The 71,925-nt window shown below is 48.9% G+C and overlaps 1 protein-coding gene across 1 annotated transcript; it reads right to left on the bottom strand.

Annotated features, from left to right (window-relative positions):
* Positions 1 to 23,298: 23,298 nt before the first annotated feature.
* Positions 23,299 to 53,417, bottom strand: LOC129394105 (rho GTPase-activating protein 23-like). Its single transcript, XM_055099310.1, is given in 17 exon segments — positions 23,299 to 23,318; positions 23,740 to 23,882; positions 24,424 to 24,467; positions 30,726 to 30,851; positions 31,704 to 31,793; positions 32,074 to 32,147; positions 36,120 to 36,189; positions 39,574 to 39,729; positions 40,109 to 40,230; positions 42,383 to 42,461; positions 42,463 to 42,514; positions 42,779 to 42,840; positions 44,381 to 44,698; positions 50,387 to 50,530; positions 52,479 to 52,536; positions 52,748 to 52,859; positions 53,084 to 53,417. Coding segments are annotated over 17 exon segments (2,004 nt in total).
* Between the last annotated feature and the right edge of the window lie 18,508 nt (positions 53,418 to 71,925).

Raw genomic sequence — 71,925 nt, 5'->3', positions numbered from 1 at the left:
GGGAGAGGGTGATGAAATCTGTATTCCAAACCTCAGCATCACCCAATAATCCCATGTAACAAATCCACACATGAACCCTCTGTTTCTAAATTATAAAGTTGAAATAAAAAAAAAAAATCCTTATGTGAGAACTAACTGGAAGCACTGAAGAGGACACTTTGTGGGGAGATGGACCTGTTCCTCACCCTCACTTAGCTGCTGTAGACAAGTATGTGCACATTTGCCTGAAACCCTCTAACTGTACCTGGAAAATCTGTGCATTTTGTATATGCTAATTTTATCTCACAAAAATGGAAAATAGACAATTGTAGAAAAATATTTTATATTAAAATTAAAATCTTAAAATAAATATGAAAATTCAAATACAAAATGAGAATGTGATTGTTACAATAATTATTAATGTGCATTCAGCTATATCTACTAGAATAAAATCACAGAAATAAGAAAGATAAATGTAAAATCTGAAAATAAAAAAATTAATGAACACACTGAAGACACCTGGGACCCACAGGTGGGGTGACTTGACCTTCAGTCATCCTCTTGGTGATTTGAGGGTTTTCCCAGGAAACGATGAGACATAGTTTTTCAATGGGGTTCTGGTGACCCTGGTGAGATGTCTGAAGGTCCCCGAGGCCTGACCATCCAGCCAGCGCCCCTGGCCTGTGGACGCCCTGCCTGCCCTGCAGAGGCGGTTGGCAGTGCCACCTGGCTTTTGGCCGGGTCCTGGGGAGGCAGAGAGAGGCCAATTTTGGTTCTCACTCCTGGCCCCCCAGAGGGCACAATGAGGAGCCAGTAGGGAGAGGATAGGAGAAGAGGAGGAGGAGGAGCGGTGTCCCCGGCAGCAGGATTCCCACTTGGAGCACAAAGTGAAGCAAGCACAGGGGAGGGGGACTAGAATCAGTCCCCCACAGCAAGCACAGAAAGGAGGAGCTGCGCAGAAGGCAGAGCCCCCCAGCCCCTGGGGCCTGGCTGGGGAAGGTCCGCACTTGGGGAGAGCTGGAAGCTGTTGAAGGTTTGGGGGGAGGGGAAACGGGTTGTGTTTCTTCATTTCTTTTTTTGTTTTTGACTTTGTTGGTTCATCCTTATTTTCTAGCTTTGGATCATTTTTGTACCAAGGCGAGCAAGCCTTTTTGAAAAATAACAAAAGAGGAAAAAAAATCCCTCCTGGAAAAAAAAAAAAAAACCTGGAAAATAGAAAAAAAAAAAGGACCTCATAAATGATGCAATTACTTTTAATTGCAGGCAACTCTTTACATTTAAGTGAAGTGTCTTAACATTTTATACGGTTTTAAAAATATATTTACATATTAGATATATAATATACGTAATATAAATATATATAAATATTTAAAAAAGAAAAAAGAAAACCACGGCACTCTTCCTGGCCACTGTTTTGGCGGGGGAGGGGGGCTGGGGGGGCGGGCACGTCGGCCTGGCTTCTGTGGTCCCAGTGAAATGGTCTGGTTTGATTTGGCCGTACAGAGATCCCCTGACTTGGGAGGGGAGGGGGGAGTGGTGCCCCCTCCTCCCTCCACTCCATTACTCTCTACTTGCTACTTCACTTGCCCCCAGCTCCCACCCTCAGCCCTGTGACTGGAATGTGTGCCCCACCGTCATTGTCCTGAGTTGAATGTCCCTTTGTGGGCGAGGTAGGGGGGCAGTGTCCATCCACGAAGGGGCAGAAGGAGGGAGCCACGGGCCCTGCCCCACCGGCTCGGGGGAAGCCCAGTGGGATTTGCATCTTTCTTTCCCTTTGGTTCCCGCACATTTATGAGCTGGGAGGCATCCGTGTGGAATTGCGTGCAGCCTGTGTGTGTGCTGGCACAAGCCCATGCACTGTGTGTGCAGACGCATGGCGCCTGCACCCACAGGCATGGCTGAGCACGTGTGGGGGAAGGCGTGGGCACATAGGTGCATGTAGCCTGTTTGCGCATTGGCACGTGCCTACCTGCATGTTAGCGTGAGAGGAGCTTTGTGTGTGAGAACATGTGTAATGTGTGTGCAGACATGCCAAGCGCCAGAGACTTGTGTGTGGGCCACGTACATGTGGACAGAGACACATACATGGAGGTGCATGTAATCTGTGTCTCCGAGTGTGTGTGTGCACGTATGTGTGCTGGTGCAGACCCAGGTGTGTGGGTGTGCCTCTGTGTGCGTGTGTTCCATCATCCCTGCACCACTGGCTCCAGATCCCTTCCTGAGCCCCCGTCCCCACTGGCCCTCTCACAGCCTGCAACACATCAGTGCCCCCAGCTGCATGCGCCTCGCTGCTCTGTCCATCAGTGTGTGCTTGACCAAGAGAAAACTAAGACGTCTCGGGGGACCCCTGTACCTGGTCCTCTCAGCCCCCGCCCACTGTGCTGTGTTACTCGCATGGGGGATTTCCTGCCCCTTCCACAATATCCTGTTTCCCCCAGGAGCCTCAGGCTTGGAGTGGGGTCCCCAGGGGGCCCCCTGGGGTGAGCCCCAGCTCCACACCCTGCCCCATCCACCCTGTAGGGCCCATGTTGGTGTAGCGGTGATGGCTTCTGTGGATATTCTGTGACCTCTGTCGGTGTAACTTGACAATTTCTAAATGGAAAAGGGTTGCTGTGTTTTCTCTGTCTCTTTTTTTTAATGTCCTTTTTTCTTCTCCCCACCTCCCTGCTCTCTTTCCTTTTCAGTTTTTCTAGCCAAGTGTTTGGGGCTTTAATAAAACTTGTTTCTTTTTCCTCTCCTGGATCTCCTTCCTATAGGCTGATGTCTCATTATTTCTCTGCTTCACTCTGGAGGATCTGGAAGGTGCTGGGATGGGTGGGGTGGCAGGTGGGGAATCCCTGGCAGCCACTGGCCTTCAGCTGGCAGAGCATGAAGGGGAGGACAGAACAGGGCCCCTGGGATTAGCCAGGTGGGCTGGTGTAACACCAGTAATCCCAGCTACTCAGGTGGCTGAGGCATGAGAATCGCTTGAACCCAGGAGGTGGAGGTTGCAGTGAGCCGAGATTGCACCACTGAGCTCCAGCCTGGGTGACAGAGCGAGGCCCTGTCTCAAAAAACAAAAACAAAACAAAACAAAAAAACAGTTCTCGGCTTGGCATTCCAGGAGGTGTCCTGCCTAACCCTCACAACCATCGGTGAGGTAGCTACCGGCACTACCTACTCAGGCAAGTGACAAAGCTCAGAGATGTTGGGCATCTTACCCAGAGTCATACAATTGGTAGGTTGTACACAAACCAGTAAGTTTGAATCCAGCTCTGCCTGACACCAAAGCCCATGGTTACCCTAAAACCAAGCAGGGCTGATGACCTCCAGCAGTCCCCTGAATTGGGTCTCAGCCTCCTGCCCTTTGAGTGAGATGACCCTTGGTGGGGGTCCACCAATCTTTTCTTTCTTTTCTTTTTTTTCTTTTTTTTAGACGGGGTCTCCCTCTGTCACCCAGGCTGGAGTGCATGATTACAGCTCACTATAGCCTCAACTTCCCTGGGCTCAGGTAATCGTCCCATCTCAGCCTCCCAAGTAGCTGGGACTACAGGTGCCTGCCACCACACCTGGCTACATTTTTTGTATTTTTTGTAGAGACGAGGTTTCGCCATGTTGCCCAGGCTGGTCTCGAACTCCTGAGCTCAAGTGATCTGCCCACCTCGGCCTTCCAAAGTGCTGGGATTACAGGCGTGAACCACCGAGCCTGGCCACACCCATCTTTTCTAGATGCAGCAGCTTTCAAACCCGTAAAGTGGTAACAATACAAAATGCATTTGACACCTCTGTGCTTTAGGTATGTACAGACATGTGCACAAACAGCCACAGCAAAGCAGCACCTGCTACACAGAGCACCATGGTGTATGCCACGGGTCCTGATTGGGTTTTACAGGCTTTCCCGGAATTCTGAAGGCTGTGCCACTGTTCCAGCATATTCTAAGAGTCCCCGAGGCTGCCTTCCAGCTGTTCTGCATGACTGAGGGCTGGCATGTTACCGAATCTCTTCTCCCCCCTCAGCATCACTTCACTTCCATCCCTGAAGGTAGTGACCGTGTCCTGGAGCCACAATCTTCCAGTCATCACAGGGGCCCCAGTTGCAGTTTCTTCTCCTAAAGACCTCTTTGGAGACAGAGGGCAGCAACCTGCCTACTGTCTGCAGGGAATGCCCCTCCATGAGTCACCCACCCACCAAAGCCCAGCAACCCTTGAGACTCACAGAAAGCCAGTCCCTAGCCTGCCCGTAGCCCATCCCTATGTCCTTTTTAGAATGTCAGCAGATCTTGCCTTCTCTCTGCCATCCTATTCCCCAAAAACTGGGAGAGGAGCCAAAAAAAACCCTCTCCCAGAATCACTGCACTCATGACAGTTCAAGATCAAGTAACAAACGGAACCATCCGCTGCACACCTGGAAGGAGGCCGGCACTCATTCAGCCACCAGATGCCTATCCAGGATGCACTCCCTGTGAGGCACTGCTCATCCACTCCTTGGGGCTGGGGCTCTGTCTGGCAGGGGAGCTGCCAGGACAGCCAGCAGACAGAACACAGACACCCGAGCTCAACCAAGGCAGGTGCTGGGAGCACACAGGAAAGAGGCCAGTGACAGGTGTGGCGGGGAGTAGCAGGGTTGGTCACATTTGAGAGGAGACCTTGTGGGTGGGTGAGGAGTGGGCTTTGGGGGTGCTGGTGGCTGAGGGTCCCAGGCACAAGGCCCTGGGTGGGACGTAACCAGTGGGTTCTGGAAAATGAAGGAAATCCAAGAAGAGTGAGGAGGGGAAAGTGCAGTGTGGTGGGCAGAAGACACCTCATGTGAGGCCTTATGGGCTGTGGTAAGGAAGGTGCCATGGAAAACAATAGGAGGTTTTAAAGTAAGAAAGTGTCATGAACTGACATGTTGTTTCAGAAGTTGTCTCAGAGTGGGCTGGGCGTGGTGGCTCATGCCTGTAATCCCAGCACTTAGGGAGGCCGAGGTGGGCAGATCACAAGGTCAGGAGTTCGAGACCAGCCTGGCCAACATGGTGAAACCCGGTCTCTACTAAAAATACAAAAATTAGCTGGGCGTGGTGGCAGGCACCTGTAATCCCAGCTACTAGGGAGGCTGAGGCAGGAGAATCACTTGAACCTGGGAGACAGAGGTTGCAGTGAGCCAAGACCATGGCATTTCACTCCAGCCTGGGTGACAAGAATGAGACTCCGTCTCCAAAAAAAAAAAAAAAAAAGTTAATCAGAGTGGCATGCACCTGCAGTTCCAGCTACTGGGGAGGCTGAGGTGGGAGGATTGCTTGAGGCCAGGAGTTCGAAGCTTCAGTGAGCTATGATGGCATCACTGCACTCCAGTGTGGGTGACCGAGGGACACCCTGTCTCAAATACAATACTGCCTACTGTCTGCAGGGAAGGCCCCTCCATGAGTCACCCACCCACCAAAGCCTAGCAACCCTTGAGACTTACAGAAAGCCAGTCCCCAGCCCTGTCTCAAAAATGAAAAATAGGCCTGGCGTGGTGGCTCACACCTGTAATCCCAGCACTTTGGGAGGCAGAGGCGGGCGGATCATGAGGTCAGGAGATCGAGACCATCCTGGCTAACACAGTGAAACCCTGTCTCTACTGAAAATACAAAAAAAATTATCTGGGCATGGTGGCGGGCGCCTGTAGTCCCAGCTACTCAGGAGGCTGAGGCAGGAGAATGGCGTGAACCCGGGAGGCGGAGCTTGCAGTGAGCCGAGATCGCGCCACTGCACTCCAGCCTGGGTGACAGAGTGAGACTCCGTCTCAAAAAAAAAAAAAAAGAAAAAAAGAAAAACCGGAACTTATCCCTCCCAATAGCCATGCTTTATTAATGTTTTATAATACTAATTGCTACAATTTATGAAGAGTCCGTTAATCTTCTAACAACCCAGACAATAGATATTATTACCTCTGTGCTATCAGTGGGGAAGGCTGACTCTGGCCAAGATTTGAGCGCGATCTGACTGCCTTCAGAGCTCAGGTTCCTGATGGAGAGGAGGCAGGCGCTACTTGACGTGTAGTGGTCGGGGAAGCCCTCAGCTTCTCTCCTTCACTGTCTGCACATCCTCTCTGGGCCCCCCTGGGCATTTTCTGACTGTTTGATCATTGAGTGGCTTAAGTGGTCCCTGAGCTCAGAGTGACAGAGCACCATCCACAGGATGGGGGCCTGGGGCTAGTGGCATCTGTGCCCCTTAACTGAGAACAGGCTTCCTCGAAGCTCACTGGTGCTGACTGGCTGATACCACTCATAATGGCACACCTGGCAGGGGGATCCCTCCATCCCCTCCCCTTTGTCATTGCTCCAGAAATCTTCACTCAAAATCTCAGCCTGTGCTTTAGTTCAGGGTGACAATCATGCTGCCTCTCCATGTCCATACTAGAAGGGCAGGAAAAAATCTCTGTTCCTTTCACCTAAGCCCTCATAGATTTGGAGTTTTCCCAAAGAAATGTTTCCTGCCGGGCGCGGTGGCTCACGCCTGTAATCCCAGCACTTTGGGAGGCCGAGGCAGGTGGATCACGAGGTCAGGGGTTCGAGACCAGCCTGACCAACATGGTGAAACCCCGTCTCTACTAATAATACAAAAATTAGCCGGGCGTGGTGGCAGTTGTCTGTAATCCCAGCTACTCAGGAGGCTGAGGCAGGAGAATTGCTTGAACCCGGGAGGCGGTGGTTGCAGTGAGCCAAGATTGCACCACTGCACTCCAGCCTGGGTGACAGAGCAAGACTCTGTCTAAAAAAAAGAAATGTTTCCTATGAAATATATCAAACCCCACTGGAGGCCGGGCGCAGTGCCTCATGCCTGTAATCCCAGCACTTTGGGAGGCCAAGGCGGGTGGATCACGAGGTCAAGAGATCGAGACTATCCTGGCCGACATGGTGAAACCCTGTCTCTACTACAAACACAAAAAATTAGCTGGGTGTGGTGGCAAATGCCTGTAGTACCAGCTACTCGGGAGGCTGAGGCAGGAGAATCGCTTGAAACTGGAAGGCGGAGGTTGCAGTGAGCTGAGATCGCGCAACTGCACTCCAATCTGGGCAACAAAAGTGAAACTCCATCTCAAAAAAAAAAAAAACCCACTGGATAGGCAGAGCAAGTTTTACTGTATTTTATTTACCCTATTTTATTTGTTTGAGACAAGGTCTTGCTTTGTCACCCACACTGGAGTGCAGTGGCGCCATCATAACTCACTGCAACCTCAAACTCCTGGGCACAAGCGATCCTCTGGCCTCAGCCTTTTGAGTAGCTGGGACTACAGGTGCAAGTCACAACCCCTGGCTAATTTTTCAATTTTTGCAGAGACAGAGTTACCAAGGCTTATTTTGAACTCCTAGACTCAAGTGATCCTCCTGCCTTGGTCTCCCAGAGTGTTGGGATTACAGGCGTGAGCCAGCAAGCCTGGCCTAGAGCAAGTTTTAGAGTACAGTTTGTTATTGTTTGTATGGCTGCTTTTTTTTTCTTTCTTTCTTTTTTTTTTTTTTTTTACAGAGTCTCACTCTGTTGCCCAGGCTGGAGTGCAGTGGCACAATCTCAGCTCACTGCAACCTCCGCCTCCTGGATTCAAGCAATTTTCCCACCTTAGCCTCCTGAGTAGCTGGCACTAGAGGCACGTACCACCATGCCCAGCTAATTTTTGTATTTTTAGTAGAGACGAGGTTTCACCATGTCGGCCAGGCTGGTCTTGAACTCCTGACCTCAAGTGATCTGCCCACCTCAGCCTCCCAAAGTGCTGGGATTACAGGCATGAGCTACCACGACTGACCTGTTATGGCTTTTTAAAATTATTTATTTATTTATTTATTTATTTATTTATTTATTTTATTTTTTCAAGACAGGGTCTTGTTCTGTCACCAAGGTTAGAATGCAGTGGTACTATCTCGGCTCACTGCAGCCTCGACCTCCTGGATTCAAGCAGACCTCCCACTTCAGCCTCCAGAGTAGCTAGGACTACAGGTATGTGCAACCATGCCTGGTCAATTTCAGTTTTTTGTACAGCCAAGGTCTCAGTATATTGCCCAGGCTGGTCTCAAACTACTGGGCTCAAGTGATCCTTCCACTTCCACCTTCCAAAGTGCTGGGATTACAGACGTGAGTCACCATGCTTGGCCTGTTACGGCTTTATTGAGATTTATTTCACATACCACAAAATGCACCCTTTTAAAGGCTACAGTTCAGTGATTTTTAGCATATTCACAGATATGTGTGACCATCACCACAATCTAACTTTAGATTATTTCAACTCCCTGAACCCTGACCACTTGACAGTCATTCCCCATTCCTGCACCCTCCTCCCTGCCACCTACCTCCTCACCCCGACCCACCGCCCTATGGAATTAGTAATTTACTTTCTATCTGTATGGATTTCCCATTGCAGACACTTCCCACAAATGGAATTATACAACATGTCATCTTTTGTGATAATCTTCTTTCTACATGTTTCCAAAATTCATCTATGTTGTAGCATGTATCAGTACTGATGCAGGGCAGGCAAGCCCCCAAATTGGGGTTTAACAGAGGAGGATTCTTGGTTTTGTCTGGGAAATAATTCAAGGGTGAGCCGGTGGTGTTAGACAGCAGCTTTTATTGAAGCGACAGTGCACAGCAGCAGAGGTGCTGTTCCTTGTGGAGCGGGGCTACCCCGCAGGCCGTGTGCTCAGAGTAGCAGCTCAGAGGTGGGTCTGCACTCATAGTTATACCCACTTTTAATTGTATGCAAATTAAGGGGTAGATTATGCAGAAATTTGTAGGAAAATTTTGGTAACTTTTGGGTCATTGGGTCGTTGCCATGGAAAGGGGTGGTAATTTCTGGCTATTGCCGTGGCAATGGTAAACTGAAATGCTGCACTGGTAGGCATGTCTTATGGAGAACTGCTTCCACTCCATCTTTGTTTTAGCTAGTTCTCAATTTGGTCCAGTGTCCAAGAGCTGACTCTGGAGTCAAGTCCCACCTCCTACCTCAGTATTTCATTCTTTTTTTTTTTTCCTTATTTCTTTCTTTCTTTATTTTTTTGAGACAAGAGTCTCTCTCTGTTGCCTAGGCTGGAGTGCAATGGCGTGATCTCGGCTCACTGCAACCTCTGCCTCCCAGGCTCAAGCGAGTCTCCTATCTCACCCTCCCGAGTAGCTGGGACTACAAGTGTGTGCCAGCATGCCCGGCTAAGTTTTGTATTTTTAGTGGAGAAGGGGTTTCACCATGTTGGTCAGGCTGGTCTTGAACTTTTGACCTCAAGTGATCCACCCACTTTGGCCTTCCAAAGTGCTGGGATTACAGGCATGAGTCACTGCGCCCAGACTGAATAATTTTTTCTTGTATGGATATATCATATTTTACTTATCCATTCATCGGTTGATGGATATTTAGGTTGTCAGTACATGAACATTTGTGTACAAGTTTTTTTGTGTGTTGACATATGTTTCAGCTCTCTTGAGTATATCCTAAGGAATAGAATTGCTGGGTTTTACAATAACTCTAGGTTTAACATTTTGAGGAACTGCCAAACTGTTTTCCAAAGTGGCTGCCCCACCAGCCACGTAATAAGCATTCTAATTTCTCCACATTCTTGTCAACACTTGTTATTGTCTGTCTTTTTACTGCAGCCACCCTAATATGTATGAAGACGTAGCTCATGGTTTTGATTTGTATTCCCCTGATGACTACTGATGTTGAAAATCTTGGCCAGGAGCAGTGGCTTATGTCTGTAATCCTAGCACTTTGGGAGGCTGAGGTGGGCGGATCATGAGGTCAGGAGATCGAGACCATCCTGGCTAATGGTGAAACCCCATCTCTACCAAAAATACAAAAAAATTAGCCGGGCATGTTGGCGGGCACCTGTAGTCCCAGCTACTCGGGAGGCTGAGGCAGGAGAATGGCATGAACCCGGGAGGCAGAGCTTGCAGTGAACCGAGATCGCACCACTGCACTCCAGCCTGGGTGACAGAGCGAGACTCCATCTCAAAAAAAAAAAAAAAAAAAGAAAATATTTTCATGTATATAATAGCTATTGGCGTATCTTCTTTGGATAAATGTCTTCAGATCCTTTGCTTATTTTTATTTAAATTGGGTTGTCTTTTTATTGTTGAAGTTTTATTGTTCTTTATATATTCTAGATATGAGTCCCTTGTCAAATATATGATTTGAAAATGTTTTCTCCCACCAGGTGTGGTGGTGCATGCCTATAATCCCAGCTCAGGAGGATCACTTGAACCCAGGAGGTCGAGGTTACAGTGAGCTATGATCATATCACTGCATTCCAACTGGAGCCACAGAGTGAGTCCCTGTCTCAGGAAAAAAAAAAAAAACCACACACACACACACACTTTTTTTCTTCCATCCAATGATTGGTTGTCTTTTCACTTTCCTAATAGTATCCTTTGACACACACAGTTTTTAATTTTTATGAAGTCCAATCTTTTATAGCTTGTGCTTTTGGTGTCGCAGCTAGAAGATCCTCACACCTCAGCCTCCCAAGTAGCTGGGACTACGGGCATACACCACCATACCTCACTAATTAAAAATTTTTTTTTGCCTGCGCATGGTGGCTCATGCCTATAATCCTAGCACTTTGGGAGGCTGAGGTGGGCAGACCACTTGAGGTCAGGAGTTTGAGACCAGCCTGGCCAACATGGTGAAACCTCGTCTCTATTAAAAATACAAAAATTAGCAAGGCGTGGTGGTGGGAGCCTGTAATCCCAGCTACTCGGGAGGCTGGGGCAGGAGAATCACTCTAGCCCAAGAGGTGAAGGTTGCAAGGAACTGAGATCGTGCCACTGCACTCCAGCCTAGGCAACAGGGTGAGACTCCATCTCAAAAAATAAAAAAAAAGAGAGAAAATAATTTTTTTGGTAGAGAGGGGGTCCTGCTATATTGCCCAGGGTGGTCTTGAACTCGGTGTCCAAAAGTGCTGGGATTACAGGACCTGCCACCACACCCGGCTAATTTTTGTATTTTTAGTAGAGATGGGGTTTCACCACGTTGGCCAGGCTGGTCTCGAACCCCCCGGGCTCAAGGGATCCGCCTAACTCAGCCTCCCAAAGTGCTGGGATTACAGGCGTGAGCCATCGGCCTGGCCTCTTCTCACATTCTTGATGATGTCTTGTGACGTACAGAAGTTTTAAATTTTTCTGTTTTTTCTTCCATTGTTCAAGCTTTTGGTGCCAAATCTAAGAATCCATTGTCATATTCAAGGCCATGAAGATTTACCTTATGTTTTTTTTCTAAGAGTTTTAGATTTTATTTTAGAGTCTATGATCTATTTTGAGTTAATTTTTGTAGACAGAGTGAGATAGTGGTCCAATTTCATTCCTCTGCATGTGGTTATCCAGTTGTCCCAGCACCATTTTTTTTTTTTTGAGATGGAGTCTTGCTCTATCGCCCAGGCTGGAGTGCAGTGGTGCAATCTCGGCTCACTAACCTCCGTCTCCTGGGTTCACACCATTCTCCTGCCTCAGCCTCCCAAGTATCTGGGACTACAGGCACCCGCCACCACGCCCGGCTAAGTTTTTATATTTTTAGTAGAGACGGGGTTTCACCATGTTAGCCAGGATGGTCTCGATCTCCTGACCTTGTGATCCGCCCACCTCGGCCTACCAGCGTGTTGGGATTACAGGCGTGAGCCACTGCACCCGGCCTCCAGCACCATTTTTTTAGAAAAGATTATCATTTGCCCCATCGAATGGTCTTGGTAACATTGTCAAATATCAAATTGACATCCAGTGTGTATCATGGATGTAAAAAATATATGTATCAGTTGACCATAAATGTTTGGGTTTATTTCTGGATCCCTAATTCTTTTCCATAGGTCTATTTATCTAGCCTTATGCCAGTACCACACTGTTTAGATTACTGCAGCTTTGTAGTAAGTTTTGATATTGGGAAATGTAAGTATTGCTACTTTGTTTTAAATTTTGTTTTCACTATTTGAGGCCCCTTGGAGTTTCCTATTTAGTGGATTCCTTAGAATTTTCTACATACAATCTCATGTCATCTGCAAATAGAGACAGTTTTACATCTCTATTTGTGGATGGCTTTTATTTCTTTTTCTTGCCTAATTGCCTGGGCTAAAACTCCCAGTAGAATGTTGACTAGAAGTGGTAAGAGTGGACATCTTTTCTGTTTCCTGATCTTAGAGGGAAAGCTCTCAGTCTATTAATTTAATAGCATGAAATACTATATTAGCTGTAGTTTTTTTTTTTTTTTAAGACAGTGTCTCCCTCTGTCACCCTGGCTGGAGTGCAGTAGCTCAATCATGGCTCACTGCAGCCTCGATCTCCTGTGCTCAAGCAATCCTCCTACTTCAGCCTCCCAAGTAGCTGGGACTACAGGGGTGAACCACAATGCCTGGCTAGTTTTTGTATTTTTTGTAGAGACGGGCTTTCACCATGTTGCCCAGGCTGGTCTTAAACTCCTGGGCTCAAGCAAGCCACCCACTTCAACCTCCCAAAGTGCCAGGATTATAGGCATGAGCCACCCTGCCTGGCCTAGCTACAGATTTTTCATAGGTATGTTTATCAGGTTGAGGAAGTTTCCTTCTATTCCTAGTTTATTGAATTTTATAATCATAAAAGAGTGTTGAATTTTGTCTTGCTTTTTCAGCATCTATGGAGATGATCATGTAATTTTTATTCTTTATTCTCTCAATTTTGTGTGTTTCATTGATTGATTTTCAAATATTAAACCAACCTTGTATTCCTGGGATAAATCCCACTTGGTCATAGTGTATAATCCTTTGTATACGTTTCTTGATTTGTTTTGCTGGTGTCTTTTTGTTGTTGTTGTTTTGAGACAGAGTCTCGCTCTCTCTTCCATGCTGGAGTGCAGTGGCGTGATCTCAGCTCACTGCAACCTCCGCCTCCTGGGTTCAGGCAATTCTTGTGCCTTAGCCACCAGAGTAGCTGGGATTACAGGTGTGTGCCACCACACCCAGCTAATTTTTGTATTTTTATTAATAGTAGAGATAGGGTTTTGCTATGTTGGCCAGGCTGGTCTCCAACTCCTGGCCACAAGTGATCCGCCTGCCTCAGCCTCCCAAAGTGCTGGGATTACAGGTGTGAGTCATCACACCCAACCGGTTTGCTTGTAGCTTGTGGAGGACTTTTGTTTCTATAGTCACAAGGGATATTAGTCTGAAGTTTTCTTGTGATATCTTTTTCTAGCTTTGGTATCAGGGTAATACTGGCCTCACGGTTCCTTCCTCTTCTTTTTTTGAAAGAGTTTGTGAGGGATTTGTACTAATTTTTCTTTAAATATTCGATAGAAATCACTAGTGAAGCCATCTGGGTCTGGAATTTTCTTTGTTGAAAGTTTTTAAATGACTAATTAAATCTTTTTCCATGTTGTAAGTCTGTCCAGATTATTTATGGGTTCTCCTTCTTATGTCAGTTTTGGTAATTTATGTCTTTCTAGGAATTTTTTCATTTCTTCTATTTATCTAACTTGCTGGCATGCAGTTGTTCACAGTGTTCCCTTATTATCCCTTTACTTGTGTGTGTGTGTGTGTGTGTGTGTGTGTGTGTGTGTGGAGATGGACTCTTGTTCTGTCTTCTAGGCGGAGTGCAGTTACACGATCCCAGCTCACTGCAACCTCTGCCTCCCAAGTTCAAGTGATTCTCCTGCCTCAGCCTACTGAGTAGGTGGGATTACAGGCACCCGCCACCACGCCTGGCTAATTTTTGTATTTTTAGTAGAGACAGGGTTCCACATGTTGGCCAGGCTGGTCTTGAACTCTTGACCTCAAATGATCCACCCGCCTCGGCCTCCCACAGTGCTGGAATTACAGGTGAGAACCACTGCACCCAGTCCCCCTTTACTTTTTATAAGTATTGATAGCTCCCTTTTCATGCCTGAGGTATTAATCTGAATCTTCTCTGTTTTTTGTTTTTTTTTTTTTTCTTGGTCAGTCTAGCTAAACAGTTGTCATTTTGTTGCTATTTTCCAAGAAAAAACTTTTGGTTTTACTGACTTTCTCTATTTTTTCTATTTTCTATTTCATTTATTTTTACTCCTACATTTATTATTTCCTTCCTTTGGCTTTCTTTTGGTTGAGTTTGCTCTTCTTTTTCTAGTTTCTTAAGGCAGAAGTTTAGGTTATTAATTAGAAATTTTTCTTCTTTTCTAATATTGACATAGTTACAAATGTCTCTCTAAGCACTGCTTTAGCTGCATCCAGTAAGTTATGTTATGTTGTGTGTTAGTTTCCATTCATCTCAAGATATTTTCTAATTTCCCTGTGATTTCATCTTTCACTCATTGATTATTTAGGAGTGTTTTTAAATTTCTACATATTTCTAGCTGGGCATGGTGCCTCACGCCTGTAATCCCAGCACTTTAGGAGGCCAAGGCAGGCAGATCACTGGAGGTCAGGAGTTCGAGACCAGCCTGGCCAACAAGGTGAAACCCCGTCTCTATTAAAAATACAAAAATTAGCCGGGTGTGGTGATACACTCCTGTGGTCCCAACTACTTGAGAGGCTGAGGCAGGAGAATCACTTGAACCCAGGAGGCAGAGGCTGCAGTGAGCTGAGATAGCACCACTGCACTCCAGCCTGGAGGACAGAGCAAGACCCGCCTCGAAAAAAAAAAAATTCTACATATTTGTTAATTTCCTCGGTTGTCATTTTCTAATTTAATTCCATTGCAGCTGGGGAACAGACTTTATATAATTTCAATCCTTTTCCATTTATTGAGGCTTGTTTTAAGGCCTAGTATAAGTCTATCCTGAAGAGTGCGTCATGCGTAGCTGAGAACAATGTGTGTTCTGCTGCTGTGTGGAGTGTTTCGATGTCTTTCAGGTCTTGGCTTACAGTGTTGTTCAAGGCTTCTACTTCCTTGTTGATCTTCTGCCTCGTTGTTTTATCCGTTATTGAAAGTGGGGGCTGGGAGCAGTGGCTCACGCTTGTAATCCCAGCAGTTTGGGAGGACGAGGTGGGTGGATCACGAGGTCAGGAGATCGAGACCATCCTGGCTAACACGGTGAAACCTCGTCTCTACTAAAAATACAAAAAATTAACCGGGCATGGTGGCGGGCACCTGTAGTCCCAGCTACTCGGGAGGCTGAGGCAGCAGAATGGTGTGAACCCGGGAGGCGGAGCTTGCAGTGAGCAGAGATCGTGCCACTGCACTCCAGACTGGGCAACAGAGTGAGACTCCGTCTCAAAAAAAAAAAAAAAAGGAAAAGAAAGTGGGGTATTGAAGTCTCCAACTACTATATTGAATGATCTAATTCAGTTCAGTTCCCTTCAGTTTTATTAGTTTTTGCTTCATGTATTTTGGGCTCTGTTGTTAGGAGTATATATGTTTACAATCATTTTATCTTCCTCATAAACTGCCTCTTTTATCATTATAAAAGATATTGTATCTTTAGTAACAATTTTTTTTTTTTTTTTGGAGACAGAGTCTTGTTCTGTCGCCTAGGCTGGAGTGCAGTGGTGCTATCTCGGCTCACTGCAACCTCCGCCTCCCAGGTTCAAGGAATTAGGAGCTCCTGTCTCAGCCTCCCGAGTAGCTGGGACTATAGTGCATGCCACCACGCCCAGCTAATTTTTGTAGTTTTAGTAGAGATGGGGTTTCACCATGTTGGTCAGGCTAGTCTTGAACTCCTGACGTCAGGTGATCCACACATCTTAGCCTCCCAAAGTGCTGGGATTACAGGCGTGAGCCACCTCACCCAGGCTTCAGTAAGAATTTTTGTCTTAAAGTCTAATTTGTCTCACGCTTGTGTAGCCACCCTAGCTCTCTTTTAATAACTCCTCACATGGTTTCTTTTTGCATCTTTCTACTTTCAACTCTTGTGTCTTTGACTCTAAAGTAAATCTCTCACAGATCATTTTATTTTATTTTATCCATTCTGGGCTGGGCCCGGTGGCTCACACCTGTAATCCCAGCCCTTTGGGAGGCCCAGGTGGGAGCATCACTTGAGCCCAGGAGGTTGAGATCAACCTGGTTAAGATAGCATGACCTCCTCTCTACAAAAATTTTGTTTTTAAAATTAGCCAAGCGTGGTGGCGTGGCCCCGTAGTCCCAGCTATTTGGGAGGCTGAGGTGGGAGGATTGTTTGAGCCAAGGATGTCAAGGCTGCAGTGATCTAGGATCACACCACTGCATTCCAGCCTGGGCAATTGAGCAAGACCCAGTCTTATAAAAAGAAAAAAATAATAATCCATTCTGCCAATTTCTGCCTTTTGATTGGGGTGTTAAATTCATTTACATTCAATGTATCACTAATAAGCTAGGATTTATGTCTGCCATTTTGCTAATTGTTTTCATATGTCTTGCCTTTTTTGTTCCTCTATTCCTTGATTCTGCCTTCTTTCTTTCCTTCCTTCTTCCTTCCTTCCTTCCTTCCTTCCTTCCTCCCTCCCTCCCTCCCTCCCTCCTTCCCTCCCTCTCTCCCTCTCTCTCTCTCTCTCTCTTTCTTTCTTTTTTTTTGGAGACACAGTTTCACTCTGTTGCCCAGGCTGGAGTGCAGTGGTGCCATCTTGGCTCACTGCAACCTCCGCCTCCCCAGTTCAAGCAATTCTCCTGCCTCAGCCACCCGAGTAGCTGGGATTACAGGCATGCACCACCACCCCCAGCTAATTTTGTATATTTAGTAGAGACGGGGTTTCACCATATTGGCCAGGCTGGTCTCAAATTCCTGGCCTCAAGTGTTCTCCCCACCCTGGCCTCCCAAAGTGCTGGGATTACAGGCATGAGCCACCATGCTTAGCCTCCTCTGATTCTTGAAGGGGCCTGAAGTAGATAGGGAATCCCTGCATTCCAATATCTGTTGTCAATGCAAAAATTTTCACGGCCAGTTCTCTGTCAGGGTCAGGGTCATGGGGAGGTTTCTTATGGGGCAAGGGTTGGGGTCAAGGAATTTGAGGAACTTGAATAGGGCAGGGAAATCAGAGCCTGGTCAGGAGCTAGACTTCTCCCTGTACCAGTGGGGGTGCTCGGGGATTATTGCAGGCCGTAAAGAAAGCTAAGCATTAGGCGAGGGACCACCAGAGAAGACAAAAGTGGTCCCCTTCCTCAAGAACTTAGAATTAAGATGATAAGGAGAGTGGGGTGCCATGGCTCATGCCTGTAATCTCAGCACTTTGGGAGGCTGAGGCAGCAGGATCCATTGAAGCCAGGAATTCAAGAACATCCTGCACAAAGAAGCAAGACCCCATTTCTACAAAAAAATACAAAAACATTAGGCAGGAGTGGTGGTGTGTGCCTGTAGTCCAGCTAACTCAGGAGGCTGAAGCAGGAGGATCACTTGAGCACAGCAGTTAGAGGCTGCAGTGAGCTGTGTTCAGGCCACTGCACTCCAGCATGGGTGACAGAGCGAGACCTGTCTCAAAAAAAAAAAAAGATGATAAGGGAGCCTTCTGAGTAAAGAACAGCTCCACTCCACCTGCCGTGGAGCTGAGAGACCGCCATGTGTGCCTGCCCACACTCCTACCCGGGACAGCCTAAACCATCCACACAGGGAGGCGGGATCAGAATGTGGCTGTAACCTGGGGCACCGACGCCTGGGTGTCCTGGACACAGCCTGGAGAAAGTCTACAGACAGGGCTGTCACATCTAGAACAATGGTTTCTGATGAGCTTGGGAGCACCCTGTCCAAATTGAATCCTCCCTAGAAACCCAGCAATGTGAGACAGAAACAAGAGTGGCTCAGATGGAGGCCGTGGGAGCTTGGATGCCTGCACGCTTGGTCCTCTCATATACCTGTTGGTGGTCACTACCCCATGGTGGCTCCAGGGAACACAGTTTGGCCATCACGGACCTGGGTTTTAGAGTCAGGCAAGAGAGACAGAGGCTGGCAGTCGTGAGTGTCCGGCACTTGCAGGATTTGTGCCCACCCTCAGGGCTCACAGCCTGGTGGGAGGCCAGGCCCTGGTGCCCAAGGCAGCCCCTTCCCTACAGCCGGGACAGGAGGCCACAGGCTCTCAGACACCTGGTGCCTCCTGCTTCCCTGACTCTGATTCCTGGTCTCCCCAGTAGATGAGACTGAGACCACTGCGGCAAACACAACTCAACGTCCCTGTCCCTGCAACAGTTATTCCTATCGCTGTACTTAATAGACTGGCAGCCTCATCCATGCCTCCGTTTCTTAGAGGCTTGGCCAGCTGGTTTCAGCTCAGGCTCAGGACAGAGCCAGTCCGTGTGCCAGAAAATCAAGAAACACTCAGAGCCTGAGAACAGAGGATCAGAACTCAGATACCAGAGCACCACCAAGGAAGGAGGCCACCTAACCAGCTCCCCTGCTTGAGGCCCAAGAATATGCCCAATCTTCTAGTTACTTAAGTTCTCTGAGCCTTGGTTCCCCCATCTGTAAAATGGGGATGGTACAAAATTCAAGGTCTTCCGTAAAAATGAAATGAAACCGATGTTTGTGAAAAGTTATCTGCATACTGGCTGGCACCTAGTAGGTGCTCAGTAAATGTGCATTCCCTCCTCTTTCATCTCATGCTAGTGATTGTGATGAACTCACTGGGTCACAGTGAAGTCTCTGAGTCAGTTTACAGTAAAGACGTACTCTCTGAAAAGCACGTTCTATTGTTCAAGGCCCTATAATTGAGAAGGCCTCCTGCAGGAGTCAGGCAGGCCCAGACTGGGAAGCGGTAACTGCTAGGGTCTCAGGAGGAAGGAATTTCAAGCCAGGAGGCTTCAGGGAGGCAGTGGCCTGTGAGCTCTGGGGAGGTCAGTGTTGAGTCCACTGGAGACACGGTGGGGTCCCAGGAAGCAAATGAGGACATCTTCTGGCCAGAAGGGACTCAGAAGGGGCTCTCCGGGGAGTGTGGAGAAGCCAGGCCCAAAGGGGCAGGGCATGGCTGCTGGGCAAGGTGCTGGCTCTCGAGAAGGGGCCGCAGCCTTCAGAGGCCTCAGCCTTCCCATGATGCTCCTCGGCCCCTTCAGGAAATCTGCCTTGCTTTATGGGACCCATTTCAGACTTCCTTCACTCTGCTCAGACTTTCCCTGCCACCTTCATGCCCAGCAGAGGTCCTCACCTTTCACTTCGCTGAGGAAAGAGCCATCAGCTGGGAGCAACCCCAATGACCTGCTGCCAACACTGCCTGCTAGTGTGCCCCTGCCACCTCCCTCTCTTCCTACTACACCTGGGGATGCATCTGCTAGGAGCACAGGCTACTGCTGCTTCATGGGCTCTGGGCCCAGCTCTTCCTCTCTCTCTGTCTCTCACCTGGATCATTGCCCTTAGCAAGTAAATATGTGCTTTCATCTTTTTTTGTTTGTTTGTTTGTTTTTGAGATAGGGTCTTGCTCTGGGTCTTGCCCAGGCTGGACTGCAGTGGCATGATCATGGCTCATCACTGCAGCCTCAACCTCCCAGGCTCAAATGATCTTCCTGCCTCAGCCTCCCAAGTAGCTGGGACTACAGGCATGCCCCACCATGCCTGGTTATTTTTGCATTTTTTGTAGAGTTGAGGTCTCACTATGTTGTCCAGGCTGGTCTCGGACTCCTTGGCTCAAGGGATCCTCCTGCCTCGGCCTCCAAATGTGTTGGGATTACAGGCATGAGCCACCATGCCTGGTTGCTTTCATCTTTTAATGAAAGTTTCCCTCAAGCCACATATTTTCCCATTTTTGTTCTGTAAATATCTCTTCACAATCGGACTTCTCACAAGAGTGGTCTATGTATGCGCTCTTCCCTCCCTCACTTTATTAGCTCATTCCATCTGGTTTCTGCCTCCACTGTGCCTCCAAACCTGCCAGACAGATAGTCTATTTCTTCATTAGCTTAGTGTCTGTCTCTCAGTAGAAGATAAGCTTTGTGAGGGCAGGAACCTATCTGTTTGGCTCATTATTTATATTTTCAGTACCCAGCACAGTACTGATATAAAGTAGACATTCAACAAGTATTTGTGGTATTATCATATGAATTAGCCCTATCTTTTTCAAAAGCATTGTTAGGTTTTGGTATCAGGGTAATGCTGGCCTCATAAATGAGTTGGAAAGTGTTTCTTCCTCTTCTATTTTCCTTTCTTTTTTTTTGAGACGGAGTCTCGCTCTGTTGCCCAGGCTGGAGTGCAGTGGCACGACCTCGGCTCACTGCAACCTCCTCTTCCCAGGTTCAAGCAATTATCCTGCCTCAGCCTCCTGAGTAGCTGGGATTACAGGTGCATGCCACCACACCCAGCTAATTTTTTTGTATTTTTAGTAGAGATGGGGTTTCACCACGTTGGCCAGGCTGGTCTTTAACTCCTGATCTCAAGATCCGACCTCAGCCTCCCAAAGTGCTAGGATTACAGGTGTGAGCCATGGTGCCCAGCCATCCTCTTTTATCTTCCAAAAGAGATAGTGGAGAATTGGTATTATTTCTTAAATAACTATTTAAATAACATTTAAATAATTCAAATATTTAAATAACTATTTAAATATATCAATATTTAAAATTATACTATTTTCTATTTAGAATATTTTAAAATTATTAAAGTAAATTGTTTAAAAATTTTAAAAATTCCTTAAATATTTGGTAGAATTTAACAGTGAAACCATCTGGTCCTGAAGTTTTCATTGTTGGGGGGTTTTAAATTACATATTCAATTTCTTTAGGAGGTATAGGACTATTCAGGTTATCTATTTTTTCTTAAGTGAGTTTTGGCAGTCTGAATCTTTCAAAGAATTGGTCTATTTCATCTAAGTTATTGAATTTATGGGCAACTTTATGCCCATAAATTCAATAACTTAGGGGTCTATAGCCAGGCGTGGTGACTCACGCCTGTAATCCCAGCACTTTGGGAGGCCAAGGGGGGCGGATCACGAGGTCAGGAGATCAAGACCATCCTGGCTAACCTGGTGAAACCCCATCTCCACTAAAAATACAAAAAATTAGCTGGACGTGATGGTGGGCACCTGCAGTCCTAGCTACTCAGGAGGCTGAGGCAGGAGAATGGTATGAACCCAGGAGGTGGAGCTTGCAGTGAGCCAAGATGGTGCCACTGCACTCCAGCCTGGGTGACAGAGCAAGACTCCATCTCAAAAATAAATAAATAAATAAATAAAAAATAAAAAATAACTTAGGGGTCTGTAGTGATGTCCCTCTTTCACCCCTGATACTGATAATCTGTGCCATCTTTCTTTTTATTCTGTTAGTCTGGCTAGAGGTTTATCAATTTCATTGATTTTTTTTTCAAAGAACCAGCTTTTGGTTTCATTGCTTTTCTTCAACTGTTTTCAATTTCATGGATTTCTGCTCCTCTCTTTGTTTCCTTCTGGTTGCTTTAGGCTCTCCAAAGACCTTAAAGGATATCTGTTTTATTTATTATAGCACCCCACAGATTTACTGATATTCCCATTTTATAGATGAGGAAGCTAAGGATCAGAAAGTGGTTAAGTAACTTGCCCAATGTCCCAAACTACTAAATGGTGGAGCCAGAACTCAAACCCAGGACTGTCTGACTCCAGAGTCTGTGCTTCTAACTACTGAGTGACATTGCCTCCTAGCCACATAACTCCCAGTCCAGGTCCTTCTACTATAGCAGATGCCTCACCAAACACTGCCAAGGTAAGCAACTTCTCAGCTTACCTTGGGCACTCGGTACCTCCTGCCTTCCCTCCCAGGGACCATCAACTTTCCCCACGGTCCAATTGCCATTCCCTCAATTCCCTTGAACAAAAACCAAAGTGGGCTGGCTTGTACAGGGATCAAGCCTTCAGAATTGCCTTCATACGTACCTTGGACTTGACTGAACTACAGGTGGTAGAATCTGTTGGTGAAAGACAGAAAAAAAATGAAAGTTGCATCAGGGAAAAAGAAAGTTGAGTCTTATGCACACAATTCCTCTCCTCAAAGGCTTCAGAAACCAGGGAATTCTGAAACATGAGATCTCCCCAGGCCCTAGGAGTATGATGGACCTCTGATGTCCATCTATGGGAAAGGGATGGAGCAGAAAATGATGTTAATTGCCACTTCCTCTAGAGGCAGGAAGTGACATCAGGCTGCCAGCCACTGGCCCCTCATTTACCAATGGCTAAGGGCAAGGGGGCATTGTCTTTGAGCCTAGTTCCTCTCCCCTTCCCCGCACGTCCCTGTTATTCTGAAGCACTGGAGAGAAAATGCCAAATATCAGGTGCAGTCCATAGAAACCACCACAGTGAAACACAGCAAATCACAGATGCTCTGGAGAAATGGAGACCACACAGTGCACAGAGAGGTGGGTGCCCTACATCCACCCCCGAGCACACAACAAAGAAGAGGGACCACATGAATAATGGATAAAAGGGCAGAAATGAAATGGGTGGGACGCAGGAGGTGGAGTGGGCTGGTGATTAGAGCCTTGATAGGTTCCACCTCCAGACCTGGGGTCACCCTGCCTCATGGGCAGGGTCCCCAGTTATCACCCAGTTATGAAGGAGACTAAAAGCATGATTTCTATGGGACTTGGGTCCCACTCCCTTAATATCACTGGGGTGGAGAAGGAACCAGAAACACGTCCTGGTGGGTCCTCTCCAAGGCTAGAGAGGGAGCAGGTTGGTCCAAGGGCCTCCTGGGGTCCCACAGGGTAGTGGGCAGGTGTGGTTAATCCACACTCTCTGGCAGGCAAGTTAGATGCCCCCCTCTCCGGACCCCTCCCCCTGCACAAGGTGAGAAAAGCAAGATGGGCAACCACACACGACACACGGGGCGCGGGGGACGGCAGGTGATTAGAAGAGACATGGGGTCCCTCTCTGCCGTCCCACCCCCATGTCTTCTGGCCCCTCCTGAGCCTGCCTCTGGTGACTAGGGAGCTCCTGTGTGCCTCTGTCAGAGACAAACAGAAATGCTAAAACTAAAGGGAGGGACAACAATGACGGGGGGAGGAGTCAGTGGCTGCAGCCACAAAGGGAGTGGCCCTCATCTGTCTCTGAGCATGTAAATCATCTGTCCTCTGCCATGAGAGGGCCACAGGCCCTGCAAACAGGACTTAGGGCCCCGGTTTCTCAAGCAGGAGGAGGCGGCCCATTGGGGTGACTGAGGCAGGAGTTAGAGATAAAGAGAAGCTTCTGGGCGTGGCATCGCTGGTCTCCAGAGAGTGTCAGTCCCCAGCCCGGATGACTAGCAGTGGTGAGACTCGGCAAAGAGAGGCCACAAGGTCTGTGGCACTGCAGAAGGGCAGCAATTCAATGCCCAGGTGTCCAGGCAACGGGGAGGGCCCTGGGCCCAGTGAGTGCCTCCTTCCTCCTGAGAAGGGGCTCTAGGATGGGAGGGGCATGGACTGCTGGGGCAAGTGGATAACAAGCAGGGGTAACTGGCATGTCAGTGTGGGGTCCTCACAGTCCGGGACATTCTGCCTGCCTCTGTGCCCACCCAGCCTTCTTATAATCACCCGCCACTGTTAGTGACCGAGGCCGCGACACTGCACTGTACCTTTTAAATCTCCAACAGGTCCGCTGGAGGAGGGGAGGGGGAGGAGAAGAGAAAGGGGTGGGAGGAGAGCACAGGGAGAGGAGGAGGGAGAGGTGGGGGTGCAAGGAGAAAAGGAAGAAAAATTAAAAAGAGGAACATGCCCAGAGGGACACAGCCAGCCCATGAGAAATTAAAGACTGAGGAAAGAAACCAGTGAGAGAGGGGGAACAAAGCTCAGACCCTGCCTGGGGCGGGGCAGCTGCACGGACAGGAGGTGGGCACGGGGCAAGCTGGACTTCCCCAGGGAGGGAGAAGGCCCCCAACAGCCCCATCTCCATGGTGGCTGGCAGGGGAGGGCCCCGCTGGGGTGGCACAGGGAAGCTGGGCATCTAGCCAGGCATCTGGGACCCTCAGGAATGCAGTGTCCACCCTCCCGCCTCCCCACTCCCAGGCCCCTGTGCTCACCTGACCCCGGGTCACCAGGGGGCACTGTCCTGCCAATGTTGGGCAGGAGGTACTCAATGTTGGGCACTGCCTGAGGCTCCTTGTTGCCCACAGGGGTCTGCGAACAGGAGGAGGGGTCAGCTGGCATGCCCTCAGATGCTGGGCTGCCGACCCCCCAGAGGGGGGTGCCCTGATGACAGAGCCCGTGTCTCCTCCATCAGACCGGGCTCACTGGGGCAGGGACCGTCTCCCTCATCAGCCGGGTGCTCTTGAGGATGATTCCTACATGTCCCCTGTTAGACAGCTTTGTGCCTTCCTCAACATCTCAGAACCACGAAGGCCAGAGCGGCCCCTTCAGCTAGGGGCAGGAGCTGTGTCTCCCGCACTAGACTGGAACTCCTCCAACCTAAGTCCTTCTCAGTAGCCTGGAGGGCAGGAGCTGCCTTTACTCCTGAATTGGGTTCCCTCTGAGCAAGGCCTGTATCTCCCCCATTTAGACTGGGGATTCCTGAAGGCAAGCTTTGTGCTTCTCTATCAGACTAGGGGCTCCTGAGGAGAGGGTCTGTGTTTCCTCCATCAGACTTGAGGGAAGCCTCAAGGACAGACACCTTCCCCAGCTTAAGTCTCGCTGCCTGCCCCACCCCCAAGGACTGGGGCTCACCCCAGACCAGCCCCCATGCCAGCCCAGCCCGCGGCATCACTTACTCTCTCTCTCCCTTGTCCTCTTCGTCACTGAAGAACCAGTCTGACTGCAGAGAAGACAAAAGGAAGGGATGAAATCAGCATGGGAAAGAAGAGTCTCTTCCACCCGCTCATTCCAGAGGACCCACTCAGGCGGCAAGGGGTGCCTCTCTCTCAACAAACCCCAGGCTGGCGGGGCTGCAAAAGAGGGCTCAGAGGGAGCTTGATGGACGCTAAAACCTGACTCCACAGACTATGAAAAACACTGGGGGAGAGAAAAGGTGGGACCCCAGTGTGGGAGGAGACATGGCAGTGAGTGGGAGCGGCCACCTCAGACGGGAGATAGGCTTAGGGAGAGCTTTGCTTTTACTTGCTTTTCTCTAAACACTGTCCTGGGCACACCCCTATGGTATACTCCCCACAGCGAGCCGGGGGGCAGGGAGGCACCAGTGCCCTTAGTGTTGGCCAGGTCCATGGCTGTGACAGCTAAGCATGCCCCAGGCCACCTGCCACCCATGGGTGCCACACTGACAACAGGGGTGTCACATACTCAGCCCAGAAAAGGAAAATGACAGGAGAAAGGTGTTGGAGGTTTCCTGAGGGGCAGGAGGCAAGAGCTTTCTCATAAAGGCCAAACAAGAGACAAAATAAAGACCCCCACAGTTTAATATGTTTTGTAAAATTTGAGAATCTTGAAGATAAAATTCTAAGTTTTCTGAAAAAAAAATCCAGATTGCTTATAAATGAACACATATCACAGGTGCTTGGAACCTTCAGCAGCAAGACACAAGAAGACAAGACAAGAAAGTAAGTTTTGATGTGTTGAAGGAACCTAGAATTTTATACCCTGCTAAACTCTCATTTAAAAAAATGAGAATGTAAAATAAAGCTATTCTTTTTTTTTTTTTCCAACAGAATCTCACTCTGTCACCCAGGCTGGAGTGCAGTGGTGCAATCTTGGCTCACTGCAACCTCTGCCTCCTGTGTTCAAGTGATTCTCTGGCTTCAGCCTCCCAAGTAGCTGGGATTACAGGTGCATGCCATCACGCCTGGATAATTTTTGTATTTTTAGTAGAGATGGGGTTTCGTCATGTTGGCCAGACTGGTCTCAACTCCTGACCTCAAATGATCCATCCACCTCCACCTCCCAAAGTGCTGGGATTACAGGCATACCACAGATTGTTTTAATCACCCCTTAAGTGAACCTCCTGCTCTCTGGAGCCACCACACCTGGCCTTGAAATAAAGCTATCCTGAGACAGCAGAAAATTTATTACACAAAGACTCTCTTAACTGAATACTTGAGCAAGTAAAGAGATGGACTTCGGCAAGCTCCAAGAAATAACTAAGGCACTTTTGGCTTTTATTGTATTTATTAATTTATTTTTGAGATAGGGTCTCTCGCTGTTATCCAGGTTGGAATGCTGTGGCATGATCCTAGCTCACTGTACCCTTGAACTCCTGGGCTCAAGAGATTCTCCCACCTCAGCCTCCTGAATAGCTGGGACTACAGGCATGTGCCACCTTGCACAGCTAATTTAAAAAAAAATTGTAGATTTTGGGATTACAAGCATGAGCCACTGCACCCACCACTTTTGGTTTTTAGATGTGGTGGAAGGAAGACACAGAAACTGATAAGCATTAGAAATTGACAGTGACAGGCTGGGTGCAGTGACTCACACCTGTAATCCCAGCACTTTGGGAGGCTGAGGTGGGTGGATCACCTGAGGTCAGGAGTTTGAGACCAACCTGGCCAACATGGTGAAACCCCATCTCTACTAAAAATATAAAAATTAGCTGGGCATGGTTGTGCACACCTGTAATCCCAGCTACTCGGGAGGGTGAGGTGGGGGAATCACTTGAACCCGGGAGGCAGAGGTTGCAGCGAGCTGAGGTCGCACCACTGTACTCCAGCCTGGACAACAAGAGTGAAACTCCATTTCAAAAAAAAAAATGAATAAAAATTAAGGCAATTACCCTTTACCCCCCTCAACACCTATGAAAGAACAGGAACAGGCAATTTATAATCTCATTATGTAGACTTAAAACACACAAAGAATATTATATATATTTAAGGATAGCCATGCATTTACAATAAGTGGAAGGTGTCCTGGAAGGACACATATTAGCCTATTAAGAGTGGGCACCTAGGGGAATAAAGAGGGGAAACAAGGGGACTTGCCTGAGCATGCGCCATGAGCCTCAGTTATTATTGCTCATGATCTGACATGTGATTAAATCAAACAGCACAGGAAGGCCAGAAGGGAAACAAGAAAGAGATAGAAGAGAAGAGAGCAAAGGAAGATAAGAAGAATGCAAGCTCTGGCCGGGCACAGTGGCTCACACCTGTAGTCCCAGCACTTTGGGAGGCTGAGGCAGGTGCATCAGCTGAGGTCAGGAGTTCAATACCAGCCTGGCCAACAGGGTGAAACCCCAGCTCTACTAAAAATACAAAAATTAGCCTGGCATGGTGGCATGCGCCCATAATCCCAGCTACTTGGGGGTGCTGAGGTGGATCACTTGAGCCCAGGAGCCCGAGGCTGCAGTGAGTGGAGACCGCGCCATTGCACTCCAGCCTGGGCGACAGAGTGAGACTCTGTCTCAAAAAAAAAAAGAAAGAAAAGAAAAAGAAAAATGGAAGCTCTGGAGTCAGTTATCTTGGTTCGAGTTCACCTTAGCCAAGTTACTTTCCCTCTGTAAGTCTATTTACTTATCTCTAAAACGGGCATGATGTGAGTACCTCCTTCTAGGCCTGAGGAGGATTGAGATGAAACACTGTATGGAAAACGTTGAGTGCAGCACGTTGTTAATGTATAATAGATGTCAGCTACCGTTATTCAAAAGTGCGGCTTCCAGAGACAGGCTGACCAGGGGGAGCCTGAGGATCGGCCCAAAGAAGCCAGCTGTTAACTCGAGTTGGAAGGTGCCCAGAAGTACTCTGCAAGCCACAGCGTCTACAGGAAGTGCCCAGGTGGCCACGGCTCTCAAGAGGAATCCACACTAGTTCCTGCCACCCTGTTTCTGCACATGCTGTTCTTTCCGCCTGGGATGCCCTTTCTCCCTGCTCTGCCTGGCTAAGTTCTCATCATGGTCCTCTAAGGCAGTTCAAGAACTCCATGACTACGACCCCAGCCCTGCACCCAGGGCCAGGGTGGGTCCTTCTGTGGGGCTTCCTTGGACATAGCCCAGAGCAAAAAGAGATGCAGCTCTTACTCTGATAAACATTATTAAATGAATAAATGAATGAGAAACATCATTTTATGGATTTTGTGTGTGTGTGTGTCAGGGTCTCACTCTGTCACCCAGGCTGGAGTGCAGTGTCGCAATCTCGGCTCACTGCAGCCTCCCACCTCAGCCCCCCAAGTAGTTGAGACCACAGACACGCACCACCACACCCGCTGGCAATATTCCTTCTGAGCAGGCTCCCATTCACCTCCGTGTTCCCAGCATGTCTCTGGATCTGTCTCTGGCGTGGAATAATGACCACAAGGAAGAGGATGACAGTCAGTTCTCACACAACACTTAGGACCTGCCAGGCACCGCCGTGAGTGCTTTAGCAGACATTCACAACAATGTGAGGTAAACAGTATTGTCATCTCTACTTTACAGGTGTGGAGACTGAGGCACAGCAGGTAAGGAACTTGTCCAAGGCCACAGAGCACATAGGAGCAGGCTGGCCCTAGAGCCACTGCCGTCAATCCCCCACCCCAGGGGGCACTTGGCAATGTCTGGAGACATTTTTGATTGTGACAACTAGAGTGATATTCCCAGCATCCAGCAGGTAGAAGCCAGCGATGCTGCTAAATGTCCTATAACACACAGAACAGCCTCCCACAATAAAGACTTATCTGGACCTCAGTGGTCACTAGTGCTGAAGCTGAGAAACATTAGGTATCACTGCCTTTGCTGAGTGAGTCCCTGAGCAAATGCCCTGGGTGATCTTTGTTTGGGTTCCACTTGACTTCGTAAACATAGGTAGAGGCTCCTGGCAACTTGCCCGCTGCAAGATCAGACATCCAGGTTTGCTCTCCTCTCTGCTCTGCCATTATCTTGCTGCGTGGCCCTGGGCAAGTCGCTGTTCCTCTTTACCCCTCAGTTGCCACCCTCTTTCCGACCTGAAGACTGGTCTGGGTGCCCCAAGTGACAGCAGCACTGCCCTGGCTATGGAGCCTCTGGGCTAGACAGAGCTGGCACGCTTGGGTGGGCAGGCTTTCAGGGCTTGCAGAGTGGGTGGCTCATTCCCTTGACAATCATCCAGGGCTGGTTACGTTCAAATGCCAAGGAGGCAGAGAAGGGAAGGACACTAGCTCAGTTAGCTCTCGGGAATGAAACTCTGAGTAGAAAAGCCCAGCCTGGCCGGGCGTGATGGCTCACACCTGTAATCCCAGCACTTTGGAAGGCCGAGATGGGAGGATCGCTTGAGTCCAGGAGTTCAAGACTAGCCCTGGCAACATAGTAAGACCTCATCTCTACAAAAGAATACAAAAATTAGCCAGTTGGTGTGGTGGTGGCATCTCTAGTCCCAGCTACTCAGAAGGCTATGGCAGGATCGCCTGAGCCTGGAAGTGGGCCATATTTACCCACTGCACTCCAGTGTGGGCGACAGACTGACTCTATCAAAAAAAACAAAAACAAAAACAAAAAACCCAGAAAGCGAAAAGAAAGAGAGAGAGAGAAAGAAAGAGAAAGAAAAGCCCAGCCTGATATAACCTCAATTGGCAATTTACTCATTCATTTATACTCCACAAACACTGAGTATCCACTGTGTGCCAGGCGCTAGTGTCAGTGCTAAATGAGACAAACTCCACCTTCTCCACCCTGCCCTGAGCAGGGACTCCCCCTTGGGGCTTTGGCCTCCTTCCTCCCTGAAGGCTGCAGTTCCTGACACCTCAGCTGACCTCAGACCTTGGGCTTCCAGGGGCTTCTCCAGGAGCACAGGGCCAGACACCCACTCTTCCCTGCTGCTGCCCCCAAAACACACCCTCTTGGGAGGTTCCGGGGCTCCCTGGTGCCCTGGAGAGCTAAGATTTCCCAAGGCCTCACCAGGATCCCCGACGCTGCAGGGCAGCCCTGGCCTCCCAGACAGCTCTGGAGTGGTGTTCCCAGTGTCCGGATGCAGCAGGCTGTGATGCTCCCTCCTGTGGCTCAGAGCCCTGAGCATGCAGTGAAGGAGGAGATGGGCAAGCAAGGCTGTTAACATGGCTCAGCTGCCCACCACCTCACGTCCTTACCCTGGCCCCCTCCCTCCGTCCCAAGCCAGCTCAAGGAGGGACCTAGGAGTCTGGCCTTTGGGTTGATAGCAGGAGGAAAACACAGGCTTTGGTCAGTCAGATCTGGCTTGAAATCTTGGGCTGCCACTTATTAGCTGTGTGACCATGAGCAAGTTGCTTTGCCTCTCTGAGCCTGTTTCCTCCTCTGTAAAATGGGGGTGATAGGGCCCAGCTTTCCTTCCTTAAAGTGTCTAGGGGGCTTGGGACTGAGGCTTCCCTTCCTCTGACCAGCTGCCAGTCTTATTTCCCCTGGCAGGAGGGGCTCTGTTCTCATCCTCTGTGGGCTGTAACAAGAATTGGAAATGGAAAATCTATGATTCATAATGACATCTGTGTGTGCCCCAGAAGGCGGCAGTGCTGCCTTAGGGTTGGGCTCTGGAAGACCAAGGCCTCCTGAGCCCTCTGCTGGCCACTCTGGGTTCTCCTCCGCCCATGCACAGTAACAAGAACCTACAGGACCAGGGCTGTTGGCATCCAGGAAGCCATGAGAAGGGAGGTGGCCAGCCCAGTACATGCCAAGCACTGGTGCAGGATCCTGCCTCAGGCCAAGGCCCTGTGCCTTGCCCCATCCACCCCTTGTTACCATGGACATCACCACTACCTCCCCAAAACCTCAGTGGGGCCAGCAGGGAAAGTCACTAGAGCCGGGGCCTCCTGATGTCAGGCCAGACCTTGGCCCCCATCTGCTCGTGTCTGCCAGGACACCTCTCCAGGGGTCACCATCTGAAGCTGCCCCTTCCGCCCTCCACCTGTAGCACCTTCCCTGCCCTTCCTCCTCTTCTGCTTTTCCCAGGCATCTTGGACGCTCGGGGGCCTCTTGACTCTCCTGCTGGGGACACAACATCCCAGGGCAGCAAGGATTCCAGGATCCATTCCTGCCTTGCCTTGAAATGCAGCCCATGGCTTTGGAGGAGTATATACCACCCTAGCAGCATGCTCTAAAGCTGCCGAGCCCTTCCTGGGGCACACCCCGCCAGGCTGAGCAAGAGTGAGGGGCTCAGAGGAACATGGCCTGGGCCCCAGGGGCTGCCGGGTGACCCCCGGAACAGGGGCTTACGTGCTGGATCAGTGTCTCCACGATCTTGTAGCGGTCAGGCATGTGGGTCACCATGTCTGTCATGTTGTCCTCAGACGTCCTCACCAGTGTCCGCCCAAAGACCAGGGCCAGGTTCCGGGGTTCCATCTGGGCAGCAGGGAAAGCAGGTCACTGTCAACATCCTGAACTCAGTCCTCCCTCACTCTGGCCCCTAAGGCCTCTGTCCCCAACTACATCCTCACCAGTCCCGAGCTTAGAGGGTGGACACCCCCTTGTATGGGCATGGAGATGCTTGATGAGTAGAGCACAGGCCAGATTTCAGCCCCTTTCATCCCCAGGCCCAGCAGCCATGAGCAGTGCCCAACCTGCACACCTATACAGGGCAGCCCTGAGTGGTCAGTGCCAGCAGTGGGAGACCCTGCAGTAGGAAACATGTTGGAGGTCCCAGGGGTTATTTTAGGCCTGGGAAAAAATCCGATCACTTCCAGGTGCCTGTAATCCCAGCTACTCGGGAGGCTGAGGCAGGAGAATTGCTTGAACCCGGGAGGTGAAGGTTGCAGTGAGCCGAGATCGTGCCAAGGCACTGCAGACTGAGTGGCAGAGTGAGACTTCGTCTCAAAAAAACAAACAAACAAAAAACACAAAAAATCCTATCACTCCCCTCATTTTCCCCACTGCAGAACCAGAAGGCATAAGGGGTTTGATGAGGAAAATGCAATGCGAGGGACTTGAGCTAAGTCGGGGGATGGCAATGCATCGGATACGGGGAGCCGGGGTTCCCTGCCTCTGGAAAGCCCTCAGAAACTCAGGAGATGGCTCTCTGGGGGAAAGCACTGACCAGCATGTAGGAGCGGGATGGGGACGGAGCAGTCATAGGAGGAGGGCGTGCCTAGAGGGGCCTGAGTTATTGGACCTGCAGGAGCTCAGTGCGTGCTGAGGGCCCCCACACAGTAAGTCCGTGCTTGCCTCCCCCAGACTCCATGCGGGACTCCTACCCACCTTGTTTTTCTCAGAGTGGTCAGCGATGGTCTTGAGATGGCCCACAAGGAATTTGAGCGTTTCAAAGTAGTGTCCTGGGAGATCCCGGATCTGAGCAGGAGAGAGGAGGGGCATGGGGACAGGCTGTAAGGGCCTGCCCCTGTCCCCCGTCACCACCATGCCCCAAAGATCTCCCACTACCATGCCTCAGGGAGTCTGGAACCTATCCTCTAACCCCCCGTTCTCTTGTGTGGATGGGGAAACTGAGGCCCTGAGTGGAGCAGGGCAAGGCCACAGGGGTCGTGGGCAACACCGGACTCCCTGCCTCCTGGGACAGAGGTGCTCAGGCAGCTGCCCCACCTCGTGCCTGGCAGCACCTCTCTCTCCTTACCAGCTTCCGCAGCGTCCTCATCCGCTCCCGCGCGTCCTCAATGCAGTTGGCCTCGATGAAGTCGTTGTATTTGTCTAGAACACAGCAGAGACTCTTTAGAGAGGTAGGGGCAGCACCTTCCCCTGTTCTCCAGGCCGAGGGCCTTGCTGGGAGGGCTGTGTTTTGAACTCCTCCAGTTCGGGGGCTCCAGCGTGGGCGACAGCCTCTTGTGTATGTGAACACACCCACCACAGCTGCACTTACCACAGCTGCACTCACCACAGCTGCACTCACCACAGCTACACTCGGGTGTGCACCTGACCTGGGGTAGCCCAGCTGTGTTCATTTGGGAGGCAATACGACCTGAGGTGCATGCTGATCACAGAAAAGGGGTCCATGCCCCCATCTCCAGGACATGGACACCAAGGTTCAGCAGGTCAGAAGAGAAGGGCACCTGGAGAGGAGGAGGGGCTTCAGACAGCCTCGACCAAGGATTCCCCCAACTCCCTTCAGAACAATTCCATGGGGACCTTTAAAAAATGGAACATGATAAGCCTATTCTGAAATTCATCTGGATGAGCTAATGCACAAAGACAGCCAGGAATAGTTTTTAAAGAAAGAGTAACGCGGGAGGATCTGCCCTACCAGGGACTGAAACATCCTGAATGGATGGCACAGCTGAAGCCGGCTGGCACGGCAGAAAAGGCAGAGCAATGTTAAGGCTAGAAAGGGGGGAAGCGGGCCATGTGGATATTTATTATATGATAAAGGCAGCACTTCCAATTGGGGGGAGGGATGGGGGCCTCAACAGATGTCCCCGGGACAAATGGCTACCATCGGGGGCGGGGGGGATCATTTCTAGCTCACAATACACAAATGCAATCACATGGCAGAGCCAATTGTGAAAATTATAAAAGCACTGGGGAAAAAATAAGAAAATATTTTTATAATCCTAAGGCCATCCTAAACATGAGATGCAGAATCCATGAAGAAAAGATGAACAGCTTTGGTCACATTTTAAACAATTGTTTTTGGCCAGGCACGGTGGCTCACGTCTGTCATCCCAGCACGTTGGAAGGCTGAGGCACATCAGCTGATCACTTGAGGTCAGGAGTTCAAGACCAGCCTGGCCAATGTGGCAAAACCTCATCTTTACTAAAAATATAAAAATTAACTGGACATGGTGGCAGGTGCCTGTAATCCCAGCTACTTGGGAGTCTGAGACAGGAGAATGGCTTGAACCCGGGAGGCCGAGGTTGCAATGAGCCGAGATCGTACCACTGCACTCCAGCCTGGGTGACAGAGTGAGACTCAGTCTCAAAAAAATAAATAAAATTAAACAAAAATAAAATTAAAAATTGTTAGGCAGGGCACGGTGGCTCACGCCTGTAATCCCAGCACTTTGGGAGGCCAAGGAGGGTGGATCATCTGAGGTCAGGAATTTGAGACCAGCCTGGCCAACATGGTGAAACCCCGTCTCTACCAAAAATACAAAAATTAGCTGGGCATGATGGTGGGCACCTGTAATCCCAGCTGTTCGGGAGACTGAGACAGAAGAATTGCTTGAACCCAGGAGGCAGAAGTTGCAGTGAGCCAAGATCGCACCATTGCACTCCAGCCTGGGTGACAAGAGTGAAACTCTGTCTCAAAAAACAAAACAAAACAACAACAACAAAAAATTTGTTTTCAGTTTCTATACTGCAAAGTGAAAAGGCAAATGGCAGGCCAAAGCAAATATTTGCAAAAACTAACAAAGGGTTAATATGTGTAAAACACAAAGAGCTTTTCTCCCACAAATCAACATAAGAAAAAGATAAACAACCCAACAGAAAAATGGGCACATGGTCTGATCAAGCAATTACAGAGAAAATAGAAACAGCCAATATGCTAATGAAAAAAGATTTAATCTCCCTAGTAATGAGGGCAATGAAAATAAAAACAATAATGAGATACCATTTCTCTTATCTGATTAGCAAAAGTTTAAAATATTAATAATATTTAATGCTGTCTGGGTGAGGTGGCTCAAGCCTAAAATCCCAGCACTTTGAAAGGCCGAGGAGCGATGATCACTTTAGACCAGGAGTTGAAGACCAGCCTGAGCAACGTAGTGAGACCCTGCCTCTACCAAAAAAAAAATTTTTTTAATTAGATGGGTATGGTGGCACAAACCTGTAGTCCCAGCTACTCAGGAGGCTGAGATGGGAGGATCACTTGAGCCCAGGAGGTTGAGGCTGCAGTGAGCCATGATTGCGCCACTGCATTCCAGTCTGGGCAACAGAGCAAGATCCTGTGTCAAATAATAGTATTTTTATTTTTATTTTATTGTATTATTTACTTATTTATTTATTTTGAGATGGAGTCTTGCTCTGTCACCCAGGCTGAAGTGCAGTGGTGCGATCTTGGCTCACTGCAACCTCTGCCTCCTGGGATCAAGCAATTCTCCTGTCTCAGCCTCCCTAGCAGCTGGGACTACAGGCACCCGCCACCACACCCAGCTAATTTTTGTATTTTTAGTAGAGACGGGGTTTCACCACAGTCAGGCTGGTCTTGAACTCCTGACCTCAGGTGATCCACCCACCTCAGCCTTCCAAAGTGCTGGGATCACAGGCATAAGCCACCATGCCTGGCCTTCAAATAACAATAATAGTTGTAATATCCAATGCTGTTGGGTATGTGGAGAGACAGACTCCTACATTGTTAGTGGGAGTCTAAATCAGGGCCTCTTTCTCAGAGTGCAATTGATACTGGTCTCAGAAAGGTTCACCAGGACTTTGACCCAGCAATTCTACATCTAAGAATCCCCTTAGAGAGCACAGATCCAGGCGTGCAAGGACTTATTCAAGGAAAGCCATTGCAACAGGTTGTGTGATAGCAAACATTTGAAGACAAGCTAAATATCCATCAATAGAGGAGTACTTAAAGAAATTATAGTCTATTCAAACCATGAAATTCTATGTGGCTGATTTAAAAGAAGAATGAGGTAGAGCTCTCTGCACTGACACGAATGAATCTCAGAATTACAACTCTGCTTTTGTTAAAAACAACTCAACCAGCGGTGTGCTGGAGTCCGCTCAAACCAGCTCCTGAGAGCGACTGTGTGCCTCTCTTCCCAATTCCATGTTGGTGACATCATGTTGGTGGCTTGAAATAAACCATGGTAGGAGTATTTACACCATAGAAGCTGGAAAACGCTAGGCATTAGGGCTTTTTTCTCCCAGAAACAGATGTTAAACATCTGCCAGCACACCCCTGAACCCACCCAACTCCAAACCCCACGCAGGCACGTGTGTATCTCTGCCATGCATATAAGAGGGCCAGGAGAGAAACACAACAGATTGTGAATAAGCAGTTCAGCAAACGGCCAAAGCCCATCGGAGCCCGACGCCTGGGGTGGAATCCTGGCTCTGCCATTTACAACCTGTGTGACCTTGGGCAAGGCATTAAACCTCTCTGAGCCTTGGTTTCCTCATCTGTAGAGGGAAGACAATAGCACCTTCCTCATGGAGTTGCTGTAGGGAGTTGTGCTTGGCACACACTAATGCTCAGAAAGTGTTAGCCACAACCTCCCGTGAAAGGGAGGAGGAGATTCACAGGGTCCTGTGCTGTTTTTATTCACATCTGTACAATCTATGTTTTTTTTAATAAGCTTTTGTGTTAAAAAAAAAAAAAAAGCCAGCGTGGTGGCTCATGCCTGTAATCCCAGCATTTTGTGGGGCTGGGGCAGGCAGGAGGATTGCTTGAGCCCAAGAGTGCAACACCAGTCTGAGCGACATAGTGAGAAACTCCCCCCATCTCTGAAAAAAACTTTTAAATTAGCTGGGTGTGGTGGTGTTCACCTGCTGTCTCAGCTACTCAGGAGGCTGAGGTGGGAGGATCGCTTGAGCCCAGTAGCTTGAGGCTGCAATGAGCCGTGATTGCGCCACTGCACTCCAGCCTGGGCGACAGAGCAAGACTGTCTCCAAAAAAAAAAAAAAGAGTAAAACCAACAAACCAAATGCAAAAGTAGTGGTCAGGGTGCGGCACAGACTGGTGTCCCCTCCCCATCCCCACTTCCACCTCCTACTCACCATCAGGCTCGGGCAGCTTTCGGAAGAAGGACTTGAGCAGGCTGTTGATCACATTGAGGTCTTGCCAGTGCTGGGGGAGGAGTCAGATGTCAGGCCACAGGCAGGCCTAGCCCAATGCCCATGCCTCCATGATCATTCACCCCAGAGCCCAATCAAGCCCACCAGGCCCTCCCTGGGACCCACTTAGACTAAGCTCTCTACTCATCAGGATGGTGGCAGCAGAACTGAGTCCCCAGAGAGGTCCTGTGCCCACACTCACACTTGGCCCCAGCCCCTCCCTGCTCCTGCCAGCGCGTGGGCTCCAACACCTCCCCATTCACAGAAAGTCCCAGGCACTGTGGGGACACAGTGAATGGCAGCTGCTGCCTCCACTGGACACAGTTTAAGCATCCGTGACACAGCAGTCATTCATGCCAGCTCCTTCCTGTCTCAGGTCCTCTGCATGTGCTGGTTCCCTCAACCAGAACTTTCCTCCCCGCCTCCACACAACTGGCTCCTCATCCCCACCTAAAAGTCGCTCTTCAAAGAGGCCTTCTCTGACCCTCATAGCTAAAGCAGCCACCTTCACCACTGCCCTGTCACCTGCACCCCAGCCCTGACTTTGTTTCCTTCATGGCGCTTAGCCCAATTTGTCATTATTTTCTGCTTTTGTTTCTATGTTCATGCCTGTCTCCCTGCAGGACTGTAAGCTCCAGGAGGAGCCAGGATCCCGTCTGTCCCATTTCCCACTGTGCTCCTATCACCTAGCTAGGACAGTTAACCTGATACTTACATGGCCCTAAATCAGTAGTTCTAACAGAAGGAGGCAATTTTGTCCCCCAAACTCCCACTCCATCCCCAGAGGACATTTGACAATGTCTGGAGCCATTTTCATTTTCCCAACTGGGAGGTGACACTTGCATCTAGTGGATCGAGGCCAGGGATGATTCCAAATTTCCTCCAGTGCACAGGGCAACCCCACACAACAAATAATTGTTCTTCCCAAAATGTCCACTGAGGTTGAGAAACCCTACTCTAAAATAAATGGTTGTTGAGTACAAGAACTAACGGCCGGGTCGTTGTCCCTTCTGTCCTCCAGGGGGCACCATCACCCCACATTGCAACCAAGTCGGGCACAGCCGCCCCGCTGGGAATGGCTCAGAATAACTCAGGCCCAGAAAGCGACCTAATACCCCCAACAAAGAGACACAGCACAGCAGTACACACACTCATTACAATGGATCCACAGCTTAATGCCAGACAATCCCATAAACAGTACACTCCCCACAGGCTCACCAGGGGTTAGATTCATCCCCCACTACACTTACTCCCAGCACGACCCACAACAAATGACACAATGATATCCAAGACAAAACAACACACCCAATATACCTTGTATGCCCCCAGCTGGCCCTGGCTTGGACCAGTTGCCTGCCAGCATGGCCCCCTCATCTCACACACACCCAGTGCGGCTCCTGCCCACCCGACTCCGTTACCTCCTGGCCCTCAGGTGTGAGCTCCTCTCGTCTCCCAGCTGCCAAACCCAATGCCCTGGCCAGTGCTTCCTGGCTCCTCCAGAGTGAAGTGTCTGCCCTCACCCCAGCCTCACCGGCGGTCCTCTCCTTCTGTCCCACTCAGCGCGTGGCCCCTGCTGTTCTGCGGCCCACCCTTGGTCATCCCATGCCCCAGCTGCAGCAGGACCCATGCCACTCTCTAGTCCATGCTCAATCTAGCTCCTGTTTATGGCCTCGCCCCATGCAAGGGACTTTCCATACCCCAAATCCAATGGAGCCACTCCCTGAGACGGCCCCTCCCTTCCACCTCTCCTCACGCTGCCCTACTCCCTGGTTTCTGCCAGGGGAAGATACCACCAGCCCCAGCTCAAACATGCAGCTCTTCCTCGCCCCTCCTTCCTCCCTCTCATGCAGCCAACTCTTAGGGTTGCTCCCATCCTCCCCCTTCCCCCGGGACCACCAAGTCCTCCTGACACTTAGCGCTTCCATAGATCAGTGACTTCTCCCCAGACCCCTGCCCTCCGCATTCGTATCCAATGGACATGAGCAGGAGCATTACTCTTTCTTGAACTTTGTACTCACGATGCCTCCCCAGCTTAAGAACCATCAAAAGCTCCCTACTGTCCATCAGATCAAGGTCGAAGTTTTCAGTGAAGCCATCAAATGCCCTCTCTGTCCCCCTGGGGCCTCACCCTCCCCACCTCCAAGCCCAGGAGGTAGATCCACTCTCTGTCCTAACCCTCAAGCCCTCCCTGGCCCTTGCTGGGGTTTTGGAAAATGCCATCGTCTCACACCCCGAAAGGCTTCCTGTCCACCTGCCCCCTCCTATTCATTCCTCCAATACTCAAATCCTCCAGCCACCACCTGCTCCAGCCTGAGCACCCTGTCCTTCCTCATCACAGTGTGATCCCTGATGAGAGATCATCTTTTTCTCCTGTCCACAATTTCACACACACTTGTCTCAGCTCCTCATTCTCCAAGGACAGGAAGACTTGTGTATTCCATGAGCCTTCATGTGTGTGACTCATGGGACATCACTGCCCATGTTCATGGTTTTCCAAAATATCTTTTTTATCAGAGCCCCTTTGGGCAAATAAAATTGTACGTGAAAACCCAGTACAACAGACAGGGCAAAGCAGGGTTGCTCTAGCAAGGACACGGGGTCCTGACCTGACCCTGGCCTCCCAAGGCCCCTCTGGGGAACCCTAGGACTCTGGGGAACACCCTTTGAGAATCGCCAGCCCTGCTGGAAACACTTAAGTGTGATTGCAGATTCCTTCACAGGCTGGTCTCATCTCGCCTGATCAGCCACTTCTCTTTCCATGTTGCAGCCACCCAAATGGCTGGCCATTCTAGAAAACATCATATATTCCCCTTTTTCTAAGCCGGCAGTTTGTAAAACATGATCTGTAGGCAATATCTAGCCACAGCCTTCTTTTGGATGGCCCCTGAGCTAAGTATGGTTTTTACGTGGTTAAAGGATTAGGAAGAGAAGGAGGAGGAAGAGAAGAGGGGAATGCAACAGAGCAAACTACAGCAGAAAATATTTACTCTCTGCCTTCTACAGAGAAAGCTGGTTGACTCCTGGCACACTTTCCGCGTCTACACCATTGCGCAGGCCATTCTGCTGCCTGGAATGCCCTCACCTGGCTTTCACCGGCCTTTGGTGAACTCTACTCATCCTAAACACTCGGACAAAACTGCCGTTTGTGAGCCTCTGCCTCAGAGCTCCCCAGGACATGACTGCATTTACTTGGTCAGCTTCAGCCTGGAGTGATGCCCATCCCCGGGCTGGCCAGCGGGGGCAGGTCCCATCTTGCCCATCTTGGTGTTCTGGACCAATGCTGGGCATGTCATAGGGCACAATGCATGCAACACAATAGACCACAGAACTCTCCAAGCGGAGCACCACCCACACGCCATCTCAGCCCCCCTTCCACAGACCCCCCAGCTTCACCCACCTCATCCTGCTGGTTGATGTCACCAGGCCCACGGTTGAGCTGCTCCTGTAGGCTGGACACCACTGCATTGTTGCCGGGCACTCGGTAAAAGCCTGTGGACTCCAGCCCTCGTGCCTCCACAATGTGACAGCATGCAGCCACAATTAAGGGGACGTGCTGGGGACACAGGGGAGGGATGTTAGCGGGGACAGGGGCCAGAGTAGCTGGGGAGGCCAAGAAGGGGACAATGCAAGGCCCAGAGCTGCTGCTAGGAACCCTTGGGGGGAACAAAAGGCCCTTGCTGCCTCCAGTCTGGGAGCTACAAATGACACCAAAGCCTCGCCATGGTCTGAGAAGGAGCCGGGCTCAGCCTCAGCCCTGCTGCTCCCTCCCTGGGAGGCCCAGGGCAGGCGGGGACCTTCCCCTCTCTGGGCTGTTTTCCCAGCTGTGTTTGTACAATGAGGTGGAGAGCTTGTTCCATGTCCCTTGCTGCTCTGACCCTCTGTGCCTTGGTCTCCCCCTGCCGGGCCTGCTCTGGCGTGTGGCAGAGACCCACCTGGTTCTCCGTGGCTGGCTGGCACTCCTCCAGCCTGACCCCAAATGCCCTTGGGGCAGCCTTCTTATTTTTCTTGATGATGTTGATGCCCCAGGGGGTTTTGGGGGCTGCAGCAGTGTCATCTGAAGTGGGAGAGACAGAGCCAGAGTGAGCTGGAGTATCCAGGAGGGTCGCACACATTCACTGCCACATTCACACATTTGGACGTATGGGGATTCCATCAGAGAAGAAACCAGATGCCCAGGGCTGATGGGACATTGTATGGCAAGAGAGAAGGCCTGAAGGGGAGGATGCTTACCCCAAAGGAGAGGCCCAGAGCAATGCAAGGACTTCTGTGTGGCTCGTGGGCCAAAACTACAAGGCGGAAGCCATAGAACTTTGTTTCTTTAGAGACAGGGTCTCTGTCGCTCAGGCTGTAGTGCAGTGGTATGATCATAGCTCAATGCAGCCTCAAATTCCTGGGCTCAAGCAATCTTCCCTCCCCAGCCTCCTGAGTGGCTGGGACTATAAGCTCATACCACCACACCTGGCTAATTAAAAAAAATTTTTTTGCCAGGCACAGTGGCTTATGCTTGTAATCCCAGCACTTTGGGAAGCTGAGGCCGGCAGGACCACATGAGGCCAGGAGTTCGAGACCAGCTGGCCAACATGGCAAAACCCTGTCTCTACTAAACATACAAAAATTAGCGGGGCGTGGGCCGGGTGCGGTGGCTTATGCCTGTAATCCCAGCACTATGGGAGGCCGAAGTGGGTGGATCACAAGGTCAGGAGATCCAGACCATCCTGGCTAACACGGTGAAACCCCGTCTCTGCTAAAAATACAAAAAAATTAGCCAGGTGTGGTGTCGGGCACCTGTAGTCCCAGCTACTCAGGAGGCTGAGGCAGGAGAATGGCGCGAACCCAGGAGGCGGAGCTTTCAGTGAGCCGAGATCACACCACTGCACTCCAGCCTGGGCAACAGAGCAAGACTCCGTCTCAAAAAAAAAAAAAAAAAAAAAATTAGCCGGGCGGGGTGGTGCATGCCTGTAATCCCAGTTACTAGGGGGGCTGAGGCACAAGAATCGCTTTAACCCAAGAGGTGGAGGTTGCGATGAGCTGAGATCATGCCACTGCACTCCAGCCTGAGTGACAGAACAAGACTCTGTCTCTAAATGAATAAATAATATATAAAAAAATATTTTGTAGGGATAGGACCTTGCTATGTTACCCAGGCTGGTCTCAAACTCCTGGCCTCAAGCAATCCTCCAGCCTCAGCCTCCCAAAATGATGCTGGGATTATAGGTGTCAGCCACAATGCCTGCTGGCCCAAGGGAACAACTTTCTTTTTTTATTTATTTATTTATTTTTTTTTTTGAGACAGGGTCTCGCTCTGTCACCCAGGCTGGAGTGCAGTGGTGTGATCTCGGCTCACTGCAACCTCCACCTCCCAGGCTCAAGTGATTCTCGTGTCTCAGCCTCCCAAGTAGTTGGGATTACAGGCGCACACCACCACGCCCGGGTACTTTTATTGTATTTTTTTTTTTGAGACGGAGTCTTGCTCTGTCACCCAGGCTAGAGTGCAGTGGCGCGATCTTGGCTCAATGCAAGCTCCGCCTCCCAGGTTCATGCCATTCTCCTGCCTCAGCCTCCTGAGTAGCTGGGACTACAGGTGCCTGCCACCACGCCCAGCTAATTTTTTTGTGTTTTTTAGTAGAGATGGGGTTTCACCGTGTTAGCCAGGATGGTCTCGATCTCCTGACCTTGTGATCCACCCGCCTCAGCCTCCCAAAGTGCTGGGATTACAGGCATGAGCCACCGCGCCCGGCCTTTTGTATTTTTAGTAGAGTTGGGGTTTCGCCATGTTGGTCAGGCTGGTCTTGAACTCCTGACCTCAGGTGATCTGCCTGTCTTGGCCTCCCAAAGTGCTGGGATTACAGGTGTGAGCCACCTTGCCCAGCCAGGTAAGAACTTTCTAATAGCCAAAGGTGAGGGAAATGGGAAAGGTTGCTCTTGGAAAGGGTGGGCCTCTCATCCCTGCAGAGACACCAGCAAAGATTAGAGGACCACCCAGCAGGGATGTCAGGGAGGGGAATCAGGCTCCAGGCCCTTCCACCCCAAGACCCTGAGAGCCCCCAGACCCTCACAGGCATGCACACGCAGACAGACATACCGGTAACCCTGGCACACAGTCAGGCACACACGAGCAGACACAGCCCAACACACACACACATGCCCTCCCCTCTCCATGCTCTCTTCCCCAACACACCACCCTGTCTCAGTGGCCACCTTCCTACCCTTGCTCCCTGCGGGCAGGTCCTGAGTCCTGAGGCCACGTGCTGCACTCTGCTTGAGGAACTCAGACTTGAGGCCCCCCCAGGCCGCGAGAGCCTTTGGGGGAGCAATCAGCTTTGGGCCCAGAGCTATGGCTGTGTAGGAAAAAGGGGCAGAGGAGAGGTCTTCACTTGGGGTGGCCAAGCAGGCCACCCACCCTGGCCTCCTGCCCCTCGGGACATCCCCTCCACCCTGAGGCAATGCCTCCATGCCAAACTGCAGCCTGGAGACCCTGGATACCCTGGATACCCCTTCCCCCAGCAGAGGGCAGCCCTGGAGGTGGGCCAGGAAGACATCCTCTGCCTTCAGCCCCCTACCACCCCCACAGAGGAGACTGCTCCGTGAGGGCTACGCCTCACCTCACTTTGCGATAATCATTAAGCTTCTTGCTGATCAGAGCTTGGTTGGCACAGCCGGGGTCCTGAAGCAGGAGAGGAGAGAGCGGATCATGTCAGTGCCCACAGCCAGCCCACCCCTGGGTTCATCCCTAGCCCTGCTTCCCCTCTTGTCCACCTGCCAGGTGGACAGCCAAGACCCTGGAGTGAGAAAGACCAGGCCTGGACTCCCCAGCACCCTCTCACCAGCTGAGGCCTTGGGGAAGCCTCTTAGCCTCTCTGAGCCTCAGTCTCCTCGGTAATAAACATGGGGGGCTAAAAGGGAAGGCTCGGGGCTGGGTGCAGAATCATGCAGCACTTGCCACTTTCCTGGCAGATGCTGAGCAGGCATGGAGGAGGTGCCCCAGGAGGGACTGCTACTGCCATAGTGATGTGACTTGGAACCCCCCTGACTAAGCCTTGTTGGAGACAGCCAAGCCAGGCCCCCAGAGGAGGAGGCCCAAATTCCAGGTGCCTTCCTCCCTGCAGTGGGGAAAGCTGTTCCCGGGAGAGCAGAGCCTGGTCAGCGAGAGGATGTGTCCTCAGCAAGAGGCCATGCACTAGCACCCCCTCCCACGGCCAGAGCAGGCCCAGGCCCACTGCCCTCTTGGCAGAGACCCCAGGCCCGGGACGCCCACATGACTTTGTGTGGGTGTCTCAAGGCACTTCTGTGCAGGCTCCTGGCCAAAGAAGTAAACAGGGAGGAATCCCTACCTAGGCCCCTGGAGTGTAGCTACGGCTGACCGCAATGGGCGCCATTAAAAAAAAATTCTTCGGCTGGGCGCAGTGGCTCACACCTGTAATCCCAGCACTTTGGGAGGCTAAGGTGGGAGGATCATGAGGTCAGGAGATCAAGACCATCCTGGCTAACACAGTGAAACCCCGTCTCTATTAAAAAAAAATTAGCCAGGCATGGTGGCATGTGCCTATAGTCTCAGCTACTCAGGAGGCTAAGGCAGGAGAATCACTTGAACCTGGGAGGCGGAGGTTGCAGTGAGCTGAGATTGCGCCACTGCACTCCAGCCTGGGCAGCAGAGCGAGACTCTGTCTCAAAAAAAAAAAAAAATTATCCCAAAATCCCTGCCGAGGCCCTTGGCTCCAACCCTGCCCACCTGTGGCCAAAGGCCAAGACTCTCAGCCTCCTCACAAGGTCAATGTGTTCATCCTCCTGCAGACAGGCCAGCCCAGTGCAGTTCTGGTGCGGGGACACTCATGCCCTAACACACTCCATAGGAGGCCCCTGCTTTCCTCGCCTGCTGAGAAAAGCTGAGACTGGCCTGGAGCTGACCACTCCACATCAGAGCCTGCTCAAGGCGATCCTAACACAGTCACAATAATCCCTGTCATCATTAGGGTCAGGATGGTGACTGCCGGTCCCCGCACCCGAGGACGCCAGGTCCTCCGTGAGCCCTGCCCTTGCACCCTCGTCACCCCGAAACCTAGGGGGACACAATCACGAGGTGCACTCCTGTCAGCCCCCCTTTCTAGCAGAGGGAAGTGAGGCTCAGAGCGGACATCCCAGGTCCACAGCCGGTGAGAGGCCACCCCGCCCGCCCTCTGTGGCCGCCGGGCTGGCCGGGCCCTCACCTCGCCCTCGGCCCTGCTGTTCTCCCGGATCGCTCTGATCCAGCCCAGCATGTCATCCCGGTCCTCAGCCTGAAAGAGATATTCACAGAAGTCAGCGGTGGTCAGCCGGAACACGTGCCTCCTCTTGGTCTCGCTGTAGGAGATGTCCACGAGGCAGGAGCCGATGCAGACGGGCGCCGCCTCGTCCTCACCTGCGCCGGCCGCCGCAGCCCCCGCCGCTGCCGGCCCGGGCTCCCGCCGCTCCTTGCTCAGCGAGAGCGAGCGCGCCCGCAGCGCGGCGTACACTCGCTTCCACTGGCTCAGGCCGCTGCCCGCTTTCTGCAGGGAGACACGGGGTTGGGGGAAACAGGAGTGGTGAGAGGTCAGTTCTGCCCACTGCTCTCACAGTAGCAGACAGAGGACAGCCGGGGGATGGACCCCACGCTGCCTACCAGGAGCCCCCTGCTCCACCCGGCTAGACCTGGGCAGCCTCCTGCCCACAGCCCACCAATGCTTTCTCAGTCCCTCGCCTGCCTAGACACCCCTACCCATCACCCTAAAGCCCGCCAGCAGACCCCAACCCTCTCCCCCTCTAAACACTAGCATCAACACTCACCGAGCAGTGGCAATGCTCAGACACCCAGCATGGCCCTCCGCACATGAAATCCTCGGGAAGCCATTCCCAGCCCACGCCTCTCCCCAGGCTGCCCCTCATCCCAGCAAACCTGCTCAGAAGCTGTCCGCACTCTTAGAGGGTTGTTCTCCCCACTTTCCTGCCGCCCACCCAAGACTCCACTTGCCCAGAAGCTCCTCTCAGGGACACCCAGAACCGCCATGTGGCCAAAGCCAATGGCCGCTTCTCCCCAACTTGCCTTAACCCCTTGGCAGCATCTGACACAGCCAGCCCCTCCTTCCCTCTCCAGACCCCATCTCGGCACCTGAGACCCCACGTTCCCGGCTTTCTTCCTAATGCCACTGGCTCCTTCCTAGTCTTCTCTACTTCCCCTCCCCCACCCTCTACACCTGTAGTTAAACAGCCAGGAGACTCGTCCCCACGGGACATTTGTGTGGAGGGAGCTGGAGGGTGTGCTATGGCATCTGAGGGATGCGGCTAAACATTGCGCAATGCACAGGATAGCCTCCCCCAACAAGGAATTATCTGGCTAAAAATGTCAGCAGAGCGGAGGGTAACAGACCCCGCCCTAAAGGAGGCGGAGCTCCAGAACTTTGTCCTGACTCTCCCCTCCTCTCCTCTCCCTGCACACCTCCCTCAAGGATGTCACCTGTGCCGTGCCTTTAAACCAGGTCCATCTGCTGATGGCCATTCCTGAGCCCAGCATCTCCCCCAGCCACAGCCCGGCACCCCCACCCTGCTCAGTGTCTTCATTTGCAGGTCCCATGGGCACTTTGCACAATACTTGCCAGGCCATGTGATTTCTTACCATCAAACCTCTTCTCCACTCTCTACCCCCATCTTTTCCAGCTCAGTCAATCCATCCAGTTGTCCAGAAACCTGGGAGCTGCCCTTGACTCCTCCCTTTTCCTCGCCCTTGACATCCCATCCATCAGGAAGTCACAACTGTTCTGCCTCCAAAACATCCCCTGTCTCTGTCTTTCCTGCCAGAGGAAAGACATCTTTCCATGCCATCAACGCCTCTTGCTTGGAGGAGGCACAGACCTTCCCAGTCTCTACTCTTGCTCCTGCATCCATTCTCCAGCAGCAGCTGCAGCGATCATGTTAGAATGAAAAGGAGATCACATCTCTCCCCTGCTCAGCATCCTCTCAAGAGATCCCATCGCCCTCAGAATCAAATCTAAAGTCTCCTGTGGTCTGTCCCTGCCTTTCTCCAAATTCATCTTCACACCTTTCTCACTATGTCAAGCCAGGGGCCCTTGCAGGTGAGCGAGCCAAGCCTTTCTTTTCTCAGGGCCTCTCCGCTTGCTGTTCCTTCTGCCTAAGCCCCCCTCCCTCACTTCTATATGTGGCTGCTTCCTTCTTCCCCTTCAGATCTGAACTCCAGCATCACCAATGTCACCTCCTCAGCGAGGCCTTCTCTGGCCATATTTTTCCCTCAATGCAGCTCCCGCTTCTGATCAGCTTGATCCTTTCCAAGAACTTACTGCAGCCTCAGGCTGTCCTGGGGACAGGGAGCTTGTCCGTCCTCTCATTTCCATATCCCAGGGCCTACAGCAGCATGCAAGCGCTCATCAATATTTGCTGAATAAATGAATTAATGATCCTTGGAGCACCCTGAGGGCAGGAGCTCCATCTCCCATCAGACCAAGAGCTCCTCTCTGCTGGCTGGTGGCTCCACATCCAGCACAGGCCTCAGCTCTCCGAACAAACCAGACAAAGAGATCCCGTGGCTGGCAGATGGGCACAGCCCACATCTGGCCTCCCATCATGTGGATCCTGAGCTGTAAGCCCTGCTCATCACAGAACTGCTGGAGGGGGACAGGGACATTCAGAGTAGGAGACAGCAGAGCCCTCCAGGGAGAATTTTAATGTGACAGTGAGATGGTGACAAGGGCACCTCTCTGAGGCTAAACCAGCGGCATGACCTAGGACAAGTCAACCGCACTCCCAGGCCTCAGTGTCTCCGGCTGGTAAATGAGTGAGGGAGTTGGTCACCAAGGCTGCATGCAGCTCCTATGCTGGGGCTGAGGCTGCGGGGACAAGTCACTGTCCCTTTCCCTCCTCTGCCTGACAGTCCGTGTCTCTGAAAGAGGCTGGGGCTGGGAGGGAGCACAGAGAGGGTGCCCACGGCCTGGGTGGACCAAGGGCCTGAGGCTGACTTGAAGACTCTCCTCTAACGTCCAGGCCACGGCACCAAAGGAACAAGTGACATCGGGTTTTGGCCAGCAAGGGAGTGGAGGCCTGGTCCTCCAGAACTGGCCAGTGAGCAGGAAGGGGACAGCTCCTGTCCCTGAACTGGGCTCAGGGCCCCCAGGAGCTGAGGGTCAGGCTCCCCAGCAGGGGGAGCCAGCCACCCTCACAAGGACCCTTCATGTGGCTCACACGTTAGACTGGAAGGGCTGGCCCACTTGCGGCTCTCCTCGCACAGTGCACGTGGCTGGTCCCTCCTTGCCTCATGGCTCCCACCCCATGGGTCGCTGCCAACTTGCTGGCTCTTTTTGGTCTCTGTTGGCCTCCCCGGCCCCCCCACTTCTCTCAGGGCTCAGCCAGGTCTCTTGCCTTCTTCCTTCAAGCCCCTGCACAGAGGCATATGTAACTCGTGGGTGCTGACAGACAAAGGCCGTCCCCAGGTGGGCCTCCCTCTAGTAACACGCCCTCAGAGCCTCTGTCCCCAGCACATCTCCACTGGGGTCTGTCCCAGGGCCCTCAGACTCACATAGCCCCAGTGGAGCCACTTGGCTTCCTCTCCCCAAACCTGCTCCTCCAGTGTGCCATGGCCCAGGGAGGGTCCCACCACCCACCACCCTCCCTCAGCCCCACATAGCCCCAGTGGAGCCACTTGGCTTCCTCTCCCCAAACCTGCTCCTCCAGTGTGCCATGGCCCAGGGAGGGTCCCACCACCCACCACCCTCCCTCAGCCCAAGCCAGGAATCCAGGAACCTTATCGCCTCCTCCTCCTTCCATACCTCCCAGCAGCCGGCAAGCCCTGACCGTCCTTCCCATGGAATCTCTCTCTAAAGTGTCCACTCCACCCAGCCCCACACCACTGCCTTGGGTCGGGGCCCCCACCCTCACTCACCTGGACAAGGGCAATGGGATTGGCTCCTCCTGTCACAGACATAACCCCAGTCTCCTGCCAGCCCCAGCCCACATTTAAAACCCTGGACAGAGCCGGGCACGGTGGCTCACGCCTGTAATCCAAGTGCTTTGGGAGGCCAAGGCAGGCAGATCACTTGAGGTCAGGAGTTCGAGACCAGCCTGGCCAACATAGTGAAACCCAGTCTCTACTAAAACTACAAAAATTAGCTGGGTGTGGTAGCAGGCGCCTGTAGTCCTAGCTACCCAGGAGGCTGAGGCTTGAGAATTGCTTGAACCCGGGGGGTGGAGGTTGCAGTGAGCTGAGATCGTACTACTGCACTCCAGCCTGGGCAAACAGAGTGAAACTCCGTCTCAAAAATAGATAAAATCAAATAAAATAAAATAATAAAACCCTGGACAGGCTCTTCCTGGGTATGAAGGCCCCACACTCTGGGCAGGCGCCCAATTCCCCAACTCATCTTCCACCTCTCGCCCTGGCTCCCAGCACACCTCTCCCCACCTCTCCCCAGGACCCTCTAAAGAGACATCCTCCCTGTCAGGCCCCTCCACTGTCTCCCAGTTTTGTGGCTTCTCATCCTTTCATGTCTCAGCCTCTGGATACCTCCCTACCCACGCCCACCTGCCCCTGCACCCGGGCGTCACGGCAGTCTGTGCACTTGGAACCATGATGCCACATGCATTCTCTCTGCTCAACAGGAGCAACAGGAGCCCCAGGAGGGCAGGGCTGCCCTGGCTCCCTCACCACTAACTCCCCAGAACCTCCATGGAGGCTCCCGAGCAGGGAGGCCTTAGTCATTCTCCACGGAGGCGCATCAGTCCCGCCTCGACTTCACCCTCACGTAATCCACAGCAGCCCTTGGGGTAGAATAACATTGTTCCCATCGTACAGATCAGAAAGTGAGGCTCGGGGAAGGTAAGTGGGGTGCCCAAAGCCATGTGCTTGATATGTGGCTGGATAGGAACTCGAAGTCTGTCTGCTTCAAAGCTTATGTTCTTTCCAGGGACCCCCAAGACCCCAGAAGGCAGGGCAGAAAATTCAAATAGCAGTAAGTGGGCTGGGCACAGTGGCTCACGCCTGTAATCCCAGCACTTTGGGAGGCCAAGGCAGACAGATCATTTGAGGTCAGGAGTTCGAGACCAGCCTGACCAACATGGTGAAACTCCGTCTCTACTAAAAAAATACACACACACAAAAATTTAATTGGGTTTGGTGGTGAGTGCCTGTAGTCCCATCTACCCAGGAGGCTGAGGCTGGAGAATTGCTTGAACCCAGGAGGTAGAGGTTGTAGTGAGCCGAGATCGCACCACTGCCCTCCAGCCTGGGCAACAGAGCGAGACTCCATCTCAGAAAAAGAAAACAAATAGCAGTAAGCAGAAGTACAGCAGCTTCAAGTGCCGGGCACTGGGTAAACCCTTTACTTAGATCATCTCATTTAATCCTTAGCAATAGGCTTATGAGCTAGGGATTACTGTTAGCTCCATTTACAGACGAGGACACTGAGTCACGGCCAGGTGAGTCACCCAGGCTCTCAGAGCAATGGGTGATGTAGTCAAGAGTCAAACCCGGGTTCATCCTAATTGCCGGGAGGGAAGGCAGTGGTCTCTCCTCCCACTTCTCCAGCCCACAGAGCAGCCTGGGGCCAGGATTTGCACCCCATGGATCCAGGGGCTCTGCCCTTCTCCTCTCAGAGTCCTGCTGGTTCTCTCCCAGGCCCTCCCCAAGTACTCCCCGAAGCCCCCTTTGCCTCTCACCTAGATCTCCATGGTGGCTCTAACTGGTCTTCTTGCCTCCAGCGTGGCCCCTCCCTAACTCACTCCCAGGGAGCCAAATGAATATTTTAAAGCTGTAACTCCCTTGGCAAGAGCCCCCGAGAGCTTTTGGTTGCCCTTAGGATGAACACTAAGCCCTTTGCTGGCTTGCCTGCATCTTCTTGGGCCTTAACTCTCCTACAGAAATCACCCCGGCCTTGCTCCTTGTTTTCCATGAGCTCCAGCGGCCATCTTCAGGATGGCCTGTCAAGCCAGGGCCACTGTGGGATGGTTTTGCCGGAATTCCAAGCACAACTCGATCAGATCCATCCCACAGCAAAATCCACCTCTCTTGTTAACTTCTTTTACATAAGTTCTTTAAATCCCCCTGCCAGGAAGTTCTTCCTAGCATCTAACCTCCATCCTTCATGCAACAACCTACACTGGTTCTCTCTGGCTCCAGAGGCTGTCAGGGTAGGCCTAGGAGAGGCTGGAGGGTTCTGCTGGAGCCAGCTTCCACCTCATTCCTCCACCCATCTTACCTTCCCCTTCTTGGTGAGAATCTGCTTATAATACAACCAGCCTTCTCTCCTGATATCGCTGAAGGTCGCATCTGAGAGGTCAGAGGTTGAGTGTCGCTTAGAAGGAGCGTCAGCATCTTCAGAGGTGCCCCAGCTATCCAAGGACTGCAGGGGGACAACAGAGGACAATTTAGGTGGCTCCCACAATGCCAGCATCTCAGGAACCCCATGGACCACTTGTGGCCGCACAGTCCTGATATATGTCTGTGCTACACCCCGATGTGCCATGCGACCTCATGGGCGTTGCTTGTCCTCTCTGGACCACTTGTGTTGAGGTCATGAGACATACGTAAAGGAGAAGCCAGAAAGGAGGAAAGGCTATGACCTGTCAGCAGACCACACGCCTCACCACGCTAGAGGAGCCAATTCGGAGCCTCCCGTAACTTTATAGACTTAGAAGAATTAAGGAAATGGAGGAAGTGATCGTGTCAACGAGGAGTTAAATAAACAGGGGAAGTGGGAACATCAACAAAGGCTGAGTGAGTGGAGCAGGTAGTCATGTCCACGAGGCGTTAAACAGAGGAAGTGACAGTGTCAACAGGACTCCAGCAAGAGGGCGCAAGTCAAGGGAGAGTTAAGTAAGCAGAAGAAGTGATAAGAAATAAGCTAGGTGCCAATATCACCGCGGTGTTCAACCAACCAATGAGACAGAGCGCTTGACATCAAGATGGCTTTTCCAGTCCATCTATAATCAAAAACAGCCAGGGAAAGGTGGGGCGGGCACGGTGGCTCATGCCTGTAATCCCAGCACTTTGGGAGGCTGAGACAGGCAGATCACTTGAGGTCAGGAGTTCAAGATCAGCCTGGACAACATGGTGAAACCCCATCTCTACTAAAAACACAAAAATTAGTCAGGTGTGGTGGTGCATGCCTATAATCCCAGCTACTCGGGAGGCTAAGGCACGAGAATCAGTTGAACCCAGGAGATGGAGGTTGCAGTGAGCTGAGATCGTGCCACTGCACTCCAGCCTGGGCAATAGAGTGAGACTCCATCTCAAAAAAAAAAAAGAAAAATCTTGCATGAAAAATATATATATGATTTTAAAAACAACAATATGTCCAGGTGTGGTGGCTTATGCCTGTAATCCCAGCATTTTGGGAGGCCGAAGCAAGAAGATCACTTGAGGCCAGGTGTGGTGGCTCACGCCTGTAATCCCAGCACTTTGGGAGGCCGAGGTGGCTGGATCACCTGAGGTCAGGAGTTCAAGACCAGTCTGGCCAACATGGTGAAACCCAGTCTCTATTAAAAATACAAAAATTACCCAGGTGTGGTGGCACACGCCTGTAATCCCAGCTGCTCGGGAGGCTGAGGCAGGACAATAGCTTGAACCCAGGAGGTGGACGTTGCAGTGAGCCAAGATCATGCCACTGCACTCCAGACTGGGCAATAGAGTGAGACTCTGTCTCAAAACAAACAAACAGCCAGGGTTATCACAGGCCTGATCCTGCCTCCCCAGGTCCTGAGGCTGGGAACTCCACCTGTCCGCCAATCTCAACCCTGTGTCCAGGCCACACCTTTCCAGTGTCCACCCCGACCCCATCCCATGAAGACAAGACGCGATGCAAATACTGACTGAGGGTAGTGAAGGAAACAAATGAAGCCCCAAATATAAGCTTGGGGAGCTTCTATTCTAGCTGGGGAGCCAGGCAGGGAGGAAGGGAAACACCAATTGTGCATGAGGCGTGCTGAGGAGGTAAACAGAGTAGCGAAGGGAGGCATGAAATGTCAGGAGCGGAGGCTGGAATTTCAGGGAAGACCTAAAAAGCCGCGAAGACAGTGGAGAAGTGAGTCGTGTGGCTATGGGGGATGGGTCTGGAAAGAGGCAGTCCAGACGGGGGCCCCTGGGTGGGGCTGCATGGTGTCATTCAGGGATGTCGGGGCCCACAGCAGAGGGCCGGTCCCGCGGTGGACACAAGGGTCAGGGGTGCAGGGAGGAGGGGGAAGGCAGGAGCTGGAGCAGGAACCCCCATGCCGAGGCTGTGGCCCCACCTCCCTGACGCCCTCTCTCCCCACACCCTCACTCCTGCGCACGCACACACACTTGCAGCTCACCCCGTCTGTGAAGAAGCTCCGGAGCAACGGCAGGCTGGGTATGCGGTTTGGCAGGTGCCTGGGAAGCAAGGGTCGAGGGTGAGGGATGTGGGCAGCAAAGCTGGGACCTCACTATCTCGTCACCCACCAAACCCCAAGCCCAGAAGCCTTCCAGCGGGGGAGGCACACTGTCCCATGCATAGAGGACCCCCAGGGCCAAAAGCCCTGCCCCAGAGCAGCTGGCCAGGGTGGCTGTGGCCACCCCACCCCATGTCCAGACAGGGCCTCACCGCAGAACCCGGCCCTCGTCGCGGAAGGTGTTGAGTCCATCATCGCAGGACTTGGAGCGCTCCGTGGTGATGGCCAGCAGGTAGGAGGAGCGGCGGCCAGCCTTGATGCTGCCTGCAAAGCCGCCCGCATCAGGCCTCAGGGTCAGCGGGACAGCAGGTCAGGGGCTTCCCAGAGCCCTCCCTTCTAGGCAGGGGCAGGAGGTGACTCTCCCAAGGTGCCCCAGGAGAAGCGGAAACCAGAGGAAGAGGCCAGACATCAAGCAGCAGACCCAACAGAGACCCCTGGGACTGGGCAGCGAGGGAAAGGGTGGGGCTGGGGGTGTGGGGAGCGCTCACTGCAGTCCTGCGAGTAATGCCGTCCGAGGGTGAAGGTGAAGGTCGGGGAAGATGGGCTGGTGCCCAGGACAGCGGCTGAGTTCATGGCACTGGAGACCACAGCAAAGGCAGGGACATGCTTGGCTTGGAGGTCAGTGCTGGGGCTGGTGGGCTCATCTATGCATGTGGAAGGAGAAAGGTGTGAAGGTGGCAGACAGCGGAACCTGCTTGCCTCCACCCTAGCCTTGCCAGCCCCCGTGCCACTCACCTCCAGGCTCAGACACATCCCAAAGGGTCCTGCTGGCAACATGCCCACTGTCAAGCGTGACTGGCCCACTGTCCAGACTGTGGCCATGGAATCCTTACCCTCAGGAGTGGGGCTGAGACACCCTCCTTAGACCGGGCTCCTGAGGACAGAGCCAATATTCCCCCATCAGACTGGGAGCCTCCTGAGGGCAGGGACGGTGTCTCCCCCATCAGACTGAGGGCACTCAGAGAGAATGAATTATGTCTCCCCTCTCAGACCAAGAGCCTCCTGAGGGCAGGGACAGCGTCTTCCCCATCAGACTGAGAGCTTCCTAAGGGCAAAAGCTCCCCCATCAGCTGGGGCTCCTCAAGGGCAGAGATGACATCTCCCCCTCAAACAGAGTGTGCTCTGGAAGAAGAGACTGCCTCTCCTGGCCACAGCCTAGAGCCTTTCATCAGGGGTCAGTGGTGTGGATGGGGCCCTTGAGACAATCCAGTGAGATCTGGAAGTGAAGAAAAAGATTATAATCTGGGATAAATATAAAAAATTACAATAAAAATTTTATTGCAAATTTACAAATTATGATTGTTTATATGTACATGGTAAAGGGCAATGTTATGATTTGTGAATACAATATGAAATAACTAAGATAATTAAGAAATAACTGATATAATTATCATTCATTGTTTCAAATTTTTATCTTTTATTGTGACAACATTTAACATTTACTCTTAGCTCTTTAAAATGACCAATGTACTATTTTAAATGAACCAATAGAAACCAATTTATGTAAACAATTGAAAATCTGGGAAATCAATTATGAATTACTGTAATAATTTAATAATTAAAAGTTAATAATGTAGTTAATTAAGTTTGATATTTTTCAAACTTTTTTTTAATCATTTCATTGTAATGTTTAATACAAATGCCTACATATTTATGCATTGGTCTGTGTATTTATACATCTTTCTATGGGTATAAATTTTTGTCCCTATAGCTATGTAGTTGCTGATGTCAACAAATGTTAATAAAACTCTGGAAGAATCAGTGCAAACAATTAGGAATGTTTATTTCTTGAAAGTATATACTTAAAAATATAATAATATGTAGAATGTTAATAATTACTAAAATGTAAATATTAATGATAAAATTCATAATAAATATAAGTAACAAAATATCACAGCCTAGAAGACGCCAGAGTCCTGCGAAGATAAACGTGACTTTTCCAGCTGAGGAGAAAGGAAACCTCTCCCGGCACCTGCTCCTGGGACCTGTCCCGTCCTCAGTGGGTCCCGAGCGCCCCCTGGTTGCCCCGCGCGCCCCTGCAGGGAGGTTTGTGTCTGGGCTCACACTGACCTCCCCTCACTGTGTCTGTGGTACAGTAATATACGGCCGTGTCCTCGGTTTTCAGGCTGTTCATTTGCAGATGCAGCGTGTTTTTTGAATCATCTCTTGAGATGGTGAATCTGCCTTTCACAGGTGCAGCGTAGTCTGTTGTCCCACCATTAGCTTTGCTTTTAATATGGCCAACCCACTCCAGCCCCTTCCCTGGAGTCTGGCGGACCCAGCTCATCCAGGCGTTACTGAAAGTGAATCCAGAGGCTGCACAGGAGAGTCTAAGGGACCCCCCAGGCTGTACCAAGGCCTCCCGCAGACTCCACCAGCTGCACCTCACACTGGATACCTGCAAACACAGAGACACTAAGGTCAGAAACTGCCACACATATCCACTGTTTCTCTCACTCATGTCCACTCACATTCAATCTCTCTAGCTCTCCATAAATCATCTTTTAAAATAGCAGCAAGGAAAACCCAGCTCAGCACAAACTCCATGGTGATTCCTGTGTGTTCAGTCCTGATCACTGAATGAAAATACCTGGGAATCCCAAGGCTGGGGCTCCTCTCCCAGAGCTGCAGGGTCAGGACTGGGCTGGTTTTCATCAGGAGAGGGAGGGCCCTATTTGCATGTCACCTGCTATATAGCAAGCTCTGGGGTGGGACGCCTGAGCAGAGGGCAGTGCCCAGATAAGGTAATGATGACCTGCAAGAATCTGATGACAATGATGGTGTTTGGAAAACTTGCTGTCTTATTAGGAAATTGTGCTGTGATAAACACTTTGCACTAATCACTCTCTTACATTTTTACATATTTGTGTAAATCATATTTTTAGGGGTCAATGGTTTCTCTATTTACAGATGGCGAAGTAAACCCATACGTGGAGGGGCTTTGTATGTATCTAAGAGCTCATACCTGAGGTTAGTGAGCCCCAGTATCTGGGCCTGTGCTCCTCATCCACTGGCCCTATATTACTCCCTAACCCAACTCCAGGACAGAGCTGGGCATACCTAGTGTGGTTTGTGAAACCCACTTTCTGTATTGAGAACATGTGTAATTTTGCTGCATTCTAGCATTCACCTAAAAATATGGTGAGAACTAGGGTTCACGAAGGTAAATTATTAGGTGTTTCTGAAATTTAGTATTTTTTCTATCTTTATATCACTTACATCTTGTGCAAGTTTTCATTTGTTTGCTGGTAATAAATTTTATAAATTTCAGTTTACTGATAATAAACTTCACATATTTAAAGTGTACAATTGATAAACCTGATGTAACCATCCTAGTTATCAAGGTGAACCAGAAAATTCTCAAAATTTCCCTCTCATTCTTCCATATTACTCCTCCTTTCCTCTTCCCTTCTTCTACCATTTCCCCAAATGGTAAATTCTGATCTTCTTTATATTGCTGTAGAGTCAATTTAATTTATCAGAATTTATTAAAATGGAATAACATAGTACATATTCTTGTTTGCTTTATTTTCCTGAACATCAATACTTAGATATTTTACCTTGTTGTTATATTGCTTAAGTTCAGTTTTTATTTTCCAGAATTTATATAAATGAAATTATATGGTAAATCTTCTCATTTGTCTGGTTTATTTTACTCAGCAAAAATACCTAGATATTTTACCTTCTTGTTGCATGTATCAGACAATTATTTATTATAAATGTTGTGTAGTATTCCATTGAACAAATTTACCATAATTTGATTTTCTGTTAAGCAGCTTAACAATGTTCAAATTATTTTATTACTCTAGTAGTACTAAAAATCTACTACTCAACTTGAAAATGTACATAAATGAGGAATATATTTTCCTTTTTTCTTACAACTACATCAACAATAACAAACAGTCAAGATGAAATTTTGCAAATTTCTGAATGCTTAGGATAACTGAAGTTAAAAAGAATCTTAAATTTAACAAGAAGCAAATTCTTGTAGAGAGTAACAAAGCCAGCATATGAGATTACCTAAGGCAGAGTCTGGCGTATGAAATATAGGCTGTTAAAGATAAAAATACAAATATATATGGGATTGCTTGAAATTGAATATGGTTAGCTTGTTGTAGTTTGAAATTCTAAGGGACTGCATACTGAAGAGCTTTCCTATCCTCTTGAATCCCTTTCCCCAAAAAAGGGGCAGTCACAAAATCTTCCTTTCCCAAAGTGTCTGTCTGGGAGAGAACAAGAGCCCCCATTTTTGAAAGGCATTCAGACTCGACTCCCTTATATCCACTACAGAACTAAAAATTACTTTGCAGGGGAACCACCAAAACCAGTACCCTAGGGGCACTGGTGCAACTCCTCAGGAATTGAGATGGGAACAGAGGTCACTGCCACGAAGTTCTGTTGAGACATAACTCTCTTTCTTATGGAATCAGAGCTTTAGTCTGCAGGGTAGGGCAGCAGATCTGGGAGGTGATGACACTGATGGGGAACACTGGAGCTGTGGGAGGGAACACCTGGGGGAAACAGGGGGGCTGTACCCCAGTGGAAGGGACAAGAACACACAGATGAGCATCTCATCTGGAGGAGGGTCAGGAACACTCAGAAGGTCACACCCAGACTTACGGGCACAATGCCTTTCTAGGAATATGGACCGAGATGAGGTCAGAGACTCTTCCTTCAGTGTAAGGGCTTCCACTAATTTATCAATTGTCAGTTCCATATAACAGAGGAATGCACCTGTGGGAGCTGAAAGAGATTCTCTGGAGGATGGAACAAGGAGAAGAGACACAGTCACGCAGCAAAGAAAAACAAGATACCACTGGAGCATCTGTAGTCTCTGGTGGACATAGAAGAATAGACTTCAATTAGTTGTTGAAACCTTTATATCAGTCTTTACTAATTTATATGCTAAAATAGTTGGCCTCATCAATGGAGTCTTATTATCCCCATCAGGGATGAGTGTCCATGTGGGCACGTGGTGCAGTTCTAGTCATGGGGGCAGGGGAGGTGGTCTGTTCGAGTGTTCCTGGTCCTTCAGAGGAGAATTGCAGAACTGTCTCTGCCCCTTTTCCAGCCAATATATAAAATATGTTATGTGACCATGGGAATATTGTCACCATGTAACTGCATGATGGGAGTCACCTGAGGGGTGAAGCTGACTTTCTGGATGCATCAGTGTGGAAAATTGAGAAAAGAAACTTCTTGGGCACATGAGCTGTCAAATTATTCAATCCTGGAGCCACTCACTTCCAGAGGCTTCCTGTTTCATCAGGTTGTGATTTTCCTCATTGTGTAGTCAGCCTAGGTTGTCTTTCTTCACTCTCTGCTAAAATAGTCACACATAATATCTAGAAGCATTAAGATTAATAAGTAACTAATTTGAAAATTAGAACAAGTCCCAAGTGAAGTCAAAGTTACTGTGTGGTTGACAGGAAACATGGCTGGATACTAAGAGTGTGTTCACATCTGTTTTATGTAGATTAGCAACATATTTTGTATATCCCTTAAGTAATACTTTCATTGAGACTCCTGATTTAACACTATTTCTTGATGAATAACACCTAAATCATAAAGGTGGAGGTTATTACCTAATAATTCATATTACTGGTACAAACTTTCACCTAGGGTATATGCCTATACCTGATGTAAAATCAGCCCAGAATGGAGAAGTTACTTCTCTTATTAGAGCTTGTCAATTAACTAAAAACCAGGATTAAATACAGATGTTCTACATTAGTGTGTAATTTTGAAATGTGTTGCAAGCAGAGGAGGTTCTTATGTCTCCTAGAAGCCCCATCAAAATGGACAAAAAAAGACACTTTTAAATAAATTCCTACATTATAGAGACCTGACATATGAATTTGAAACCAAATGCCAACAAAGGAGAAAACAAACAAATAAAACAACTAGTATGGAAGCTAGAATAATGTGATGCACCATTACACCAAATATTCAGTCTTAACATGGTTTTTAATATTATGTAAACATGGAAGGTATTGCCATTGTTCATATGATACAGAATCAATGGCACTCACAATCATCTGAATATGTTGAAAAATGGCATCTTCAAATAAAAATTATGAAAACTTCAATAAAATATTGAACTCTATTCACCAAGGGTTATACCATTAGCACTATGGCATGATGGTTTCCTCCCTCAGCACACATCAGTTATTACCATATGACTTGGTAGCTGGAAGATTCACACTTTCGAGATTTTACCCTCATCACATACCTTTGTCCTATTGCATGCATGTGTTACAAAATATTGAAAATGATTTTTGTGTTATACACACTCCAATGACTAAAAATTTAAAGTTGCCTTTTTACCACATCTTTTAACAGCATTTTGTGATATCCAACCATGAAGTTATGTCTATTGTGTGTCTTTTATCACACAATGTGAATCTAGTTAGGAATCGCAGGAGCTTCCTCATTTGACACCAGTGGGTGTTTCACACTGTGCAATCCCCTTCCTGTGAGTGGGAAGCCTCACTCTGACCCACCACGAAACCATCACAAAAGCCCTGAGCCAGTCTGCTTTCTGGCTCTATCGAGCCATTTTGGGTATTCCTTAGAGACCAGCACTAATCTCAACAGACGCCTCAAGAGGTAATTAACTTTTCCATATTCACATCGAGGGAGTACGCAGCACCCACAGATGTGACATCCACATGACATTTTAGTTGAGATCCCTTCGCCTTTTTGAGGTGTCAGCTAGAACTGACGCTGTGAGCTTGTTGTCATGGCTGCTAAACACAGGACCCACCTGTTCCCTGAACCAACTCCAGGACAGAGCTGGACGTGCCTGGTGTGGTTTGATAAACTCCCATTTTTAATAAAATCATGACATTATTTTGCTGTATTCTAGTGTTTCCTTAAAAATACAGGTAGACCCAGCGTGTATTCATGTGTATATTCAGGAGTCACTGATTTCTCATATATATTTAATGGAATATGTAATCCTTTCTTTAAATTATACTTTACGTTCTGGGGTACATGTGCAGAATGTGCAGTTTTGTTACATAGGTATACACACGCCATGGTTGTTTGCTGCACCCATCAACCTGCCATCTACCTTAGGTATTTCTCCTAATGCTATCCCTCCCCTGGCCCTTTACCTCCTGACAGGCCTCAGTGTGTGATATTCCCCTCCCTGTGTCCATGTGGTCTCATGGTTCAACTACCACTTACGAGTGAAAACAGCGATGTCTGGTTTTCTGTTCTTCTGTTAGTTTGCTGAGAATGATGGTTGTCAGCTTCATCCATGTCCCTGCAAAGGACATGAACTCATCCTTTTTTATGGCTGCATATTATTCCATGGTGTATATGTGCCACATTTTCTTTATCCAGTCTATTATTGATGGACATTTGGGTTGGTTTCAAGTCTTTGCTATTGGGAATAGTGCCGCAATAAACACACGGGTGCATGTGTCTTTGTAGTAGAATGACTTATAATCCTTGGAGTACATACATACCAAGTAATGGGATTGCTGGGTCAAATGGTATTTCCAGTTCTAGATCCTTGAGGAATCGCCACACTGTCTTCCACAATGGATTAACTTATTTACACTCCCACCAACAGTGTAAAAATGTTACTATTTCTCCACATCCTCTCCAGCATCTGTTGTTTCCTATTTAATGGTCACCATTCTAACTGGTGTGAGATGGTATCTCATTGTGGTTTTGATTTGCATTTCTCTAATGACCAGTGATGAGGAGGATTTTTTCATGTTTTTTTGGCTGCATAAATGTCTTCTTTCGAGAAATGTCTGTTCGTATCCTTCACCTACTTTTTGATGGGTTTTTTTTTCTTGTAAATTTGTTGTAGATTCTGGATGTTAGCCCTTTGTCAGATGGATAGATTGCAAAAATTTTCTCCCATTCTGTAGGTTGCCTGTTCACTCTGATGATAGTTTATTTTGCTGTGCAGAAGCACTTTACTTTAATTATATCTCATTTATCAGTATTAGCTTTTGTTGCCATTGCTTTTGGTGTTTTAGACTTGAAGTCTTTGCCCATGCCTATGTCCTGAATGGCATTGCCTAGATTTTCTTCTAGGATTTTTTATGGTTCCAGGTCTTGATAAGTCTTTCAACCATCTTGAGTTAATTTTTGTATAAGCTGTAAGGAAGGGGGTCCAGTTTCAGTTTTCTGTATATGGCTTGCCAGTTTTCCCAACACCACTTATTAAATAGTTCCGGAATTCTTTCCCCATTGTTTGTTTGTGTCAAGATTGTCAAAGATCAGATGGTTGTAGATGTGTGGTGTTATTTGGGAGGCCTCTGCTCTGTTCCATTGGTGTATATATCTGTTTTTGTACCAGTACCATGCTGTTTCAGTTACTGTAGCCTTGTAGTATAGTTTGAAGTCAGGTAGCATGATGCCTCCAGCTTTGTTTTTTTTTTTTTTTTTTTTTTTTTTTTGCTTAGGATTGTCATGGCTATGCAGGATTTTTTTTTGGTTCCATATGAACTTTAAAATAGTTTTTTCCAATTCTGTGAAGAAAGTCATTGGTAGTTTGATGGGGACAGCATTCAATCTATAAATTGCTTTGGGCAGTATGGCCATTTTCATGATATTTATTCTTCTTATTCATGAGCATGGAATGTTTTTCCATTTGTTTGGGTCCTCTCTTATTTCCTTGAGCAGTGGTTTGTAGTTCTCCCTGAAGAGATCCTTCACATCCCTTGTAAGTTGTATTTCTAGGTATTTTATTTTCTTTGTAGCAATTTTGAGTGGGAGTTCACTCATGATTTGGCTCTCTGTTTTTCTGTTATTGGGTTATAGAAATGCTTGTGATTTTTGCACATTGATTTTGTATCCTGAGACTTTGCTGAAGTTGCTTATCAGCTTAAGGAGATTTTGGGCTGAGACGATGGGGTTTTCTAAATATACAATCGTGTCATCTGCACACAGAGACAATCTGACTTCCTCTTTTCCTATTTTTATACAATTTATTTCTTTCTCTTGCCTGATTACCCTGGCCAGATCTCTCAATACTATGTTGAATTGGAGTGGTGAGAGAGGCATCGTTGTCTTGTGCTGGTTTTCAAAGTAAATGCTTCCAGTTTTTGCCCATTCCATATGATATTGGCTGTGGGTTTGACATAAATAGCTTTTATTATTTTGAGATACATTCCATGGATACCTAGAGTATTGAGTTTTTAGCATGAAGGGGTGTTGAATTTTGTTGAAGTCCTTTTCTGCATCTATTGAGATAATCATGTGGTTTCTGTCATTGGTTCTGTTTATGTGATGGATTACATTTATTGATTTGCATATGTTGAAACAGCCTTGCATCGCAGGGATGAAGCCGACTTGATCGTGGTGGATAAGCTTTTGGATGTGCTGCTGGATTCGGTTTGCCAGTATTTTATTGAGAATTGGTGCATTGATGTTCATCAGGGATATTGGCCTGAACTTTTTTTTTTGTTATGTCTCTGCCAGGTTTTGGTATCAGGATGATGCTGGCTTCATAAAAAGAGTTAGAGAGGAGTCCCTCTTTTTCTATTGTTTGAAATAGTTTCAGAAGGAATGGTAACAGTTCCTCTTTGTACCTCTGGTAGAATTTGGCTGTGAATCCATCTGGTCCTGGACTTTTTTTGGTTGGTATGCTATTAATTACTGCCTCAATTTCAGAATTTGTTATTGTTCTATTCAGGGATTCGACTTCTTCCTGATTTAGACTTGGGACGGTGTATGTGTCCAGGCATTTATCCATTTCTTCTAGATTTTCTAGTGTATTTGCATAGAGGTTTTTATAGTATTCTCTGATGGTAGTTTGTATTTCGGTGGGATCAGTAGTGATATCCCCTATATTACATTTTATTGCATCTATTTGATTCTTCTCTCTTTTCTTCTTTATTAATATGGCTAACTGTCTATCTATTTTGTTGATGTGCTGTATTCAGGAGACCCATCTCATGTGCAAAGACACACATAGGCTCAAAATAAAGGGATGGAGGAATATTTACCAAGCAAATGGAAAGCAAAAAAAAAAAAAAAAAGAAAAAAGAAAAAAAACAAAAGCAGGAGTTGCAATCCTAATCTCTGATAAAACATTTTAAACCAAAAAAGATCAAAAGAGACAAAGAAAGGCACTGCATAATGGTAAAGGGATCAATGCAACAAGAAGAACTAAATATCCTAAATATATATGCACCAAATACAGGAGCACCCAGATTCATAAAGGAAGTCCTTAGAGACCTACAAAGAGACTTAGACTCCCACCCAACAAGAGTGGGAGACTTTAACTCCCCGCTGTCAATATTAGACAGATCAACGAGACAGAAAATTAACAAGGATATTTAGGACTTGAAGTCAGCTCTGGACCAAGCAGACCTAATAGATATCTACAGAACTCTCCACCCCAAGTCAACAGAATATACATTCTTCTCAGCACCTCATCGCACATATTCTAAAACTGACCACATAATTGGAAGTAATACACTCCTCGCCAAATGCAAAAGAACAGAAATCATAACAAACAGTCTCTCAGACCACAGTGCAATAATCAAATTAGAACTCAGGATGAAGAAATTCACTCAAAACTGCACAACTACATGGAAACTGAAAAACCTGTTCCTGAGTGTCTACTGGGTAAATAAAGAAATGAAGGCAGAAATAAAGATGATCTTTGAAACCAATGAGAACAAAGACACAACATATGAGAATCTCCGGGACACATTTAAAGCAGTGTGTAGAGGGAAATTTATAGCACTAGATGCCTACAAGAGAAAGCAGGAAAGATCTAAAACTGACACCCTAACATCAAAATTAAAAGAACTAGAGAAGCAAGAGCAAATTCAAAAGCTAGCAGAAGAGAAGAAATAACTAAGATCAGAGCAGAACTGAAGGAGATAAAGACATGAAAATCAACTCCAAAAAATCAATGATCCAGGAGCTGGTTTTATGACTCTTTAATTCTGTGTTAAGAAATTTAAAATTTCTTTAGTTTGATGATTGAAGTCCTTATGCCATCGTTCTGAGATTTTCTTTTTTATTTCTCATATATTTTATCCATCTCTAAATTCTTTTCTACCAAATTATATATGTTTAAATTTGTAGTACTTTAATAAGTTGAAATTAGAAAGTAACAATCTTCCCTTAATGTGTACAATTTAGCAAATAATGACATAACCATAACTTTTCTCAATACAGAAAAAATTATCCTCAAAATTTCCTCTCGTTGTCCTGTAATTTCCACTTCCTACACCTTCCCTTCTCATACCATGACCACGGCCAACTACTGGTTTTCATTACGTAACTTTAGATTAGTTTTCATTTTACAGAATTTATAAAAGTGGAACTGTATGTATGTACTTGTATTTCTTTGGTTTATGTTACTCGTCATAAGTACTTGTGAATTTACCCTTGTTGCGCATTTCCAGCAGTACTTGTTTGAACAGTGGGTATTATTCAAGTGAATGAATTTAGAACAAAGTGTTTACTGCTTAACCTGCTGATCAATATTTGGATTGCTTTCAGTATCTGGGTATTATAAAGAAAGGTGCTACTCAGCTTAGAGAACTACACAGTTGAGAAAGACAATGTTCTTATTCCTACATCAACGTGAACAGCAGTTAAACTGAAAAAGCTGCACTTCAATAAATTTTCTTCAACACATCAGGTAATTAAAGTTGTAGAACTCTTTGTGTGTGTCAGTTTGTGTGTGAGAGAGGAGGGAGGAAGGGACACAGAACAAGTGAGAGATCCTACATAATTGACCATAATTTATGAGGTGCTCAAATATATACAAGGACTTAGTCCTGAAGGACAAGGTCCACATTAGATGGAGAGGACAACTTGGTGCACCTACGTATGGCTATATATTTATATAAATATCATTGTCTAATAATACAATAATATACATTAGAATAAATATGGTGGAGAGTAAAATATGTCAGTGATGAAAAACCCCACCTCCAGCACCTTTTTTCCCCTCTTGCACCTGCCTTAATGTGTCCTGAGCGCCCCTTGGTGACCTGAGCACCCCCTGGTGTCCTGAGCTTCCCTGCAGGGAGGTTTGTGTCTGGCCTCACAATGACTTCCCCCTCTGTGTCTTTTGTATAAAAATCCATGGTGGTGTACTCATTGCACATGTAGCTCAGCTGTAGGAAAAACTGCTTTCTGAATGTGTATCTGGAGGTAGTGACTGGACTCTTGAGAAGCGGGTGGTACTGTGTGCTTCCTCATGACCTACACACCTGACCCACTTCAGCTCCTTCCCTGGGGGCTGGCAGATCCAGCTCCAGGAGGAAGTACTGGTTATGATCGGAAATCCAGAGGCAGCACAGGTGAAGGAGAGGGTCTCTGAGGGCTTTACTAGAACATGACTGCACTGAAAAACACAATTTTTGTCATACGCAGCATCTGAATGACATTTTGATGAGAACGATCCCAGGCTAGAAGCATCAATAACAAGGTTGACATCAGTGTGAGGTTGGACAGGCAGTTGCTGTGCAGATATTTTCACAGAAGTAATTCTTTTATTGTTGTGGTTGCCTTTGTGCAAGGTTGTGGCTTTTCTGAGTGTTATAAAACTAGCTCTTGTTGTTAGGGATATAAGTAATTATTTTGTTGTTGTGGTTGCCTTTGTGCACAGTTGTGGCTATTCTGAGTGTTATAAAGCTAGCTGTTGTTCTTAGGGATATGAGTAATTCTTTTATTGTTGTGGTTGCCTTTGTTCAATTTGTGGTTTTTTGGAGTGTTATAAAGCTAGGTCTTGTTCTCAGGGGTATATGCATGAGAAGCTTCCACAAATGGCTTTCCCCAGCTCCATTTGTCAGGGTTTGAACACAAGGGACTCCAGTTGGATTCCGACAACTTTTACAGGCTCTTCTAACACTACCGGTGAAGAAGGTGACTCTGTGACAGTTTACACAGCACAGGATCAATTCCACGTCCTCACCCCATTTTGACCAAAGAAGCTTATGCCCTCATTCCTAATGGCCACATGCATTCCCAGATGCGTCTCCAGAAAACAGAGTGGAGTGTCCTGAATAATGAGAGAGAAGAAAGTCTCAGCAGCCTCTCCCAGTGGCTGCAGGAGTCACAGCCTGAGCCCCACCTAAGCTCCAGGGAAAGGGCTTGAGCCCCAGGATTTAGACCACAGGGACAACACCCTTTTTTCCAGAAAGCAGGAAAAGCAAATGGAAAAGTGAGAACCACTAAAAATGAAGGTCAGAAAGCACCAGATCAGTGCTGATACTCATTTGAATATTTTCAGGAGAAATGTCATACTTAAAACCTGTGAGGTCCTACATGACACTGAACCTGGTCCAGCCTCTCTCTTGGCTGTAATCAAAATCCCTAAAAGCCATTCTAGTCAGGGAATCCCATTGAGGTTCCTGTCCTGAGTCTGACTGGAGAAGACTCACCGGGCACCCCTGAGCTTCCTCACAACTCTGATGCTGGTGCGCATGGTTGAGGAGTTCTCATTCCTGTAGGTGGCAATGTACATACTGTGCGTGTGAGAATGAGTCCTCATATTACAATGATTAAAAAAATATATGTAGAGATGACATTGGTGGGCACAGAAATCTAAAATTAAAGAGTTTCCCTAGAGAAACTGTCAGAAGCAGAGGAAGTCCCAAATCCTGACAGGAAACAAACCCCAGCCTCCATGTGAACCTGCTCTGGGGTTGACTCTGATGAATGGGTCCTGAGCGCCCCCTGCGGTGATTTCCCCCAACGTTCCTGCAGGAGGTTTGTGTCTGGGCTCACACTTGTGTCCCCTCACAGGATTTCTCACACAGTAATACACGGCCATGTCCTTGGCTCTCTGTTCTTTTGCAGATACAGGGACTTCCTGGAATTGTCTCTGGAGATGGTAAATTGGCCCTTCACGGAGTCCACATAGTGCGTCTTACCGCCATTCCAACTAATACCCGAGACCCACTCCAGCCCCTTTCCTGGAGCCTAGAGGACCCAGTTCATGTCACTGTTACTGAAAGTGAATCCAGAGGCTGCACAGGAGAGTCTCAGGGACCCCCCAGGCTGGACCAAGCCTCCCCCAGACTCCACCAGCTGCACCTCACACTGCACACCTGCAAACACAGAGACATCCTGGTCAGAAACTGCCACACATAGCCACTGTTCTGTCACTCATGTCCCCTCACACTCAATATCCTTAGTTCTCCATGAATTACCTTTTAAAATAGCAGCAAGAAAAACCCAGCTCAGCCCAAATTCCATGGTAATTTGTTTATTGCTGTTGACCCAATAGAAACACCTGAGAATCCCAGGGCTGGGGCTTCTCTCCCACAGCTGCAGGGTCAGGGCTGGGCTGCTTTTCATCAGAAAAGGGAGGGTCCTATTTGCATGTCTCCTATTACATAGCAAGCTCTGAAGTGGGACACCTGAGGAGAGGACTGAGCCCAGAGTAATGAGAGTGAAACAGCAAACCTGAACAACTACAGATAAAAAAAAACAAACCTCAGCATATCAGAGTTGATATCATGGAGCAAACATGAACTGAAAATTTGAGGATAGGGGTTGATAGGGAGACCCAGGATGCATATATGAGTGTACCTCGGGCAGGTGTCACTCCATGGCATTTAAGCTAACCTGGAAACATTTAGAGTTCCTTGAGGATGTGCGCATTAACAGTGTTGGAGTGTGAAGCTTCTAGAGCCATATATTGTTGCAGGCTTTCCTTACAAAGTATGAAATATCCCTCATAACCTCACACTCACACAGTGCGACCTTGCACATCCCCAAGGTCACCTCACATGTGCCCTGAGTGACCTCACACATCCCCAATGTCACCTTACACATCCCGCAGGTCACCTCAAACATTTCCCAGGTAACCTCACACAAGTCCCAATTCACCTCACACATCCCACAGGTAACCTCACACTCACCCAAGGTCACCTCGCACATCCTCCATGTCACCTCAGATGCGCCTTAGGTGACCTCACATGTGCTCAGGTCACCTCACACATCAGGCAGGTAACCTCACATATTCCCCATGTTACCTCACACACACTCCTTCTAAGCTCACACATCCCCCACGTCACCTCAAACGCACCCACATCACCTCACACATTCCCCAGGTCACCTCACAGGTCCCACGGGTCACCTCACACATTCCCCAGGTCACTTCACATGTCCCACAGGTCACCTCACACATTCCCCAGGTCACCTCACACGTCCCCCATGTCACCTCAGATGCGCCTTAGGTGACCTTACATGTGCTCAGGTCACCTCACACATCAGGCAGGTCACCTCACATATTCCCCATGTCACCTCACACACACTCCTGCTAAGCTCACACATCCCCCACGTCACCTCAAATGCACCCACATCACCTCACACATTCCCCAGGTCACCTCACATGTCCCACAGGTCACCTCACACATCCCCCAGGTCATCTCACACGTTCCCCAGGTCACCTCACACATTCCCCACGTCACGTCACACGTCCCCCAGGTCACCTCACACATTCCCCACGTCACCTCACACATCCCCCAGGTCACCTCACACGTTCCCCAGGTCACCTCACACATTCCCCAGGTCACCTCACACATTCCCCAGGTCACCTCACACGTCCCACAGGTCACCTCACACATCCCCCACGTCACCTCAAACGCACCCACATCACCTCACACGTCCCACAGGTCACCTCACACGTCCCACAGGTCACCTCACACATCCCCCAGGTCACCTCACACGTCCCACAGGTCACTTCACACATCCCCCAGGTCACCTCACACGTCCCACAGGTCACCTCACACGTCCCCCAGGTCACCTCACACATTCCCCACGTCACCTCACACGTCCCCCAGGTCACCTCACACATTCCCCACGTCACCTCACACATCCGCCACGTCACCTCACACGTCCCCCAGGTCACCTCACACGTCCCCCAGGTCACCTCACACATTCCCCACGTCACCTCACACGTCCCCCAGGTCACCTCACACATTCCCCACGTCACCTCACACGTCCCCCAGGTCACCTCACACATCCGCCACGTCACCTCACACGTCCCCCAGGTCACCTCACACGTCCCCCAGGTCACCTCACACATCCCCCAGGTCACCTCACACGTCCCACACGTCACCTCACAAGTCCCACAGGTCACCTCACACATTCCCACAGGTCACCTCACACATCCCCCAGGTCACCTCACACATCCCACAGGTCACCTCACACATGCCTTAGGTCACATCATACATGCCCAAGTCACCTCATGAGTTCCCCGTGTCACCTCATGCATGTCCAGGTAACCTCACACACACCCAGGCCACCACACATGCACCCTGGGTCACCTCACATGAGCCCAAGTTCACCTCACACATACCCCCAGGTAACCTTACACATCCCCCAGGTCACCTCACTGTCACGTGACCAGGTCACCTCACCTTCATACAGGTAGGTCGCTTCACACATGCTATGATACATGTATACATCATGGAATTGTTAATCAAGCTATTTAACATATCCATCACCTCACAAATGTGTAATTTCTTTTTTTTTTTTTTTGAGACTGAGTCTCACTCTGTTGCCCAGGCTGGAGTGCAGTGGTGCGATCTCGGTCACTGCAGCCTTTGCTTCCCAGGTTCAAACAGTTCTCCTGCCTCAGCCTCCCGAGTAGCTGGGATTACAGGCGCCCAACACCACGCCTGGCTAACTTTTGTGTTTTTAGTGGAGACAGGGTTTCACCATTTTGGCCAGTCTGGTCTTGAACTCCTGACCTTGTGATCCACCCACCTCGGCCTCCGAAAGTGCTGGGATTAGAGGTGTGAGCCCCCACTCCCGACCTGTATAATTTCTTAGTGGGAAAAATTTTAACATTTACATTTTTAGCCATTTTGAAATATACAATGCATTCATAGCCATATTTTCCATCTTGTGCATTAGAACACTGCAACTTACTCCTTCTGTCTAACTGGAACATTTTACACTTTGACCAAAATCTCTCCTTTTCCAGTCCACCCCTCCAGCCCCTGGTAACCAACATTCTATTCTACTTCTGTGAGTCTACCATTTTAATGCACTACAGTGAAATCATGAATTACTTGTCTTCTGCTCCTGCTTGTTGCATTTCACATGTGGTCCTCTAGAGTCATGATTGCTGTCACATTTCAAAACCAATCATGCCTGTTCAAGAGTCTGCCAAAGTCTTAACTCATTTGAGCCTTAACTCAAAAGCCCACAGTCCAAGGTCTCATCTGAGATGAGGCAAGTCTCTTCCATATGAGCCTGTAAAATAAAAATGAAGTCAGTTACTTCCTAGAAAGAATGGGAGTTCAGGCATTGTGTAAATACAGCCATTCCAAATGGAGAAATTGGTCCAAACTACAGGCCCCATGCAAGTCTGAAATCCAGCTGGGCAGTCAAATCTTCATGTTCCAAAATAATCTTCTTTGACTCCATGTCTCAAATCCAGGTTACCTGATGTAACAGGTGGGTTCCCATGGTCTTGGGCAGTTCTGCCCCTGTGGCAGAACTTTTTTAAAACTTTTCAAATGAAAAGTTTTAAAAAACTTTTGCAGGGCACAGTCTCCCTCCTGGCTGCTTTCACGAGCTGGCATTGAGTGTATGTGGTTTTTCCAGAAATATGGTGCAAGCTGTCAGTGGATCTACCATTCTGGGTTCTGGAGGGCAGTGGCTTTCTTCTTACAGCTCCACTAGGGGGTACACCAGTAGAAACTCTGTGTGGGATTTCTGACCCCACATTTCCCTGTCACACTGGGACTAAAGGCACTTGCCACAATACCTGGCTATTTTTTGTATTTTTAGTAGAGATGGGGTTTTACCATGTTGGCCAGGCTGGTCTTGAACCCTTGACCTCAGGTGATCTGCCTGCCTATGACTCCCAAAGTGCTGGGATTACAGGCCTGAGCCACCATGCCTGGCCAAGATTAATATGTCATTTAATGATGTATTTGAAAACTTCATGGTTCTACAAACACACATACATACACAACAGCCCAGCAAAGACACATACATATGCCCATGCAAAAGTGAATGTATATCTAAACACCAAAATAGCACACCTATTTGTTTCATATTTTTTAATTACTTAATTGAATTTAAACTGTGTTTGCAGTTTGAGGTTGTAGTAGAAAATAATGCTCTTCTACGTGTATGTCTGCCTATTCCAATACTAAAAAGACAAATATATTTAAATACATGTTTTGTTAAAGCTGAATGTAAATGCTGTTCTTGCCAAATATGTCACTCAAATGTGCAATAGTATTAACTTTAAATATCAGTCTGTTTTTAATAAATTGAATAACTAATAAGACAAACATTGTATTACATTATTTGTTAAATTTAGATTGTAGTTTTCAAACCAGGAAAGATAAAATTGTTTCATTTGAAAAATTAAAAAAAAACTTTTTTGGCATGAATATTCAATACAAACTCTAGTATTTATTTGTCAATATTCCTTTATGATAGAGAACATCCAGGATAATGAAACTGAACACAGCCCATGATTTTCAGGGCTCACTCACAATGGCATCTTCCTAGAGGGTGGCCTCAGAGGGTCCAAGCACATGGGGATTTGGACTTCATCATCAAAACACTAGTGAACCCCAGGGCTGAACACACAGAGGGCAGCAGGAGCTGCAGAGCCCACTCTGTGGTACTTAGGGAAATGAGGGGATGGTCTGCAGGACCCTGGAAAAGGGTGAGTAGGGCAGAGTCTGCAGGTAGATGAGCATATTCTAAGGAGAACCATTATCCTCTAAACTTGGTTGGCTTCAGTGATTATGAAGACAAGGGAACTGATTCACCAGACTTGGAGGTCAGAAAGTAAAGTGACTTTCTTTTTCCTTCATGGAGACTGAGGAAGGTAAAATACTTTCAAAGAAAAAGGGAAGATGGAGAAACAGTCTGAAAAACAGGACACCTGAAGCCAACCAAAATGGAGAACAAGAGCATTTAAAGTCGTGTTTAATTTCCAAAAACAGCAGATGAAAGAAAAAGAAACAAAATACCATGTATACGCTGAGTTAATGTTAAAAAACATGTACAATTGTTTGACTATTACAGCACAAAAATACAAAACTCTAATCATTGAAACAGTTTATATTGAGGACATACATTTTCTTTAAATAGGGTCTCACTCTGTCAACGAGACTGGAGTGCAGTGGCACAATCACAGCTCACTGCAGCATTAACCTCCCAGGCTTAAGGGATCCTCCCACCTCAGCCTTTCAAGTAGCTGCTACCACAGGTGGAACCATACCCAGGTATTTATTATTATTATTTTTGTATAGAAAAGACCTCACTGTGCTGCCAGGCTGTTCTAAAAGTCCTGAGCTCAAGTGATCTGCCTGCCTTAGCCTCCCAAAGTTCTGGGATTACAGGTGTG

This window comes from Pan paniscus, chromosome 18 (assembly GCF_029289425.2).
Source record: "Pan paniscus chromosome 18, NHGRI_mPanPan1-v2.0_pri, whole genome shotgun sequence".
NCBI classification, from domain to species: domain Eukaryota; kingdom Metazoa; phylum Chordata; class Mammalia; order Primates; family Hominidae; genus Pan; species Pan paniscus.
This window is presented reverse-complemented; position numbering and strand designations above follow the sequence as displayed.